Source organism: Camellia sinensis, chromosome 8 (genome assembly GCF_055761805.1).
Source record: "Camellia sinensis isolate YWXY chromosome 8, ASM5576180v1, whole genome shotgun sequence".
Classification (NCBI taxonomy): domain Eukaryota; kingdom Viridiplantae; phylum Streptophyta; class Magnoliopsida; order Ericales; family Theaceae; genus Camellia; species Camellia sinensis.
Genome location: NC_138968.1, coordinates 197,219,462 through 197,291,550, shown reverse-complemented (window position 1 = coordinate 197,291,550; position 72,089 = coordinate 197,219,462). Strand labels below are relative to the sequence as shown.

General features: G+C 40.7%; 1 protein-coding gene across 1 annotated transcript; it reads left to right on the top strand.

The window, feature by feature from the left end:
- Nucleotides 1-56,967: 56,967 nt before the first annotated feature.
- Nucleotides 56,968-58,989, top strand: LOC114311018 (serine/arginine repetitive matrix-like protein). The gene has a single exon (XM_028257107.2). It carries the CDS (start codon nucleotides 57,465-57,467, stop codon nucleotides 58,716-58,718), a length of 1,254 nt encoding a protein of 417 aa, XP_028112908.2. The 5' UTR covers nucleotides 56,968-57,464; the 3' UTR covers nucleotides 58,719-58,989.
- Nucleotides 58,990-72,089: the final 13,100 nt, after the last annotated feature.

Sequence of the window (72,089 nt, the reverse complement as noted above, 5' to 3'; positions counted from 1 at the left end):
GGATATGGCATACAAGCCAAACCAAATCTTGCCTAGGAAAGGCATGTACACGTACGTGCCATGTGTAACACAGAAAAGGTGCCGCAACCCTCAACCAACATATCAGCGTGGAATCGGCGCGATACACATGCAGAACTGTGTTTTAACATGATCAGTAAGGGCACATACCAGACCAAGCTCAACCTGGAAAGGCGCAAGCCATGGATGGAAGGCGATGCAATGAATGCATGCAATCTACAATGCAATATCTACAAATATGCAATGGAATGGATATTTACAACATGCATGACAATGCAGTGCAATGCGACCTACTGGGGAAAATGCAGTGGATGCAAGCTACAATGGAAATGCATGACAATGCACTATGATGCAATGACTATGATTGCAACTTTCCCTATCTTACCAACAGGGTGATATACTAGGTTGGTTCAGTATCCAGAATTGAGGCGTAGACATGCCGCCTCAACCTATGGGGCTTCCATACAGATTTCAAGCCGAGGGTAAACCCCTGGGTATTTAAACCAGACTTTAGTCTCGGAACTCCCGAACCTTTGCGTTCTGGGCATAAGCCGTTCGAACTCTAGTTTCCACCGTCCCAGTTGGTCTTCTAGGAACTCATCGCAAACATAGGCAGGTGGCTTTACCAGACCACCGAAAGTCGTTCGGGCACGACGAACACCAAAGGAATTGCACCTTTAGAGGATTTAAGGTCTCCTAGACCGATATGCAAAATGGTATGCATGACAATGCATGTTTTTGTTTTTGTTTTTGAAATGCAAATGATGTATGAAATGCATGTTGCATGGAATGCGCGACAACACGTGGCTTAAGATATGTACAAAGCAATAGTGTGTACACCAATGCACTAAAGGTCTTGCACCTTCCAAGGATTTAAGGTCTCCTAGACCGTACGTGTTTAAGGTCTCGCCAGACCATGCGTGTTTAAGGTCTCGCCAGACCGTGCGTATTTAAGGTCTCGCCAGACCGTGCGTGTTTAAGGTCTCGCCAGACCATGCGTGTTTAAGGTCTCGCCAGACCGGAAAAATACCTGTGCGGTTCGTCTGGTCGCTCCAGCCTCAAATGAACCGTACATACAATACCGTTCCTGAAAAGAAAACAAACTTAACAGGTACAATATTGTTAGCAATATGCATGACAATGCAAGAATGAGGCACGCATGCCGTATGGAACGTAAGTTGATGCAAATGAACTCATATGCCGAAATAAAAACAACGTGCACATCAATGCACTAGAGGTTTCGCACCTCCCAGGGATTTAAGGTCTCCTAGACCGTACGTGTTTAAGGTCTCGCCAGACCGTGCGTGTTTAAGGTCTCGCCAGACCGTTGTATTGCACGACGGTATGATGCGCAAAATAGCGCAATGCGTTAGGCAACGCGAGTGCACAGGACAGTGCGATGGAATGCATGCAAAATGCAATGAGATGCGCAAAATAGCGCGAAATTTGAAATGCACAAAAATATTGCGATGCGCAGAACAGCGCGAACAACTTTGAAATGCACAAAACAGTGCGATGCGCAGAACAGCGCGAACAATACAATGAAATGCACAAAAATAGTGCGATGCGCAGAACAGCGCGAACAACTTTGAAATGCACAAAAATAGTGCGATGCGCAGAACAGCGCGAACAACTTTGAAATGCACAAAACAGTGCGATGCACAAAACAGCGCGAACAACTTTGAAATGCACAAAACAGTGCGATGCGCAGAACAGCGCGAACAACTTTGAAATGCACAAAACAGTGCGATGCGCAGAACAGCGCGAACAATACAACTTTGAAATGCACAAAAATAGTGCGATGCGCAGAACAGCGCGAACAACTTTGAAATGCACAAAACAGTGCGATGCACAAAACAGCGCGAACAACTTTGAAATGCACAAAACAGTGCGATGCGCAGAACAGCGCGAACAACTTTGAAATGCACAAAACAGTGCGATGCACAAAACAGCGCGAACAACTTTGAAATGCACAAAACAGTGCGATGCGCAGAACAGCGCAAACAACTTTGAAATGCACAAAACAGTGCGATGGATTGAAATGCACAAAACAGTGCGATGCACAAAACAGCGCGAACGATTTTGAAATGCACAAGATAGTGCGATACGCTAAACAGCGTGATTGATTTTGAAATGCACAGGATAGTGCGATACGCTAAACAGCGCGATTGATTTTGAAATGCACAAGATAGTGCGATACGCTAAACAGCGCGATTGATTTTGAAATGCACAAAATAGTGCGAGTGAGATACAACCACAAGATGCACAAGACAGTGCTAGTGAGATACAAAGTGTAAGTGCACAAGATAGTGCGAGTGAATGCATGTTCTATGCAAATGAGGTGCATTTTCTATGCAAGTACGGAAGAGTGCATTTTCTATGCAAAAGATACGAGCATTTTCTATGCAAAAAAACAGGAGCATATTCTATGCAATATTGAAAGCATATTCTATGCAGAATCGAAAGAAAACATATTCTATGCAATGGAAGGGCATCAAACATGTACTCTGGTGCCTCCGATTTACCTTTCGGAGGACTTTGTAACACACTCAGCTCAAAAAGGGCACACCCTGTTTATGTTGGCAAGAGATAACATCTGTTGCTGCTTTAATTGCCATTCTGACTTGAAGCAGGCTTACACTTGGGGTCGAGATACACTCATACTCCAGAGAAATGGCGAGGTCTGGGAAGGTGCACCTGAAATGCAGTCTTGGATCTTGCCAAAGCTGGAACACCCTAAGATGCTCCAAATTTTCTTTTTCTTTTGCTTTGCAGTCTGGAACCTACATAGCTTCAGATAGGCCCTTGTTCTACTGTTCACACTTATCGGGGGTGGACCCTGCAGTTTTATGAAAGAACAAATACTGTTTTGCACAAATGTGGAGAATGGCACAGCACTCTGAGCACAAGATGATTTTTGGAAATTGAGAAATGAGTTCTTAACCGGGTATTGAGCCGACGACTGGCCACAGCCAAAACGACTCGACAAGGGAAAAACAAAGGTAAACAACCTAAACACATCGAGACACGCTCGGAACGACTCAAAGCAAGAATCGAGACAAACAAAACAAAAGACACGACACACAGACGTGCACAGGGAGCCTGTTTCACCGGGTATTATTCCCACCCTTTCTTATTTGTGATTCTCACATCACTCGGCTCTCAAGCTTGGTTTTTCTCTCAAAACCCTTTTCTCGCTTTTTCTCTCAGCGCACATCTCTCTATTCTTTAATCTCTCGTTTTTCATCCCTCCCCTGGGTGGTTGATGGATAAGCTGGAAATTGTGGGCTCTTGCCCCTGGTATTCTACCAGCTTTTGATTCTTGTTCACAACAGTGAATTCCTCCCACAGAGGGGGTTGTGCTACAACTGGGTGTGTAGCAAATCTGCAGCTAACATCGGTTGATGATGCCCTGCTGGGGAGTGTGGACGTGGTTAGATCTGTCCAAACAAAGGAGTGGAATATCTTGATCCGTTCCCGTCCGTGCTTCGCACTTGGCTTGATACCTTGTTGCGTGGAGGATGTGAGAGCCTTCTGCCCTTTTGCGGTCAGCTTCAGAGGTGCCCTTTTCTGGCAGGTGCCCTTTCTGGCAGGTGCATTGACAACAGGGAAAAGACAGGAAGCCTGACTCAACTGTGCCCCTAGTTCATTATTTTGACCATTTTTTGTTTTGGTTTTCTACTAAAACAATTTTGACCAACATGAGAGTCCAGCAAAGGGATTGGCAGGCGTTGACTGGGTTTGCTGATCATTTCCGAGCACGGGATTAGGGCTGAAAGGAACATTCCTGGTACAAAGGCCCTTCTCCCGGCTTGCCCCTTGATTCAGAGTGCTCTCATTCTGAGTGGCGAAAGTGTCATCCACAGTTTTTGTGACAACCGCGAGGACTTGCTCTTTGTTCAGTCCCTCAGCTTTCAAAGCCTCAATATCCCGCCGAAGGTGTTCATGGGGACCAATGCCTGCTCCTACCTTGTTCTCACCAGTCGCTTCCACTTTGTCAAGAGATTGGCCTTCTTCCAATGCAACCCGTCCCAAAGTTGGGGAGCCTTTAGACATGAACTCCCTGGTACGTGATGTGGTTGATGATGGGGCCAAAACCCCAAAGGCCAGATCTGCCACAGTTCTCTGAAGATCTTCGATCATCCTCATTAGTTCAAATGTAGTAGGCTCGCGAGCCTGGTATAGCTGGGAGGCCCAGACCGGGTGCGCAACAGGCAACCTGGGCGAATGTGGTGCACCACCATCGATCTCGCCCTGCAAACTGATTCCTTGACCTAATGTGGCTGTCATAACCACAGTCTCTTCTGAATTCTGCGCCATCATAAGTCCTGCCTCAGCAAAGGGGAGACACTGGCTATTCTGTATCAACTTTGCGACTCTCTGAACCTTGAAAGGAAAAACAGGCAGCATTTCAGCCCAAAACGGATCAAACACGGGTGTAGCCGAACAACTATACCCTACTGCTGATCACTGTTCCCAAAAATTACTGTTCCCAAAATACTGAATCTGATACCCGCAGATAACTGATTCTCAAATTCTGATACCAATGCCCTTAGGCCTGATGCCCCAAACTTGCAAACTGGTATGTACATTCCTGTAGAGATACACTCTAAAAGCACATAGCAAGTAAGAGAGAGCGAAAACACCCCTATGTTGGGGTAGGGTTTCCCTGTCCTATTTTGTCAGGAGCTAGGGTTTCACTACGCACACAGCGGTTTCAAACAACCTAACATCGAGTAAGCAACCTGTCCTAGTTTGGAAGGGTCACGATGGATTCCGAATATGCACTAGGTCGAATGGTCAAAAAGGGTGCCCCGGTAAAATCGGGGTTTGTGTTCCCATGCTGTCAGAGCCCATAACCGATCAGCCTTATGGTCATGCCTTGACAAGACAAGCCTCCGGCAAACCGTTCAGGAATGGCAGATGGCAAACACGGTGTCCTAGGCGCACCAATGCACATGCAATGCAAAGAGACACATAAATGAAATCAAAATAGGATATCACGAGTTCGAGTCAAGCTCTCTAAAATCCCCAGCAGAGTCGCCAGAAACTGTAACAGCGCCCGCGTGGGACCTCGTTACAGTTCGGACTCGATTTGTGTCACGGTTCTTAATCTGAACCAAAGAGTCCAAATCTGGCAAATCGTTTTGAGAAACAGATTTTTGAAAAAGTAGTGCCAAACATGGACTGCTTTGCCAGATACAGAGTCGCCACCTAAATATTTTTTTATGGGAGAATTTAGGAAACCCTGACTCGGTGCCGAAGGCCACATGTCCGTCATCACCGGAGTTGTCTCGGCTCGGGAGCTTGGGTACGATCGGGGAAGGTCAGCTATGAGCACCCCCTTTCGCCCGGTCCGAAGACCGGCCTCTATTAACCGTGATATCCAGTTTTGAAAACGTTTATGTATTCTTATTCCAATTATTAGCCTAAGATTACTATGTTATGCGCGCAGCAAACAAGTATAGACCAAATTGCCCAAATTGGAACAAAACATTCTATGTTCATTTTGAAAATGGTTTGCTACTCGTAAGTAGGCTAAAATGCAGGTTTTGCCACCCTCAAGTGGGCTTTTTTAGAAAAGACGGTTTTGCCACTATCTAGTGGGCTCAAAACAAATATAGTTTTAACGCATTATCCCAATTTAAGAAGTTTGACCTCCACCCACAGGCATTCAAGCAATTTATCTCATGTAAACACTTAGCCGCATGGCAAGCATACTTTTATGGCAACATTCACACGCATGTTGGATGCTAAAGCATAACCACTTACATTGTACTCCGTGCCAAAACAATAAACTAGTTAGCAAATATGCGTGTCCTAGTTCATGTTATTTTGCCTAATGCAACACATACAAGATGCAATTTTAGTTAGGCTCGGTTAACCTAAATATGGCATATGACATGCAACCAACTGTTTCATGTATTCAATTTTGGAATTTGAAAATACGAATGCGGTTAGTATGATGTACCGAGCCCGGTGCATGCCAACAGATGCATGAATGCACGCATGCATATCATAAGGTGTGCTAATCTCAAAAATGCCCTAATCTACCATTATAAGCAGATAAATAAAAGGGAAGAAAGAAATGGGGATTGGAAGACATACACACACTCACCCATACTTATTACAGATTTGCCCTCGCTCGGAGGGACCGAATAAATATTACAAATTAATTAACTACGCAAGCTAATTAAATATTACAAATTAATTAATTAACAAATTAACTAATTTAGGAAAACAGTAAAACGTCTCGAGAAGCGCGCCGCCATGCGCAAGCTGCCTCTGTTTTCCTTCCTTTCCTCCTCTGGAGGTTGTCAAAACCTCAGGACTACATCCTTGGACAGAGGGGATCATCACCGGCTAGATGAAATTTCCACCGGCAGTGTTGTATGGCCATCGGCACAAAGTTGAAGCTGTCGGCAGAGAAAATGGTGCCGGTCGGCACCTTACACTGCCGGTCGGCAGAGTATTCCTGCAGAACCTGCAACTCACAGCAACAGAGGGCAAAACAAGGCATGGCAGCATATTTCAAGGCATGTATGCATCAACCATGTCTCTTATCATTGTGATAACTCAAAGGGACATGTGCCTCGGTTCTCGAACCACCAATCACGTATTTCTATGCATGATGGCCCAAAGAACCAAGTATGCAACTTTGGTTTCAAATGCAATGCAAACCAATCAAACAAAACTCCCAATCCCTATCACCCAAGTCAAGGGACAAGGAATGCATGCAAGATGCAATGCAACCTAGGCATAAAAGCTAAGGATGCAACATGGCATGGCAAAGCACTTATGCAATCATGCAAGCATACATATGGCAATGCAAATGGATGGCAAAGATGGACTTAAACATGAATTAGGCGACTCTAAAATAGGCTTAAAACAGTAGCCATTGTGCTAAAAGGTGAGGGCTAAATGGCATGCACACACACATGCACATAAGGACCAACACTTAAGCATAAATCAAACAACATTCAAGCACACTTGAAAGAAGGAAACATGGACAAATTAGCATGCATTATAAGCTCTAAAATCATGCTAACACATGGTGCCAAACCAAGCAACAAATCAAGCCAAGCATGCACCAAAAGGCCTAAATGTTCAAAGCAAATCAATGAGGCATTGAACTACACTTTAACAAGACCAAACATGGCATGCATTAAACAACTAAAAACAGATTTTTAGCATGTTAAAACAAGGCCAAAGGACTCCTTAGATGGCATCTAAGTGGCCCAAATTCAAAGGCATACACCATGGCCAAAACATGGAGCATTGCAACACATGCTTTCAAAGCATTAAAGAGGCATGCAAGGCAATCGAACAAGCATGGAAATGGGACTGAAATAGCATGTAGGATGATTCCAAATCACCAAAACAATGCAAAGATGGCATGCTACACATGCACATACTCAAGGCCAACAAGCCCAAATACAAAGTAGCTATATAATGCATGCAAAGATCAACCCAAACGATTATGGACAGAGCTAAAACATGGCAAAATAAGCACATAAACTTCACAAATGCAAGCCTAAAACATGCTCCAACAAAGGCTAACAACCTAGAACATGTTAAGGCACAAATAAGGCATTACATGGCAACTATGCTAAACATGCATGAAGTTCCAAAACCAACTTGAAATCATGTTATATTATAGATATATAAGCATGAAAAACAAACCAAACATGCTCAACACACACTCAAGCATAGGCTTCCTTAAGAGGCCAAAATATGCCCTTTTCAAGGACAACAAGGAGAGGGGGTGGCCCTCTCCTTCTTGGGACTTCAAAGCATCATCTTCACCACTGAAATCCCTCAAGATTTCAGTGGTGAAGAGACCTCAACACCAAAATCCCGGAGCTAGCACAAAATGGCTCAAAATGAGGCCTTTTGAGGCCTAAGGGTGGTCAACACCCCTCAAACAACAAAACACTCTTAATAAACAATAAAGAGGGCTTAAAAACAGAACTTTTTTATGTTATACAATAATCACAAAAACAGCTCTAAGACTAGTAGAAAATTGATGCAAGAATGGGGAAAAAAGGGACTAGAATCTCACCCTTGATGCCTTCTTCAACAAAGATGCTCCAATGGCCTCCTTGAGCTTGGATCCAACACCAAAACTTCAAAACACACTCTTTAGAACCTCAGCTCCAAGAGGAAGGTGAAACACTAGGTGTTTGTGTGCAATAGTAAGGCACAAAACACCTAGTGAACAAAATGAGAGGGAAAGAGAGATAGGTTGTGTATCTAATCCTAACCCTAGGAAAAACCAGAGCTCTCCTCTGTCTTCTCTCCTCAAAAATGTATAAAGCCTCTTTTTTGCCTTAGAGAGGGCTTCTCTCTATATGCCTCTTGTAAAGCTTACAAGACAAGCTTTGCAAGAGGGAGATCCCTCCATACACGTGTATGGAGGGGAGAAAAAGCTATACAGCTGTCTAAAAATATCTGCAAAAGCAGATGAACAGCAATCGGCCGGCAAAAAATGCCATCTTGGCCAAAAAAAGTGCCGACCGGCACAAAAAAGTGCTGACCGGCAACAAATAGTGCCGGCCGGCAAACTATATTGCCGGTGGCAGCAAAAACCAGCCGGTGGCATCTAGCCACTGCCGGTGAAGGGTGGGGATGGTCTACAAGCCCCACTCTGCCTCTCAAAGGCAAGAAGCAAGTGTTTGGTGCAAAACCAGACACTAAACGCTCGAGTTCGGGGATCCTGAGGCAAGGCGCGAGAGCCGAGACCTCCGGGAACTCCAAACGAACACAAACATGGATAATCACCGAGTGTTCAAACGGTGACGTCCAAGTCTTGAGGACAGTCAAAAATGGGCTGTCTACACCATCTAAGAACCTTGGAGCTTATTTTCAGAGGCTAAGGAGTTGCTTTTTTGGTCCAAAAGTTGCTGGAGTTATTGGCTACAAGGGTAACACTCTTATTCCCTTTTTGGTCCTTATTTTGCTTCATATCTTAGCTATATTTTCAAGCATATTTGGGCTTTGTCATAAACTGAAAAAAGTCTTATTTTGAGCTCTTCTTGAAGTTTGTTTAAGGTCATTTTTCTGTTAGGGGTCATCTACCCCCTTACATGCTTGTTTTCATCTTGTTTTGAGCCATGCATTAAGGCCTTTGTATTGTGCTTTGTTTGGACTTTTAGCCACTGAAATCCAGTGGATTTTTAGTGGCTAGCATGCTATTTTGAGCCCCAAAATCAGAGAGGGGTGGCCCTCACACCCCTTATCTTGTTTACTAGCATTCTTGGCCTTACAAAGGAGCCCATATTTTCACACTTCTTAAGCATGTTTCAGCCCATTTTTGGTGGGTTTTAGGACCTGAATGACCTCTGTCCAGAGGTGGTTTTTCCATATTAGGTGTCCCTCTTGCATGTGTAAAGTAACCCTCTTCATGGCCTTTCAAAGGAGCCTTTCCTTGCATGTTTCCTAGCCTCATTTCAGGCCCTTTTCAGTGAGTTTTAGGGCCCTCATAACCTCTTTCCAAAGGTGGTTTTTCCATATTAGGTGTCCCTCTTGCATGCGTAGAATAACCCTCTTTATAGCCTATCAAAGGAGCCTATCATTCTTGCATGCATAGACCATGTTTCAGTGGGTTTTTGGGGTTTATTTGGCATATAATACCTCTGAATTTTTCTGGTTTAGAGGCCTCTTGAATGCTTAATATACTTGTAGTGTAAACCCTCTTCACTAGCTTGTATTGCATGTTGCTTTGGCCCTTGATTTTAGCACTTTTTGGCCATGTCTTAAACTGATTTTGTGCATGTTTTGGACTGCCTTAGCTTTGTTTTTGGGTCTGATGGTTGAATGATGCTTGTTTTGCATGCTTGTAGTACAATATCCATTCCTAGCTTTGAGTTTTGGGGCCTATTGCATGCTTGTGTTAAGATGTCTCCATATTTTGGGGCCATTGTATATCATATTTCAGAGCTTATATGCATGCCATATATCTATGTTTTCCACTCTTTAAATGCGTTTGAGAGTTGTGCATAAATGCCTCGTTTTCGAACCATTGCGTGAGCTTCATTTCTATGCATGTTGAGCCATCATTTTAGGCCATTTTCCCACCGTCTCGGACCTACCTAGGGTTTTTCTGGGGTCGGTTTTGTCATTTGTGCATTGTTTTGTGTACCTCTAGTGTATCCGCTTCACTAGTTTCGATATTCGGGCTATCTAGCACGCATTGGGTGACATATTTGCATGATTCGGGACCATGGTGCATCATGTTTCAGAGCTGGAAAATGTGTGTTTATATGCCATATTTCATCCTTTGCCATGCTTTGATAAAGTTGCATTTGGTGCTTTAGGATCGGTCGCTTGCTTTGGGCATATTTGCATGAGTGTTCTTGCCTTTAATTTCACCATGAATGGCCACTGATTTGAGTGTGGCTGAGGTCCACTCATATTGGTTTAAGTCCACCTTGCATTGTGTATGCCATTTGGTTCATGTTGTTGCATGTTTGACCATCGCATTGTGTATGCTTTGATTATGCCTTTGTGTATGTCCATCTTCATATGTGTGCATTATGTATGCCATTTTAGTCCATAGCATTGCGTATGCTAGGTTGCATGTGTGCATATCATCCCTCGCATGCCAGCATGATTAGGTTGCATTGCATTTAGGGTTGCACGTTAGTCGCATTGTGTATGCCATCTCATTGCATTGTGTTTGGAGTAGAGTTAGTCCAAACACGGGAAACGAGGGACGTTTCATACTCCAAGTGATGAAATGTGCCTCGATTCTCGGTCGCCGACACTCTGGATTACCCATGATGGAGTTTAGGCCTTATGGTGTTTATATGTGCATTCATTTCATTTCGAGTCGTGCAATTTGACTCCTCGGCCATCATGCATCGAGATGCGTGATTGGTGGCACAAGGATCGAGAGCCACATTCCCTAGAGCTTGTGCAATGATAGGGCGAGTGGTCGTGCACATATGTGTCACAAATACTTTGCTATGCCCCTTTCTTGCTCTCTGTTGCAGCAAACTAGAAACCAGCAGCCTTCTGGAGCTTTGTACAGTATTTTGGGATCAATTGCAAACAGAGGCAAATCGGGGCATCGTAAGGAATTTCTCGATGAGGCGACTCGAGCATGCATGCATCTTTCATCATTCGGAACAGAGCTGAGGCGATCCATTTAGCTTGCATGCTAATTTATTTGCTTTCCTAGTTAATTTGTTGATTAATTAGGATTTTTTAATATTTAATTAGCTAGAGCAGTTAATTATTTATTCGGACTATATTATTTATTTGGACCCTCCGAGCGAGGGCACAATTGTAATAAGTGTGCGTGTGTGTGATGTATGTCTTCCAACCCCATGTCTTTCTTCCTTTTATTTACCAGCTTATGATGGTTAAATTAGGGCCTGTTTCAATTAGCATACTTATGCTTGCATGTTTGCAACATTCATCTGTATTGCATGCACCGAGCTCGGCGCATCATACTAACTGCATTGTATTCCAATTCCAAGTTGAACACGTGTTAGCTATAGCATCTCATATGCCATTCTTAGGATAGCCGAGCCTATTTCTAGTTGCATTTTGCATGTGTTGCATTAGCCATCTTAACATGAGCTAGGATCATGCATTGATTACTAACTAGTTTCTATTTTGGCTCGGAGTACTCGGTAAGTGTTTATGCTTTAGCATCCTTGCATGCGTGTGAGTGACTGCCCTGATAGCATGTTTACCATAAGGCTAACTGCTTATGTGATATACCTGCCTGAATGCCTATGGGTGAAGGTTGGATTATCTGAATTGGAATAATGCATTGACTGTGAGTTTTAAGCCCACTTGAGAATGGCAAATTATCTTGTTTTCTAAGCCCACCTGAGGGTGGCAAATTCGCATTTTAGCCTACTTGCGAGTAGCAAACCGTTTCAAAAGCAAACATGAGGTGTTTTGTTCCAATTCAGGCGATCCAATCTATACTTGTATGCTGTGTGCATCACGTAGTAAATCTAGGCTAATAATCGGAATAAGAGCACATAATGTTTTCAAAACTCGATATCATGGTTAGTAGAGGCCAATCTTTGATCGGGCGAGCGGGGGTGCTCACGAAGTGACCTTCCCCAATCGTACCCAAGTTCCCAAGCCAAGGCAACTTTGGTGATGACGGACACGTGGTCTAAGGCAAACAAGTCAGGATTTCCTAAATTCCCCAAAATAAAATATTTAGGTGGCGACTCTGTATCTGGCAAAACAGTCCATGTTTGGCACTTTTTTCAAAAAAATCTGTTTTCAAAAACGATTTGTCGGATTTGGACTCTTTGATGATTTATCGATCTTGCATTGCACTCTGCGAGATTAGATACAGGACCGTGACATTTGAGTCCTGAATTGTAGTGAGCCCATATGAACAAAACGGGAATCTCTCTCGGGACATTCGGGGATGTCTACACCAGCCTTCACTCTTTTGCCCTTTTGTTTTTCCATACTTTGAATTTCGATGTGAGGCTAGAACCATTGGAAAGCTTGTTTTTGGGGCTTCTATTTGGACACAAGAACGACCTAAAACGGAGTCCGAACGAGAGAGTTATACCTGTTTGAATTCTTAGTGCCTCTGTTGGTTTTCTATAAGGTCGACACCAGTCTGGGAAGGGTCGACCCTCTGATGTTGCAGAATTTTTGTGTTGGTTGTTGGAAAATAGGGTCGACCCCCTCTTGTCTAAGGGTTGACCCCCCCTTGCTTGTGCCAAATTGTCTTTTCTACCAAAAGGGTCGACCCCCCTGCCCGAAGGGTCGACCCCTACGTGTTTTTTTTTCTTCAGATTTTGGGGTTCAAATGGGCCCTACCTTTGGAGGGTTTTGGGCCTATTATTTTATTAACCTTAGGCTACTTCTCTACTACTATAAATAGGCTCCAAGCATGGTTTCATTTCACTTTTCTCCTCCTTCCTCTCTCTCAAACCGTGAGTCTCTCTCATCTTTCTCTAAACCCAACTTTTTCCTACTTAGATTGCTAGATCTACTCATCTAGAAGCATCTTCTCACCTAGGTCCCTTAAGGAAGGTTGTAGAGCGTGCCAAGAGCTTTCAATCCATCCAAGCGGATCGTGTTTTCGTTGAAGTCGAAACTTCGGGTTTCTCTCTCTCCTTGCTTAAGGTAGGGATTTTCCTTGCTTCTCTTCAATAATATTTTGTGGATAGATGTGTGATAATTTCTATTGCATAAAACCCTCATTTTGAGGAGATTTTTATAAAAGACATGTGAAGGAAGCTAGGTGAGAGGGTAATTTGTAAACAAATTGGGCCGAGCTAGGAAGAGTCTTCTTTGAGAGTTGGACCGCGTAATGGGCCAAGATAAGGGCTGGTGTAGCTCGGTCTTAGGCCAAGAAGACATCTCATATTTTGGGTTTGGGCCGAACTATGGACTAAGGTATCGGTAGAAAGAGGACCGAGCTAAACGATAGCTCTGCAGGGCATCATCTCGAAGTCAAGACTGGTAGTAGTGCTTAAAGTATCACAGAGCCGAAGTAACTTGGCCGACCGCAATGTTAGCCGAGGTAAAGATATCAGCTGAAATAAGTGGGCCTGGTGGTTAGCCGAGGTATTGGTGAGAAAGGATTTCGGGCTTGGTATAGCTCGGCCGGTCTTGGTATAACTCGGCCGGGCGCTATCTACATCATTACTTAAGCGTGTGACCGAGGTAACTTAGCTCGGTGTGGTTGCAGCAGCTTATTAAGAGGTAGCCTCAATGGCGAGGGCCGAGCTATGTATAGCTCGGCAGGGTGGCATCCGTTAGATCGGTTTTCGATCACACGGTCCGAAGGGCAGGGGACCGAGATAAATCAGTTCGGGCAGGAATGTATAACCGAGGTAAAAGGTTCAGCCATCTCACTTGGCTTGCAGTGATGAGACTCCTAGGAGGACTCTGCTAAGGAGAGTTAGAGTCCTACTGGGATTGTGTAAACCATCTCACTTGGTTGGTAGTGAGTAGGAGTATGACTCTTAGGAGGACTCTGCTAAGGAGAGTATAGTTCTACTAGGATTGTACAAAACCATCTCACTTGGTTGGTAGTGAGTAGGGTGTGTGATTCCTAGGAGGACTCTCATAGGGAGAGTTGGAATCCTACTAGGATTGTGCCAAAGTAAAGTCTATAAAAGCTCATAACCAAACCTATGTACAGGTATCCCAATTCTTACTCTAGAATACACAGAGCTTATTGTCTATTGTCTAGTTGCTGACTTAGGCATCGGAGGGATTTCCGGCACACAGCCGCTGGCTAGCTCACATTTGTGTTTTCAGGTGGCAAAGCAACGTTGTTTGGAGGAGTGCAAACTTGATCAACAGGATCATACAAGAAGGTTTATTTCTTTCCCGTACAATTGGCGCCGTCTGTGGGAATTTCACGAAGAGCAAAACCTCTTGATCAAGTTTTCCTCTCTAGTTGAAAGCAATATCGCACTATGAAGACTTGCTACAATCTGCTATTGATGGGCAAACACCGGAAGGGAGTGGGAGGCGCGAAGGTTTACCTTCTATCCCACCCATGGCGGAATTATATCCCCAGCGAAGGAATCCGCAGAGAGAAGCAAGAGAAAGATAGGACTCAAGTCCACACCGCTCTCAAAGCCCTGATAGACAAAGGCGGAAGATGGATCCACAGGTTCTCGAAGATCGCGTAAGGAAGCAAGACAAAGTAATAAGAAGAATGATGACTGACATAGAGTCTATGAAGAGCCAGATAAAAGGCAAAAGGAAGAAAAAAGGAGTCGGAAGACAGAGAAGCAGGATTCGAAGCAGAGAAAGTCGAAGAAGACGAAGACAGAGAAGGAAGATTCGAAAAAAAAAGAAGAGCAGTGAAGAAGAAAGACGAGTTAAAAGACGGACTTCTCAGGATGATGATGATGGTTCTGAGTCAGAGGAAGAACAATTGCATGACCAAAGAGAGGGATGCAGCAGCAACAAGGAAGCTAGCTAAGCCAAAATTAACACATAGGGAGGAAAAGGAAGCTGTTCAGAGGTCTAATGCTTTGGAGGAAGATGGCATTGGAGCTATAAAGAAAGTTTCAAGAGTATTTTAAGAAACTGAAGGAGCTCAGAGATTATATAGAAGACGAGCAGTATCTATTTGATTGTGTAAAATTGACTGAAGCAGAATAGCGTGAACTGAGTTAAGGGATTCAATGACAATGATGTTGCCCCTTACTATGGAAGCCCTGATGGGAAGAGTGCACCAACACATCAGGGTAAAGGAAGACGGGGCACGCACCAAGGCAGAGTCTGGCACAACAGCGATGTCCGACAAAACATCTTCGGCAAAAGATAACACGGTTGACAAGTAGGACCGACCGCACAAAAATCTTTGCCTAACTAGGGGCAAAGTGGGTTGACAGGTTTGACCAACTCTTTCTGAAAAGTCTTTGCTCGACTTGGGGGGCAATCAAGAAGTTTAGCAAGAATAACCAAACCCTTAGCTCTATGTTGGCCGGAATAACCAACATTTAGCTCTCCTAAGCCCAGGATAAGGATCCAGGCTGCAGGGCGTTTGGTCGGAATAACCAAACACTTTACTCTAGGTTAGCTGGAATAAACCAACACCTCTCCTAAGCCCAGGATAAGGATCCAGGCTGCAGGACGTTTGGTCAGAATAACCAAACACTTTACTCTAGGTTGGCTGGAAAAACCAATCTAGAGGTTGGCTGGAAAAATCAACACCCCTCCTAAGCCCAGGATAAGGATCCAGGCTGCAGGACGTTTGGTCGAAATAACCAAACACTTTACTCTAAGTTGGCTGGAATAACCAACTTAGAGGTTGGCTGGAAAAACCAGCACCCCTCCTAAGCCCAGGATAAGGATCCAGGCTGCAGGACGTTTGGTCGGAATAACCAAACACTTTACTCTAGGTTGGCCGGAATAACCAACTTAGAGGTTGGCTGGATTAAACCAACTCTTGGTACTCTTTAACCGAAGTAAGGATATCGGCTAAAGAGTGGTTGGCTGGATTAAAACAACTCTTGGTACTCTTTAGCCAAAGTAAGGACACCAGGCTAAAGAGTGGTTGGCTGGATTAAACCAACTCTTGGTACTCTTTAGCCGAAGTAAGGACATCAGGCTAAAGAGTGGTTGGCTGGATTAAACCAACTCTTGGTACTCTTCAGCCGAAGTAAGGACATCGGCTAAAGAGTGGTTGGCTGGATTAAACCAACTCTTGGTACTCTTCAGCCGAAGTAAGGACATCGGCTAAAGAGTGGTTGGCTGGATTAAACCAACTCTTGGTACTCTTCAGCCGAAGTAAAGACATCGGCTAAAGAGTGATTGGCTGGATTAAACCAACTCTTGGTACTCTTTAACCAAAGTAAGTATATCGGCTAAAAAGTGGTTGGCTGGATTAAACCAACACTTGGTACTCTTTAGCCAAAGTAAGGATATCGGCTAAAGAGTGATTGACTGTAAAACACTTACTTCTCCTAAGCTGAGATAAAGATCTAGGCTGCAGGAAGTTGGCAGGTATGTCCAACAAAATTTCTGAAACTCTTTGGCCGGGATGATGGTTACCTCGGCCAAAACAGGTTGGCAAGATTCGTATAAACCGAGTTAGTCTGTTCGGCAAGACACAAAAAGAACGACTCGACGTATACAAACTCGAAGGATACATACGTTAAAGGCAAAAAATCAGGGCTATTCAAATTTTTGGCATGATGATGGTAACAAGGAGAACAAGGATATTGGGGGCACGCCATGTATCTTGGGAATAACGTCGTACCAAATTAGTGGAAGGATATGCTATGCAACTGACAAGGCTTATTGGGACTGAACAAGTCATGAAACCAAACAACTTCTTAGCTCGGCTGGAGGAAAAATAATCCCAATCATGCTACGCAGATGGAATTAAGGGGCAATTGAGAGGGTAATTTGTAAACAAATTGGGCCAAGCTAGGAAGAGTCTTCTTTGGGAGTTGGACCGCGTAATGGGCCGAGATAAAGGCTGGTGTAGCTCGGTCTTAGGCCAAGAAGACATCTCATATTTTGGGTTTGGGCCAAACTATGAACCGAGGTATCGGTAGAAAGAGGACCGAGCTAAACAATAGCTCTGCAGGGCGTCATCTCGAAGTCAAGACTGGTAGTAGTGCTTAAAGTATCACAGAGCTGAAGTAACTTGGCTGACCGCAATGTTAGCCGAGGTAAAGATATCAGCTGAAATAAGTGGGCCTGGTGGTTAGCCGAGGTATTGGTGAGAAAGGATTTCAGGCTTGGTATAGCTCGGCCGGTCTTGGTATAACTCGGCCGGGCGCCATCTACATCATTACTTAAGCGTGTTACCGAGGTAACTTAGCTCGGTGTGGTTACAGCAGCTTATTAAGAGGTAGCCTCAATGGCGAGGGTCGAGCTATGTATAGCTCGGTAGGGTGGCATCCGTTACATCGGCTTTCGATCACACGGTCCGAAGGGCAGGGGACTGAGATAAATCAGTTCGGGCAGGAATGTATAACCGAGGTAAAAGGTTCAGCCATCTCACTTGGCTTGCAGTGATGAGACTCCTAAGAAGACTCTGCTAAGGAGAGTTAGAGTCCTACTGGGATTGTGTAAACCATCTCACTTGGTTGGTAGTGAGTAGGAGTATGACTCCTAGGAGGACTCTGCTAAAGAGAGTATAGTTCTACTAGGATTGTGCAAAACCATCTCACTTGGTTGGTAGTGAGTAGGGTGTGTGATTCCTAGGAGGACTCTCATAAGGAGAGTTGGAATCCTACTAGGATTGTGCCAAAGTAAAGTCTATAAAAGCTCATAACCAAACCTATGTACAGGTATCCCAATTCTTACTCTAGAATACACAGAGCTTATTGTCTATTGTCTAGTGAAAACACAAGCCAACGTTGCTTTGCCACCTGAAAACACAAATGTGAGCTAGCCGGCGGGTGTGTGCCGGAAGCCCCTCCGATGCCTAAGTCAGCAACTAGACAATAGACAATAAGCTCTGTGTATTCTAGAGTAAGAATTGGGATACCTGTACATAGGTTTGGTTATGAGCTTTTATAGATTTTACTTTGGCACAATCCTAGTAGGATTCCAACTCTCCCTATGAGAGTCCTGTTTTTAATTTATGGAATTGAATTGATGATTTAAGTGAAATATAAAATGTTTGGGTTATGAGAATGTGGTTGTGTCAAATAGTAAAAAGCCCTAATTTATGTTTAACCCTAGTTATGAAATCTATATTGGGAACGAAGAAAGCTTCAATTGACATTTGATTTATGAAATTAAGTTTATGTTTTGTAGAGATGAGAATAGATAATGATGAATAATGGTTAGAAAATAACTATTGTATAGAAAGGTTATTTTGAAGAAATTAAGATGAGTATTTAAATCAATTAATTGGGGATAATTTATGATGATTATTGTGTTACGAAATTGAGTATGAAGATTTGATAATTTTGTAGAAAAGTTAAAAGACCATTGAAATATAAGAATTGAGAATGCTTCTAAAAATGCGCCAAATGCTCTTAGTGGATGAATTTTGTGATAAAAATAATGAATGTTATTGTTGGTTTTGTTGGCATTGTAACAAGAAATGACTTGATGAATACTAGAGAATAGTGGAAAATAATGAGTACGTGTTCTTGAGCTAATAAGTAATGGAAATGATAAATGAATGTGTTGGCTTTGCCCACAATTCATAATGAGCAATGACTTAAAAAATTGATGGATTGTAATGTTGCCTTGGGGTCCGTTTCATGCCGTATTTGAGCCGACAAAGCGTGGTGCTTAATAAAGGATCCACCTTCCTTCGGAGTAGCACCCGGTAAAGCTTGTGGGTTGATGAAATGTGTAAAGGTTACGCGTTCCTTCCAGCTTGTGACCGGTAAAGCGTGAGGTTCCGCGTTCCTTCCAACTTGTGACTGGTAAAGCGTGAGGTTCTGCATTCCTTCCGGCTTGTGGCCGGTAAAGCGTGTGGTATGATGTTAGGGCTTGGTAATGGAGCCGGTGTCCAATTTGGATTGTTTGGAATGATTATAACGAGATTTGTACTTGTGTTTGAGATAATGGAAAGTGAATAATCTTTATTGGGTAAAGTCGAATATATGGAATTGCATAGGTTCTTTTTATGTGGATTATAATGGATTGTGATGTGTTGTGATATGTAGGAAAATGACTCGTGGATATGTTTATACTTTTAGGTAAAGTTAACAAGGGATTCTTGAGAAGACTTCTTTTTTTGAAAAATATATTTGACTAATGCAGAAACAAATGAAAGGGGTTTTTCTTTGAAAAGTTTTCATGAATTTCTTTATGAGAATGGTATTACCTATATGTATTGCAATTTGTGTATGAAAAGAACACAACGAATTTATGTTTATATCACTCTTTAGCATTTCATGATCACATATATCTAGGGATCTTATTGTTTAGAATCAGGGAAGATTCCAACTGGACTTCGTGTTCATCCCAAATATTTTAACCATTTTTCAGGAACGAAGTTTGGAACGCCGGATTGAGGATTGAAGAGTTTATTCTCTCTTATTTGTCATAGCGTAAATAAGAGATGTTTGTTGTAATGAGGGATTCTTGTGTAATTCAATGGGAACCTTGACTTGTATTATTGTTGTATTTATTCAAGAAATGATAATATTATTGTTACTCCATGTAATGATTAATTGTAATTATAATTGTAGTTAATAAAATGGACTTGTACGGAAGGTTTTGGTTATATTTTCGAGTAATAAAACTTGGGGCGTGACAGAGGCGTTAATGATGCCTTCTTTCAGGTTATTGTCTGTCGTTGGGATTTGATCCTCACCGTCTAACTATCTCAGGACTTTACTTTTGGGTGAGTCCTTGCTGGTATGTTCCTTCTTCCCTTTCTGCAAGGCTGTATGGCTTGCTATGCAGTTGAGCGTCCTGCTTTGGGGGCTGCACTATCCCTATGGCACTTTTCTTCCTTTTTTCGGTTGCCTCAGTCAAGTCGATCAGGTAAACATGATGACTGCCTGGTGCGAACTCGGCCACGAAGTCTGCTAACGCTTGGGCCTTTATCGCGGTTCTTGGTTGAAACTTAATGTCGAATTGCCCTAACTCCACAGCCACTTCAAGATTCGCCCAGAAAAGTCTGCCCTTTCAAACAAGGCTTTTAAGGGGAAGGCCGTTAAGACAATCACGGTGTGGGCATGGAAGTAGTGTGACAATTTTCTTGAAGTCATCATTAAAGCTAAGGCCAGCTTTTCCAACGGCAGGTACCTTGTTTTAGCGGCCAACAATGTCTTACTAACATAAAAGATAGGCAAGTGTTGTATTCCCTCAACTCTTACCAACACTGTGCAAACTGCATGCTGGGAAACTGCTAAGTATAAAAAGAGTTTCTCTCCTGGTACTGGGGTTACTAACAATGGAGGAGAGGTCATGTAGTCTTTCAAGCTTTTTCAGGGCGCGGTCGCACTCGTCATCTTACTCAAACTTGGCCTTCAGTGCCTGGAAGAACGGTCGACACCTATCTGATGACCGACTTATGAATCAGTTTAGCGCGGGTGCTAGGCCAGTGAGATATTGCACCTCCTTGATTGTGTTGGGCCTCTCAAGGCCTTGGATGGCCTTGATCTAAGCGGATCTACTTCTATACCCCGGTTGGTCAAGCCTAGGAATTTTCCTGACCCCAAGCCGAATGCGCACTTGGATGCGTTCAGCCGCAACTTGTGGGACTTCAAAATTTGAAACATCTCATCTAAGTCCTTGAGATGGTCCCCCTTATTTTTACTTTTGACCACCATATCATCTATGTAAGCCTCCATTGTTCTGCCTAACAATGGCTCAAGCATTTTGGTGATCATCCGCTGGAATGTTGCCCCCGCATTTTTTAGGCCAAAAGGCATGACCTTGTAACAATACAATCATCTGGGAGTTGTAAACGATGTGACCTCCTGGTCCGTTTTATACATAGCGATATGATGGTAACTACGATATGCATCAAGAAAGCTGAGTCAACTATGCCCTGCAGTTAGGTCCACCAATTGGTCTATTCGTGGTAGAGGAAAGCTGTCTTTTGGGCATGTTTTGTTGACTATTTTGTAGTCCACGCAAACGCGCCATTTGCCGTTCTTTTTTGGTACCACTACCGTGTTGGAAATCCACCTGGGATAGTGTATTCTCTAATTGCCCCTGCTTCCAGTAGGTTTCCCACTTCTTCCGCCACTATTTCTGCGTAGTGGAGTGCCGATCGGCAAGTTCGTTATATAATTGGTCTGGCGGTTGGGTGGACATTGAGTTGATAGCAAATGAAATTAGGGTCAATGCCAGGCATGTCATACGACGTCCAAGCGAACACTTCGATGCTATAGGTCAAAAATTCCATGATCTATATTCTCTCGATGTTGGACAGAGACAAGCCAAGCAAAAAGAACTTCTCTGGGTTTTTCTCATCTATCCTTACCTCTACCAAGTCTTCCACTGTCTTCTGTTCAGCTGCTTTGCCGACGTCTGTAAACAGCTCGTTGCTTTCTGGCTCTTTCACCATTTGTACAAACCCTTTTGCAGCCTGACTACCGTTTACTATAACCAAGCACTGTTTGGAGATGATTTGGTCTCCTAAGAATTTTTCAATCATTCCGGTTTTGTTGGGGAACCGTAACACTTGATGATAGGTCCATGCCACCGTTCGCATGGCATGCAACCATGCTCTTCCCAAGTGGAAGGGACTTTCAATACCCAAAATTTCACCTGTTTTGTCATCGTTCCTACCTTGACTAGCAGAATGATCTTGCCACTCGACCATTCTGGCATTGAGTTGAAGCCGACAAGGGGAGATGTTGTGGATGCCAAGTCTTTGTCTTCCAATTTTAGTTACCTGAAGGTCTTGTAGTACATTATCTCGTATGAGCTCCCTTGTTCAATTAGGATCCGCTTGATATCGAAATTCTTGACGCGCAGAGTAACCACTAGTGCATCATTGTGAGGGCTTTGTAACCTTGCTAAGTCTTTGTCAGAAAAGGTGATGACGTTCGTTGCCTCCGTTTTTCCCTTTTTCACGGTAGGCTGTGCACTTAGTACCTCTCATGTGCTCAGCCTTTTTGATCATCCCTCTGAGTTCACATACTCGTTCAGGTTCGACGATCCCATATATTACATTGATTATGCCTTAGGGCGGACTGTTGACCGGCATCTCATCCGGCCTGTTGCAGTCCTGGGGGGGTTGGCTGTGTTTCCCCTTCAATATATTGGTCCAGGTGGCCTGCGGCCACTAACTCCTTGTGATGCTGCCTTAATGGTGTACAGATTTCAATTTGGTGCCCTTTTCATCATGGAAAGTGCAACGGTACCTATCATCGTAGCCCCTTCTTGCTTTTCCCAACTTGGCTGGTTGCCGAACGAAGGGTTCATCGCGTATCTCGCTAAGAATACGGTAGATAGGTTTATTGAATACCGTAGTGATGGCAATGCGGACTCTCAACTTCCTTGCTTAGAGGTCCTCTCTGTTGGCTCGCCTGCCTCACCCATTTTTGCTCGATTGTTCTTCCCGCCCGATTGTGTTAACTTTTGTCGCAGGTTTTTTGTCTAACATCGCTGTTGTGGCAACTTTTGCTTTGGTGCGCGCGATATCTTCTTATATCCAGATGTGTTGATGCACTCTTTCCATTAGGGCCTCCATTATGAGGGGTGGTGTCATTATCATTAAATTCCTCAATTTATTGCCAACCGGCAAACCTTGTTTGTACTGTGCAATAGCTAGGTTTGTGGGGCAATCTCCAATCTAATTAAAAGTCTCCTAATACCGGTTATTGTAAGACCTCAATGTTTCCTTCTCGCCCATGTCTATGGAGAGAAGCTGGTCAAACTCCAATGGCGTCTTGGTGTTCGTTCTGAATCTAGTCACAAATGCCTCCGCTAGTTGTGCCCATAAAGCTATGCTACTTTCTGGCAACCTTTCAAACCATGTTAAACCCAGGTCACCAAGGCTGGAAGGAAACAAGATACACATTAGAGCCTCATTTCGCCGATATACGGCCATAACCTAGCAAAAGTGGCTCAAGTGCATGTAGGGGTTTGACTTCCCCTCATAAGTAGTGAATTTGGACTGGTGAAAACCTGAGGGTAATGGTGCATTCTCTATTGCTGGAACGAACGGCGAACTCTCCAACCTTGCTAAGGCTTTGTCTACTAGTTCGTAGGCAAGGCGTGGTTCTAGCATTCCAACCTCGACACTCCCATGTGTTCTAGGAGCCAACCTTTGCAGCACTGAGACTCTACGAGGGTTGCGAGCCTGAGTGTCTTCTCTCCTTCGAGCCCTTTCCTGTAACACTGTACGCAAGTTTGCCGACCTAGGCAACTCCGTGTGCCTAGATGTTGTTTGCTGTGAATGCGAGGGACGATAACTGCTTCCCTCTATATAAGACCTTTTAGTCCTCGTTCTCTCAGACTTGGAGTAACGAGTCCTGAAAGTCCTTTACTGTGTGCCACCTATCCTGAGGCTTCTACTGTCAGCTTGTGATGATGTGACTTGCCTGCTATGTTCTTCTGAGTGGCAAAAGTGCGTGTTGCCTTTGCGCCCTTTTTCTGTTGCCACCCCTTTTTCTTTTTATCTAGTGTTTTATCGTCTCTATGTCTACCGCCATTCTCCGCATCAATTCGTATTGCTCCCTTACGCGATCCTCCAGAACTTGAGAATCCATTCTCCATCTCTGCCTGTCAGGGCTTTAAGAGCAGTGAGGGCTTCAGCCCCGTCTTTCTCATGTGTCTCTCCGTGGGTTCCGTCGCTGGGGATCTAATTCTGCCATAGGTGGGATAAAAGGTAAACCTTCGCGCCTCCCACCTCCTTCCGGGGTTTGTCTATCAATAACAGAATGTGGTAAGTCTTCATTGTGCGCCATGGATTTCAACTAAAGAGGAAACTCAATCAAAAGGTTTTGTTCTTTCTGTGACTTCCCACAAACGATGCCAATTGTACGAGCATAGAAATAATCTTCTCGTATAATCCTGTTGATTGAGTTTGCACTCCTCCAAACATCGTCGCTTTGTCACCTGAAAACACAAATGTGAACTAGCCAGTGGATGTGTACCGGAAACCTCTCCGATGCCTAAGTCAGCAAATAGACAATAGACACAAAAGCTCTGTGTATTCCAGAGTAAGAATTGTGAGACCTATACATAGGTCCTGTTATGAGCTTTTATAGATTCTGCTTGGCACAATCCTAGTAGGACCCTATCTCTCATCATCAAAGTCCTACTAGGAATCACACTCTCAAGGATAATATCTTTCCTGGTAACACCCTACTTACTACCAACCAAGTGAGATGGATCAAACCTCCTACCTCGGCTCGGTAGCACACTTAACCGAGCTAGCATGGCCCTGCCCTACACTAGACAGAACCAAGATGGTAGTTGATCGAGACAAACCCCAGTTCGATACACTACAAATTATACCTCGGTTCGAGCTGCTGTTTACATCTAGTCCATCTGTTCCAGTCCTTGGTTTGATATTTGTACACCTCAAGACCGAGCTACTAAAGCTCTTAGCTCAGCCGGAAGCGTGCCCCAACGAACTAAGGAGTCTACTTAGCTCGGCCAAATGCTTAAAACAAATGGACCTAGCTCAGCCCAATTTATGCATATAAATTACCCTCTCAATCATGTGAGGATATGAGCCTACTCATTGTGAGTAGGTTGTGTGAAATGTTTTTTAAAAAATTGTATCTCCAGCATAATTCCAAACATATGATATGAATAAAGAAAAATCTAATTATTGTGTTTTCATTTCAAATCACCCAATCCGAACAGGTCATAAAAGCTAAAAGAATAAAACGGCAAGATTTGAAATTAATTAATTCACCCAAAAAAACATTCTAAATTAATGATAACCTACTTTTTTACTAATTATGCATAAGTATTGATACGCACAACTTTGACCCCCAAAAAAAAAATTGAATACAGGTGATACCACATTATCGATTTCATCATCCAATAAACTATGTTATTTATCCTTCCATATATATATGGCAATGTCATTATATTCATAAAGTTTGACCTCATTATCGCTGTCATCAACGCTATTACTATATCACCAAAAATCATACTCTTAGTGTAGACACCCCATTTTTGACCGTCCTCAAGAATTGGACGTCATCGTTTGAACACTCGATGATCATCCATGCTCGTGTTCGTTTTGAGTTCCCGAAGGTCTCGGCTACGCGCCTTGCCTTAGGATCTCTCAACTTGTCTGTTTTGTGCTTGGTTGTGGACCAAGGACTTGCGGTTTTGCTTCTGAGGGAAGAGGGTGGCTTGTTTGCCATCCCCTCAACCCACCGGCCAAGGCTTGAAGCCATCGGCCTTGTTTTCTTGCCATCAGCCAAAAGTGTTGGCTGGTCGGCACTTTTGTTGGTCGGTCGACACTTATTTTGGTCGATCGGCCATATTTTTTGGCCGAGGCCTTTTCTTTGCCTTGTTTAGGCATTATGCATGCCAACTGTGCCAGTTGGTGAGCACAGACCCTCCCCTCCATACACGTGTATGGAGGGATTTGAACCAAAGCTTAGCTTCTCTAAGAAGCTTTGAATTTGATTTCCTATAAAAGGGGAGCCTCCCTTCCCTTTCCAGAGGTTCAGCAAAATAGATATAGAGTTCATATATCCCTCTCTCTCTATATCTCTCTCTCTATATATATATTTGTGTGTGTGTTGGTGCCTTAAAAGTGTATTTTGTTTATACTTTTGCACTATAGCACCTAGTAGAACACCTTCCTTTGGTTGCTGAGGCACTAGGAAGTTGGTTTCAGAGTTCTTGGGCTGGTTTTGATCCAAGGGAGTGGCTGGAGTTGTGTTCTTCAAGGTGTTCTTCAAGGGTGAGCAACTAACCTTTTGTTTCCCCATTTTGGCTTAAGTTTTTAGACCTATTTGCAAATTGTTTTAAGCTTAACTATAAACTGAGAAAAGTTCTGATTTTGTATGCTTTAGATTATTGTTTAAGGTCACTTTTTGGTTGGGGGTTGTCTACCCCCTCTTAGGCCTTGTTTGGCCTTGTTTTGAGCCATCTCTTTTAGCCTTTGTTCTTGCCTTTGCATGACCTTTCTACCACTGAAAATCCAGGATTTTTAGTAGTGGAAAGGTAGTTTTAGAGACTTGTATAGGAGAGGGACACCCCTCTCTCCTTATGTCTCATATGCTTGTGTTATTGGCTCATAATGGTAGCATGTTCGCTTAGCATGTTTTGCCTTCATTTGAGCAAGTATTTGGTGTCATTTGGTCATGATATACCTGTGTTCTAGGTTAGTTTAATGGCTTCTTGCATGCACCATATACTTGCCTTGTAATCCCTTCTATTGCCTTAACATGCATCTAACATTTGGACTATCATACTTGCATATTTTGGCTCAACTCAAAGGAACTTTAGGTCATATTTCAGCATGCTAAAGCTCTGTCTGGTGTTTTTTTGATCACATATCCATTGCTTTGTATAGTTACCATACATCCTCGCTTACTAGCTTTGAATGTCCAAGTCATTAGCATGCACTACTTGGACCTTTTTTCATGATTTGGCATCATCTAATATGTTATTTCAGTCCATGTTTCATGCTCATATACTTGCATTTGCCATCCTTTCAAAGCTTTGACGGGTCGGTGTCTTATGCCTTAAGGTTGGGTCATTGTGCATGCCTCCATGATTAGGTCTTTGGGATGCCATCTAAGTGGGTTTTTGGGCCTATTTTGACATGCCATATCTCTGTTTTTCATTGGTTAAGTCATGCCATGTTTGGCTATAATGGGTGTAGTGTAACCCCCTTTGTTAGCCTTACTTGCATCTTGCCTTCGGCCCTTCATTTTGGCTTGTTTTAGCTTTGGCCCTTGCATGTTTTAGACTCCCTTTAGCATGATCTAGGACTGTTTTGGTTGTCCTTGGCTCTTTGGAGCTTGTTTCATGTGGCCTTAGTACAAGCTCCTTGGCTAGCCTTAAGCCTTGAGCTTTCTTACATGTTATGCTTGACTTGTATGTATGATTTCGCATCATCCTTGACATCATTTCAGAGCATGTAGTGTTGTCATGATTGCATGTTTTTCACTCTTTGAGTGCTTTCGAGAGTTGTCCTCTTGCATGTAGTGTTTTGGCCACTGATTTGGGCATGGCTGAGGTCTGCCCATTTTAGTTTAAGCCCATCTTGCATGATCCTTGCATATTGTTGCATGCTTGTTCCATTTCGTCGTTATTGCATACTTGGTACATTGCATTTTGCATGCTTCGTTGTATATTTGCATGTTTAGGTTGCATAGTATTGTTGCATACTTGTTGCATGCTTACATGTTTGCATGTTTGCTTACATACTCATATTGCATTGAGTTTGTTTGCATGCCACTAGTCTTGTTGCATTGTATAAATGTTCCCATGTTGCATGCATTGCATTGTGTTTGGTTTGGGGTGTCGAACCAAACACGAGGACCAAGGGACGTTTGTACTTGAAATGACAAAACGTGCCTCAATCCTCGGTCGCCAACACTCTTGATCCAACATGATAGAGTTCTAGGCATTCATGTGTTTTTGTGCATTCATTCCATATTGAATCGCACACTTGGCTCCTTTGGCCATCATGCATCGACATGCGTGATTGATGGCCCGAGGGTCAAGCATTACACTCCCTTGAGCTCATGACATGATAGGGAGGGTGTTTATGCACACATTGCCTTGAAAATGAATTGCCATGCTCTATTTGTCCTCTGCTGCAACAACACAGCATTCTGCAGGAAGATATAGTCAGCCGGCCATCTTCAGTGCCGATCGACTAAACATTGTTGGCCGAGATCCTCACAAATGGTCGATGACCAATTCTACATGGCCGATGTTCCTATATTTTGGCCGCTGACATCTCACAGTGCTCAGGGAGTGGTTCGGAAGCATCCTTGGGACTTGTGCAGTTTTCAGAGGTGCAGAACAGTGCAAACAGAGGCAACATGTGGCATGGCAACGAGTTTCTAAGCGAGGCGATCAAGCATGCATCATTCAATCATTCCAAGGCGGAGCTGCGGCGGCCTCTTTAATTTCAGAGCTTAGTTAATTTGTTTAAATTAGTTAAGAGTTATGTAATAATTAATTAGCTAGGATAGTTAATTAATTAGTTGATTTGTATTATTTATTCAGACCCTCCGTCGAGAGGGCGAATTTTGTAATAAGTGTGCGTGAGTGTGTGAATGTCTTCCAACCCCACGTCTTTCTCCCTTTTACTTACCTGCCTTCGATGGTTTGTTCTAGGTCATGTTTTGATTAGCATCATTATGCTTGCATGTTTGCATTCATTCATCTGTTTTGCATGCACCGGGCTCGGCGCATCATACTAACTGCATTATATTTTAATACATTTACTTGAATACGTGTTCAACAGTATGTTATCAAGTTGCATTTCATATGCCATCTTAGAATAGTCGAGCCTATTTTAGTTGCATTTTTGCATGTGTTGCATTAGGCATCTTAACATAGCTAGGATCATGCATTGATTACTAACTAGTTGTTGTTTTGGCTTAGAGTACACTGTAAGTGTTTATGCTTTAGCATCTTGCATGAGTGTAAGTGTTGCCATGATAGCATGCTTGCCATGAGGCTATCTGCTTAAGTGATATAAACTACTTGAATGCCTGTAGGTGAAGGTTGGATTACTTGAATTTGAACAATTCGTCGAAATGTGAGTTTTTTTAAGCCCACTTGAGAGTAGCAAAATCATGTTTTCTAAGCCCACTCGAGGGTGGCAAATCCATGTCTTAGCCTACTTGCGAGTAGCACCTTCAAACCATTTTCAAATAAACAAACATGAGATGTTTTGTTCCAACTTAGGCGATCTAGTCTATACTTGTGTGTTGTGTGCATCACATAGTAATTCTAGCTAATAACCGGAATAAGAACACATGTGTTTTCAAAAACAAAATAGCATGTTAGTAAAGGCCGATCTTTGATCAGGTGAGCGGGGATGCTCATTGCATGACCTTCCCCTCTCGTACCCAAATTCCTGAGCCGAGGCAACTTTGGTGATGACGAACACATAGCCTTAGGCACGAGTCAGGGTTTCCTAAATTTTCCAAAATAAAATATTTAGGTGGCGACTCTGTATCTGGCAAAGCAGTCCATGTTTGGCACTTCTTTACAAAAATCAATTTTCCAAAACGATTTGCCAGATTTGGACTCTTTGGTGATTTATTAATCTCACATTGCACATTGTGAGATCAGATTAAGAACCGTGACATTTGAGTCCGAACTGTAGCACAGCATGAAGCCCTCAGGGCGCGTCTACACTTAGTACTGCCATTGCTACCAAAATAACAATTGTTGCCACTGCAAAATTTTAAATAATAGTGGTGGTTACCGTAATGGTAATGGTGGTGTTGATGCGGGTTGTTGAGTGTAACGGTCATAGTATAACGGTGACAGCAATTGAAACCGTGAATTTTTTAATTCTTCGCACAATTTGAAGAAAATATACCGATACGTTTATTTTTATTCCATAATCATATTTAGTGAGGTTCAAAATAATTTTAGTATCTTTGTTTAATTTTAAAACATGATCCAATGTATATACTAATTTTAAGTCTTTATGAAGAATCTTTTTTATTGTTAGATTTATTTAGTTTTCCTTACTTATGGATAACTTCCAATTTGCTAAGAAAAAAAATGAAGTATGCTTAATATTAAAAATAATAGTCTTATACAAAATGTCAACATAATAATGTAAAAGTAAATAAGATGAAATTTAAATTTTGTTCAATAAATTTAATATAAGAGAAATAGATATTAATAGATAAGATGAAAACGAAATGAAATCTTGAAGATTGGGCATTCAAACCGTGTATAGATAAGATTTTTACTTAAAATATATATGGACATTCAAAAGAAAAAATAGCATTATATACAAAATTTATAAAAAAAAAAAACAATATGTTCAATGATTTAATTATTAAGAATATATAAACATTTATTTAGGCTTTAGTTTTTGTTTCTAAACATTTTCCTATGTTTCCAAATTGTTTTTCCATTTCCCATATGTTTCCAAAATGTTTTAGTTTTCAAGCTTATTGAAACAACGCACCGAATGAGAAAATTGTATTATATATAAAATTTATAATAAAAAAATTGAAAATAGAAGCGTAATGGTTGTAATGGCCGTAGGTGCTGTAGCGGCAATATAACGACTGTTACGGCCTTTACATAACAGTGGCGGTCGTTACAATTATAAATTTTTATCACACCGCTATAACAATCGTAAAGGGTGGCAGTAACCACTACAATTATTACGTAACAACGTTACGTAATGATTGCGGCCGCTATTTAAAGCCTTGGGCCATTGTCACTACCACCATCATTGTCATCATCATCACATACACCACTATCACTTCAATACTATTATCACACCACTATCACAATTGTTATTGCCACTACCATTACTTATCGACTTATATATTTTTCACGCTCCACTACCATTGCCACACCATTATTCAACTACCACCACAATTACTGCTATCAACATATTATAACCACAACTTTTCTACTTATACTTAGGGTTGTTTTGGAAAGTGGCTATCTAAGTTTGATTTTTTATCTTTTTATGAAAAGACGTATAAAAAAGTAGAGAAAATAATTGACTTTTTAGTAATGACTTTTTAAGTATTTGAAGTGGTTTTCGAAACATTCCTTAGAGCACGTTTGGTATGATGAAATGGGTTAAAATGAAATGTCCATTCTAATTTTGCATTCCCTTTTCCTTGTGTGGTATGTCTTATTCCATTGGAATGGCTATTCCAACAAAATGTGAGAATACCTATTATTGCCTCCAACCTAAGCATTGACCATTCCATTCTATCATGGAATTATCATAAAATTTTATTACTATTATTTTTTTTATTAGCACTTAAAAAAATATATTATTTAACTACTACTACCATTTCATTCTCCTACCACCCATTGCCATCGTCATCGCCACCGCACCATCACCACACTATTGTCACCATAACCACCACTACCACTACCACTACCACCACAACTAGCACACCACGATACTACCACCACCACTACTGTTGGCCGCCGCAACTGTCGCCACCACTATCACTACCGTTGGCCGCCGCCGCCATCGCAACCACAACACCACCTCACCACCACTAGTAAGGCCACGACAATCTATTACCACCATCCTATTATCATTGTTATCACCACCACCGATGCCACCACCACCTATGACACCCTGAACGTTTAATTAAATACTACATAAATATTTATAGTTATATATAATTGTGGGTGTATGCGATAATAAATTATTAAAACAATAAATAAATAAATAAATACTAATAATAATAGTGGGTGTGATAGTAAAATATATAATTAATTTTCTGTTGGTATACGATAAAGTGTAATTTAATTAGGGATTAATTTATTTATATAGTTATGTTAGAAAACTGGGCAAAAGTGTAATTACTACAGGGCAAAAGTGTAATTACTATAAACATTCATTAAGATAAGTATAAATCCATGGTGATTTATGATCAAATCTGGGGAAGATTTGAGCTATGCCACGTGTTGGCCTCAGGGTGCTTTCCCTTCCCTATAAATAGGGAGGAGTTGATCAAGATCAGTGGAAAAAAAAAAAAAAAAAAAGAGGCACGTAAGTTACTGGAAGTAGGAACTTATAGTAGGAAGGTTGTGATAGTGGAGTAAGGCCAAGGGTCAATATTAAGGTGAGTTATATTATACCTTGAGTCACCATAATATATTTTACGTATGTTTTGACTTACCATAATTTATTTTCTACGAGTTATATTTTATGAGTTATATTAATACAAGTTAGACTTTATAAGTTATATTAGTATTTCAATTACGTAGATTAATTTCTGAACTCTATTTATTTAAAATGAAACCCATGAATATGTTTGTTTAAATTTTAAAGAATATTTGATTATAACTTTATAAACAATTATGTTTTGTAAGTACCACCACGGGAGTCCCATGCCTTGGGGGACTTAAATAACCATTGGCCTCTGTTTGGCCACTTTGTGATCCTCTGTTTGTCATGGATCCATTGACCTATGTTCTGACTATCACTCCTGTGACCTTTGTTCTGTTCTATTTTGTACCGTGGTTATGGTTATTTTTTATATAATTTTTGTATTTCAATTTCTGCCACTTAAATAATTTATTTACCAAATTAAGTTATGTAAATGTTTTAGCTTAACTAACTATCCATAGTTATTTTGTATTCCCTATTCTCTTAGCATAATATTTCTCACTCTGCTGTGTGCTTATAGTTGTTACCCTTTCAGGTGATGAGATGTAAGGAAGACCCATAACTACATATAGTGGAAACTGTGCAAGAAATTGATGCGAATCCGTTAATTTATTTTTCTTTTCTTTTCTTCCTGTCATTTTTTTTTTCTGATGGCCGGTCGCTGCATAATAAAATAATAAAAGCCTATGGATGTACTTTTTTTAAAATAGTAGAATGAAGTAACTTTATGTTTAATTATTTTTATTTCCGTTTGCCTCCACTTGCATAGTTTAATTTGCTACGATTAGAATAAGTTAGTAAGTTGTGATTCTAACCCTAAGCCTTAGGGTTGGGTCGTGACAAATGTGGTATCAAATCAATGGTTCATTCAAAAAAAAAATGCTATTTTAATTTGATTAGAAAGTTCGAAAAGTTATAAATAAATCTATAAATAAAACTATATAACCAGATAAACATAATAAAATAAAATAAATATTTACCTACAATGTTAGTCCTTTTGTGTAAAATCTCATGTTTCTTCTGCTGATGTAGGAATATCCGAGATTAACCTTAACGAGGCATTTTGGGAGGAGCTTGGGGCCATTAATTTGGATGAGATTTTAGCAGAGCAGCCCGCCCCCGCCTCACCTAAATGATGGGGAGATTCAGAGGATATAATTAGAGGACTGCACCCAGGCCTTGCCCAATTGATGGGTCAGCCAATCTATATATAGGCTGATCCTACCGATGTCCCATATTTACTATGGAGGCAGAGCCGTGCCTATACGTGCGGACATTTTCTTGGACCCACTCGTGTCCTCGGCGTTGCCCGGGACATGACCGCCCGCACTACATCATAGGTCCTCTACCCCCAGATTTTGTGGCAAGAAGGGGGAACGTGTACCCCGAGGACTATATTTTTACCACTGTCCCTAACCCGTTGGAGATAATTAATATTCAAAATGTTGACTTTAATAATGACTTGTCATATATCGAGACACCCGGCTAGATTGTCAATCGAGAATTTTTGGGATATATACAGTTCGTCCCCATTTTTACAATCCAGGCAGCGTGGATGTGTTTTGGTGTGGTCCAGTTAGGATAGGAATTTGAGCTTTTCATGCAACACTACTTCCAATGGTTGTTTGGCCCGTTTGACCCACCACTCTAGATTTGGTAGAAGAAAACCTTTTTGTACACTAACCATAATGTGTTCTAATCCCTTATTGTTGTTGTTGTTGTTTTTTTTTTTTTTTTTGTGTGTTGTTGTACCACAAGGATAGGACACTAACATATTTTGACTTTTGAAACAAATGATATAATATTAATTGTAAAAATAGTAAAGTTGGTATTTTATATAGATATAGATTACGCTATACATGCTTATAGGTATGCTGAGTTATGGATGTAATGCCTCGTTTATTACTTTGTAGAATGTAATGCCTCGTTTATTACTTTATAGAATGGCCAATAATGATAACGAAAGTGAGTCATCAATTAGTGGCACTGAATCAATTGAAAAAATCATGCAAAGAGTGGGTACTAGCTTTTTGCAAGCCTTGCAGACTAACATCAACAATGGGATACCAGAATGGCGAGAAGAGCCGGTTACCATAAAACAGTTCTAGGATCTGAAACCCACCACATATACCAGTGGCCCAGAACCAATGGTAGCAGACGCTTGGGTTAAAGACATGGAAAAGATTTTTCACGCCTTACCCTGCACCGAAAGACAGAAGGTAACTTTCGCCACTTTCACTTTCAAAGATAATGCACAGGAATGGTGGCTTCTCATTCTAAAGAAAGAAGAAATTGTGACTTGGGCAAGATTCTTGGAAGTATTTTATGCAAAATACTTCCCAGATTCGTTGCGGGAACAGAAGGTATCAGAATTCATACATCTAAAGCAAGGAACCATGACGGTGGCCGAATACGAGAGCAAGTTCACACAACTCGCTCAGTTTGCGACATACATCATTCTCATCGAAACTCGAAAAGCAAGAAAATTCAAAGCAGGATTGGATGCTGAAATTAAAGATAGGCTCGAGGTCTTGAAACTGCCAACCTATGCAGAAGTGGTAGATCGGACGTACATTGCAGAAAAGGGGATTAAGGCCTTGCGTTCCAGGGAACCAAACCAAAAGAAGCGATTTTGGGAAAGAGACAACAAAAGGTCCGGTGCTGCGCCTTCTAAAAAGGTGAATATGGGCACAACCAGTTCAGGCAATCAAGGTCCTACCAACCCTCGAGATGGCACTATTCCAATTTGTCCTACTTGTGGGAAAGCTCATTGGGGACAATGCCATCGAGACACGGGAGCATGCTTTAAATGCGGGCAAGTTGGCCACTTGTTGAGGAATTGTCCAAAGCTAACCAATCCTACAGCCAGCCCCTCTAGTCCAGTCAGAAAACCCGTAGGACCTAGAGGAGAGAGGAAAGACCAAAAACACCAAGGAAGGGCTTTCGTCTTGGTACCTAGAAAACTAAAAATTACCGAAAACGTTGTGTCAGGTATACTTTCTGTCTATGGTCATTTAGCTCACATCCTCATTGACTCTGGGTCAACCTATTCTTTTGTTACACCACATTTTGCTGCCAAGTTTGCATCAACACCCGAACCATTAGGATATATATTGCCTGTGTCTTTTCCTTCTAGCAAGTCTGTCTGTAGTACTAATGTGTACAGATTATGTACTTGTGGGGGCCGAATGATGGAAAGATCAGATGGTGTGTATCTTTGGAAGACTGATATTAATCGGCTATATCCTACAAGAGCAGGGAGCCGAATAGAATATATGTGCCGAATAAAGTATAAGTACTTAGGGCCGAATAAAGGAAAGGACAATTATTAAAAAGTAGGCCCTGGCCCCGAGGATCAAGAAGAATAGGTATAAATACAGGAACAACGGTTATAGAAAGGTATGTAAGAATCACTTCACAAAACTGGTAAACAGGCTATCCTGAGCGTCTGAACTAACTTGTCCGTCGGAGTGCTAATTCCGGCACCCCCGACCGGAGTGTTTATTTCTTTTCAGGTGACTAGCTAAGAATCACTAGCGTCTCCCAGGATCCGAAGAGTATTTCCAAACCACTTCCCCACAATTGGCGCCGTCTGTGGGAATGCTCAAATACATCCATGGCAGGCGTGACTGAAGATCCTCTGGTAGCCATTGACGAGACCGCACAGGGAGATGACCTCACTCCAGCAAATATGCTTGGAAAAGAAACCATCGCTGCAAGACGCACCTTGAACTTCGACTCACCAATGACCTCAGCGCAAGAGACAATGCAAGCGATCATCGAACAAGCAAAGCAGAATGAACAAAGGCTGGAGAACATGATCGCCGAAAACGAACGTCTCCGTCAAGATTTGGCCCTCGAAGTTGCAAAATCGAGAGAAGCCATGCGCCAAGATCCCGAACAACCTCCGAGGGCTGGTGGACAACGACCTCGAGCCCGACCAAAGGGTACCGATAACGACTCCAACTCATTAACCACGGAGCTCAACAAGAAGGGACGATCCGAAACTTCCAGCTCCTCCGAAAAGAGTCTGCATACAAGGAACAAGCGTAGGAGGAGCAGTTCAGACGAAGAGGACCAGCACGATCCTTTTGTTCGACGGATTGCGAGGGCGACCCTGCCTAAGAAATTCAAAGCTCCGTCATTCACTCTTTACGATGGAAAATCAGACCCCACTGATCATATCCATCACTACAAGCAGGCCATGACATTGCATGTAGACAACGAAGCCCTCATGTGCTGAATATTCCCTAGCAGCCTGGGGCCGTTAGCTGTTTGGTGGTATTACACGTTGGAGCCGGCCTCGATCAAAACCTTCCATCAATTACAGAAATCCTTCAGGGCCAGGTTCATCACCAACGAGGTGCAGCCGAAACAGGCCGACTCTATCTGGGCTATGCAGATTCAATCAGGAGAAACGCTCAGAGCGTATTCAGCGCGCTATTGGGAGTGCTTCAACCTTGTCGACGACGCTTGTAATGACTCCATGGCCATCACCGCCTTCAAAATGGGACTACATCCTGACAATCCCCTTCGCAGTTCCCTGACCAGAAGACCCCCCAAAACAGTCTGGGCGTTGATGAAGAAAGTTGAAGAGTATTGCAAGGTAGAAGACGATGCCTTGAGAATAAAAGCCGGCCAAATATCCAACAAAACGGCCCCCCTTGAAATTGCTCAACCAATAAGTTCCGCGCCACCTCCTAGCCCAGAGCCTCGGCAACGCGCTAAACAAGACAAAAGGAAGGATACTCGTCGATCAAGCGATCAATGCTCCCACCGGACGAATGAACAACTGCAAGTTGACAGTAGGCGTCCGAGACGTGCCGACAAGAAGTACACAGAGTTGTCAGAACCGATCGCTGCAACAATGACCAAAGTCCAGCACCTTCCATTCTTCAAATGGCCGTCAAAGATGGTGGGGCCGCCCGACATGCGAAGAAGGGATAGGCTGTGCGAATATCACAAAGATCACGGCCACGAAACGAAGAGTTGTTACGCATTAAAAGATCACCTGGAAGAACTGGTGCAAGACGGCCAACTGCAACAGTACGTGAGAAAGGGAAAGCCAACCACGGCACTGGCCTTGAGGCAGGACTCACCTCCACTTGGCGTGATCCATATGATCTACAGCTTGCCTGAACCCCCAACCGTGCACACAATTCAATCGCATCCAATCCCCCAAAAGCAACGTATTCTAACTAAATGGCCCAAAGAAGCTTCGATAATTACTTACAATGACTCCGATCTTAGCGGCACAACAGTTTCCCACATCGATCCGTTGGTCATTAAATTACGCATAAATCGGTTCACCATCGAACGCATTCTCATAGACCCGGGGAGTACTTCAGAGGTCATGTACTACCAAACTTTCATCAAACTCGGCCTCAACAAGTCAGATCTGTCTCCGTCACCTTACCCATTGTTTGGCTTTAATATGAATCCCGAATATCCGCTAGGGAAGATCATACTACCTGTTCGAGCGGGTTCCAGAACGGTCGAAGTAGAATTCCTGGTCGTAAAGCTCCCTTCGTCATATAATGTCATCATGGGGTGAACCTGGATACATATGATGAAGGCTGTTCCAAGCACTTATCATCAGCTTGTGCGCTTCCCGACAGCCCATGGCATTGAAGAAATCCATGGCTCCCCCCAATCGGCACAAGCAGAGACTTAATGAAAACCCTATCACTGACCCGATCTGTGGGCTTTGATACTTGTATATGTATCACTTCTGCAATGTAAACCATTTTTCTTCGTGGCTCCATTCATCTCTCAAAGTCTCCGAATTCGGAACCCCCTTTGGTGCATGACACCTTAGGGCCGAACAAAGCCTCTGGATTCGGAGCCCCCTTTGGTGCATGACACCTTAGGGCCGATTAAAGTCTCCAGATTCGGAGCGCCCTTCGTGGATATCACGATTGGCCAAACAAAGTCTCCGGATTCGGAGCCCCCTTTAGTGCATGACACCTTAGGGCCGACTTAGTCTCCGGATTCGGAGCCCCCTTTGGTGCATGACACCTTAGGGCCGAACAAAGTCTCCGGATTCGGAGCCCCCTTTGGTGCGTGACACCTTAGAACCGATTAAAGTCTCTGGATTCGGAGCGCCCTTCGTGGATATCACGATTGGCCAAACAAAGTCTCCGGATTCAGAGCCCCCTTTGGTGCATGACACCTTAGGGCCGAACAAAGTCTCCGGATTCGGAGCCCCCTTTGGTGCATGACACCTTAGGGCCGATTAAAGTCTCCGGATTCAGAGCGCCCTTCGTGGATATCACGATTGGCCAAACAAAGTCTCCGGATTCGGAGCCCCCTTTGGTGCATGACACCTTAGGGCCGACTTAGTCTCCGGATTCGGAGCGCCTTTCGTGGATATCACGATTGGCCAAACAAAGTCTCTGGATTCGGAGCCCCCTTTGGTGCACAACACCTTAGGGCCGATTAAAGCCTCCGGGTTCAGAGCGCCCTTCGTGGATATCACGATTGGCCAAAGTCTCCGGATTCGGAGCCCCCTTTGGTGCATAACATCTTAGGGCCGACTTAGTCTCCGGATTCGGAGCGCCCTTCGTAGATATCACGATTGGCCAAACAAAGTCTCCGGATTCGGAGCCCCCTTTGGTGCATGACACCTTAGGGCCGATTAAAGTCTCTGGATTCGGAACACCCTTCGTGGATGTCACGATTGGCCAGACAAAGTCTCCGGATTCAGAGCCCCCTTTGGTGCATGACACCTTAGGGCCGACTTAGTCTCCGGATTCGGAGCGCCCTTCGTGGATATCACGATTGGCCAAACAAAGTCTCCGGATTCGGAGCCCCCTTTGGTGCACAACACCTTAGGGCCGATTAAAGTCTCCGGATTCGGAGCGCCCTTCGTGGATATCACGATTGGCCAAACAAAGTCTCCGGATTCGAAGCCCCCTTTAGTGCATGACACCTTAGGGCCGACTTAGTCTCCAGATTCGGAGCGCCCTTCGTAGATATCATGATTGGCCAAACAAAGTCTCCGGATTCGGAGCCCCCTTTGGTGCACAACACCTTAGGGGCGATCAAAGTCTCCGGATTCGGAGCCCCCTTTGGTGCATAACACCTTAGGGCCAATTAAAGTCTCCGGATTCGGAGCCCCCCCCCCCCTTTTTTTGGTGCATGACACCTTAGGGCCGACTAAGACTCCGGATTCGGAGCGCCCTTTGTGGATATCACGATTGGCCAAACTAAGTCTCCGGATTCGGAGCAACCTTTGGCACGAACAAAACAAAACTCGCCAACATCGCAAATAAGGTGCTTAACTAAGCATATAAAAAAAATTCAAAATAAGACGCAAATGTTCAAAATAAAGCTTTTTGTTCAATCAAGTAGTTGTTACATAAACGCAGCCCGCATTTGAGCATTACAATTTTTATTTAATCACACAGTTGTTACATAAACACAACTTGCATTTGAGCATTACAATACCCATCTCCAAACTTAAAAGCTAAAAAAGGAAGAAGACGCATTAGTAAAGCGGAAGCACTGAATCACCTCCCGTCACCCGGAAGTCCTCCGCGGTTTGCAATGCCTTGAGCCAACTGTGCCCAAGTCCTCCACTGATACCATTGACAATGTCAAGGCAAAGATCCAGGACAAGGAAGGATAAAAACCCGACGGTCATTGCTTTTCCTTTCAGGGTGATCTGCTTCGACGACTCGAAGATTCATGCCAACGTTTGGACACCCTACTTCCCATATAGATGGGTCCTCTACCGCGCTCTATGGCAACACCAAGATCGGCTGAACTCCAGTCTCTCTAACTAACATTCCCCACTTATTCCATCACACATGAGTGATTGTTTATCTACGCGAAGCGCCCACTCCTTTTATTTTCAATACTGGCAGCGATCTCGAGGCCCCAATCCCGAGGCAATTTCACTAACTCTAAACTCCACGAGAAAAACGTCGGTTGACATTCGCCACGGCGTAGTTATCCAAATGAATTTTTGAAGCACGTGCACCGTTCGACAATCTAGGCCCCGAGCCGAGTTGAATTTGCCGCAGCCACCTTACCCACTGGCTTTTGGCTTCCTCAAGTTACAATAGCCTCATTCAGGGATAAACGGCTATCACGTATGGGTCGACCCTACCGATCAACATTTATACATCCATTCAAACATATACAGAAACGAAACACATACATACCAAATACGAACTGCAGCAAAATATTTATCATAGAATGCTTTTTATTTGATAAAACACGCAATATATTACATAGTTTTCAACACGATCTGCGTTTCAACCTTACAACAAGTACACTTATATGGCGTCACCCTCATCCTCACTCTTCTCGACCTCAAAAGAAGAAAATAGAAAATGTTTACTGTGGTAGAATGGCGATGCCGAATCAATGTCCGACGCTCGAAGAGCTTCTGCGGCTTGAGATGCCATGATCCAACTGTGCCTAAATCCACGATTTTCACATCGGCAAACTTCTTCGGCAAGTTTTTCCTTTGTCTTTCGATTCCAACTTTTCGGCCGTCATGAAAGCCTTTCTCATAGGCCCTCCCCTTCGCGTTCTCCAGTGCGAACATACTCGCCGTCTCACGATCGGCAAGCGCGGAACTGATAAGCTGACTGGTAACCCTTTCTTCCACGATTGGGTTTCCGTGCCCGACAGTTTATGCCTGGGCCACCTTGGTCTTCCTTAACTCGCGCTCAGTTGCCACCGCGCGAGCCTCCGAACTTCGAATACGTTCCTCTTTCTTCTCCATCTCTCGGCGGGCAGCGCGCAACCGCATGCCGATTTCATAGGCAGTGTAAAGCCCCTTCACTGCCCCGTGAATGCCTTCGCGAAATACTTCGTAGTCCTGACGACCTATCATCGATTGTTGAACCTCAGGAGGAAAAATTTGTCGAGCAAACTCGACCGCTACATTTGGGTCCTGCATGATCGAATCCGCCTCTGTCATGGGTCTATTCCCCACAAACACCGCAAAGCTTAATGGGCACGGATTCGAGTCAGATCCCTTCTCAACTCGAGGTTGAGAAGACCTGCCCTGCGACTGCTTGTCCCGCCTAGGCGACCTGCTCTAACGTCGGGGAGACTGACGCCTCTCTCGATCCCTGGAACTCCTACCCCCGGTGCGCGAAAGGTCACCACCTCGATGCATGTCTCCACCCAGCACAGCTAGCATGTTCGCTTCCCCTCTACTGTTAAAGAAAAGTCTGTTCGACATTCACACGATTCCTTCAAAAGCTGGAGTCAGTTGTTTACTGTATTCATAAAAGTTGTACCCATAATCATTTATCCTTCACAGAGACAGCACCCTCGAGGCAATTTCATTAATTGTGAAAACCTCAATCACCCATCGCCGACTGGATAGACCCGCCGGCGCCCGAATGATCATGCCCGCCTGGGGCAATGGCGGGATAGATTAATGAATCCATTCGGCTTAGGTGCCCCAGGCGGCTCACGAATCAACTTCAGAAGGACCATGCCCGCCTGGGGCAAGGGCGGGATAGATTAATCAATCTATTCGGCTTATGTGCCCCAGCTGACTCACAAATCGACTTCAGAACGATCATGCCCAGCTTGGGGCAAGGGCGGGATAGATTAATGAATCCATTCGGCTTAGGTGCCCCAGTCGGCTCACGAATCGATTTCAGAATGATCATGCCCAGCCTGGGGCAAGGGCGTGATAGATTAATCAATCTATTCGGCTTATGTGCCCAAGCCGGCTCACGAATCGACTTCAGAAGGATCATGCCCGCCTGGGGCAAGGGCGGGATAGATTAATCAATCTATTCGGCTTATGTGCCCCAGCCGGCTCACAAATCGACTTCAAAATGATCATGCCCCGCCTGGGGCAAGGGCGTGATAGATTAATGAATCCATTCGGCTTAGGTGCCCCAGTCGGCTCACGAATCGACTTCAGAATGATCATGCCCAGCCTGGGGCAAGGGCGGGATAGATTAATCAATCCATTCGGCTTATATGCCCCAGCCGGCTCACGAATCAACTTCAGAAGGATCATGCCTGCCTGGGGCAAGGGCGGGATAGATTAATGAATCCATTCGGCTTATGTGCCCTAGTCGGCTCACGAATCGATTTTAGAATGATCATGCCCAACTTGGGGCAAGGGCGTGATAGATTAATCAATCTATTCGGCTTATGTGCCCCAGCCGGCTCACGAATCAACTTCAGAATGATCATGCCCGCCTGGGGCAAGGGCGGGATAGATTAATCAATCTATTCGGCTTATGTGCCCCAGCCGACTCACGAATCGACTTCAGAACGATCATTCCCAGCCTGGGGCAAGAGCGGGATAGATTAATGAATCCATTCGGCTTAGGTGCCCCAGCTAGCTCACGAATCGATTTCAGCATGATCATGCCCAGCCTGGGGCAAGGGCATGATAGATTAATCAATCTATTCGGCTTATGTGCCCCAGCCGGCTCACGAATCGACTTCAGAAGGATCATGCCCTCCTAGGGCAAATGCGGGATAGATTAAGCAATCTATTCGACTTATGTGCCCCAGTCGGCTCACGAATCGACTTCAGAACGATCATGCCCCGCCTGGGGCAAGGGCGGGATAGATTAATGAATCCATTCGACTTAGGTGCCCCAGTCGGCTCACGAATCAACTTCAGAAGGATCATGCCCGCCTGAGGCAAGGGCGGGATAGATTAATGAATCCATTCGGCTTAGGTGCCCCAGCCGACTCACGAATCGATTTCAAAATGATCATGCCCAGCCTGGGGTAAGGGCGTGATAGATTAATCAATCTATTCGGCTTATGTGTCCCAGCCGGCTCACGAATCGACATCAGAATGATCATGCCCCACCTGAGGCAAGGGCGTGATAGATTAATCAATATATTCGGCTTATGTGCTCCAGCCGGCTCACGAATCGACAACAAAACTAAGTTTGCCTCCTCAGGCACACGAATGATCATGCACCGCCTGGGGCAAGGGCAGATTAATCATGATATTCAATCATAGAAAGGTCAACAGAGTAGTCATTCTAACTAAAGTAGTGAAAGGAAAACATTCTACACCAACATAACATCACAAACTGCGCATTAGTAGTGACACAAGAAGATAATTTTCATTAATAAACTGAGCGCAGACAATAGCCAATTTATACATGAAAACTACTCGGAACCAACAAAATTCCTAAAAACAAAAACATACATTAAAAGGGAAAGTATTTCATAAAATTCGACTGACTCCCAGATCAATCCTCGGGGTCAGACTCAAGTGGCTCAACGTCCACCTGCTCATAAGGAATTGGCAAGGCCAATGTAACCCCAGCGACACCAAGGGCCTTGAGCCACCCGTGTTTGAACCCCCGATTCTCAAACCTGGGGACTTCATCTACATATTCTTTGAAGGCGGGGCCTTTTCCTGCCTCGAATGCAGCAAAAGCCTCAGATTCTGCATTTTCCTTGGCCGCCTTCAACTCTGCTAACTCAATCTCCATGGTAAGCACCTCCTCGGCTAGCCTAAGCGATTCTCTGCTCACGTTCGCCCTATCTTCGGCTTCAGAACGGTGCTGATCGACAGCCCGAGCCCTTTCCGCTTCGGCTTTGGCTTGTGCAGCCTCCATAGCGGCCCTCATCATCTTAAACTCGGCCCTACTCTTTTGATCGACCACTTCCGAGTGAAAACGGTCAATCCTCTCAAGGGCATTGTATAGGCGGCGGCCCAAGTCGGCGATCCTACCAACCGTCTGCAAAACGAGTTGCGATCATTAGATGCCATAGGCAACCAAAATCAAAACAAGTCAAAGTTCACATACCAAAAGGGCCAACTGCGCAGATTGGGCTATGGCCACCAAATCCGGCACGACATGAAAGGACGCCTTATCAGCTGGTAAGGAGACTGACGCTGCCAGGCTCAAGGCTACCGCCGGGTCGGTAATGATAGATGCATTAGAAGGAATCGGCGTGTCTCTAATCTTTGGCTGAACAATAAAAGGAACAACCACGTCCGATTCTTCTAAGCGAGGCCTTTTGTCGGCAAGACTATTTTCTGAACCGGCCTCTCCCTCGGTGCTACACTTCTTGCCCCGCTCTTCCGAAATCAACCGTTCATCAATGACCGGTTGTTCGACCTCTTTTGCCTTTTCGGCCTCAATAATCTTAGTCGGCTCTTCAATAACGGGTTTGAAAGACTCAACCAAGGTAGGCCCAGAAAGGGCGGCCTCGGCCTTTTTTCGGGAGGCCATACGCTCGGCATTTTTCTTTCAAGCCATTTGCGTAAGGCTTTCCCCAGCCATACCTTCAAAAAAATCGCCGAGTAAATCTCCCAAACCTCCAAAAATATCTCCAAAAGAAAACTCGACCCGACCCGAAGTGGACGGCGAGGTAGGCTAACTACGTGTGGCTACCTCAAACGCCGAGTTTAGGGCCTCGCCAACCTCTTCGGCCTCCTCAGCGAACTCTCTGTCTGGTTCGGCGACTACCTCTACCACCGGCTCGACGTCTTGCCCCGAGTTAGAGGCCTCGAGGCCAACTTGTCTGAGACTCTTGAAGCCAGGGAAAATAAGAGTCGCAAGCTGTCAATCGCTGGATAGAATTGGAATATTGTCAGTGGCCGAAAAAGTAGTGTAAGTAGGCTCGTATCGAAGAAGTATGTGGGGCGCTCTCCCTTGCTTCTGTAAGTTCGGACGGCCGAAGTATCCGAGTGCAGTCGCAACCTGCAAAAGGACCGCGTCGTCGGCAGAAACCAGAATCTTCTTCAAATTACTGCCTACAAAGGCAAGGGGTTAGACACAGGGGAAAAGCCGAGTAAAAGAAAAGTTCAGTAAAACACAAGGAGGCACACGGCAACCTGGTTCACCCCTCCGTCTGGGAATAGGGTCTAGGCGATCCTCGCCTTCACCAAATTCCCAGTTCCCTCGGATATTGACCATTACGTCATCCACACGCTTGCCAGAACTAGCGAGCATGGTTACCAAATGATGGTCAGTATCCTTGGCCCTAAGAAAGTACCGCCCAAGCCGACCGGAGGATTTGGCTAAAACATAGCAATGCCGAATGGCCGAAACCCCAAGGTCGATCCTGAGGCGCCGGTTCAACTCTACGATCCCCATTACGATCTGAAAAAAGTTCACGTTGGGCTGAGAAGGAATCAGACCCCAATAGTGGATGACGGCCCTAAGGAACGGATGTAGGGGAAGCGAACCCCACCCTCTGCAATGGATAGGAGAGGAAAGACGATTGAATTTTGATCCTCTCTCTCCATATCCAGACTGTTGTCTGTCACTAGAGATAGATGAACATCGTCGGGGATGGAAAAGTGTTGCCAGAATCTGGAGACACGACCCTCAGAAATGAGGTCTTTCAAGTGTTTGGCCATTTTCACGGGGAATAAAGGGTTCACCAAAATGAAAGCGATAAACAAAAAGTAATATTGCAAAGAAAAGAGAAGAAGACTTACGAGGAACAAGGGAGACGAGGGTAGATAGAGAAGAGAGTTAGAGAATGCGAGTCAGAGAAAGGATATCTGCTGGCGGTCCAAGAGTCTCGAATACTCGACGAACTGTGCATTCGAAAGGACTGAAATTTCAAATCACAATAAATGCAAGACGCAAGGTTGAGGCGGGAAAGCGTAATGATGAACGAAAAGGTGTGCGCATCCTGACATCTATATTGGGGTACGCGAAGCCGCCTGACCTATTTTAACCTTTCCAATTCAAGACCGAACACGCCAATTAACTTCCGTCAATGGGGAGTTCGGGGGGCAATTGTGAGGGCCGAATAATGGAAAGATCAGATGGTGTGTATCTTTGGAAGACTGATATTAATCGGCTATATCCTACGAGAGCGGGGAGCCGAATAGAATATATGTGCCGAATAAAGTATAAGTACTTAGGGCCGAATAAAGGAAAGGTCAATGATTAAAAAGTAGGCCCTGGCCCTAGGATCAAGAAGAACAGGTATAAATACAAGAACAACGGTTATAGAAAGGTATGTAAGAATCACTTCACAAAACTGGTAAATAGGCTATCCTGAGAGTCTGAACTAACTTGTCCGTCGGAGTGCTAATTCCGGTACCCCCGACCGGAGTGTTTATTTCTTTTCAGGTGACTAGCTGAGGATCACTAGCGTCTTCCAGGATCCGAAGAGTATTTCCAAACCACTTCCTGTAACAGGCCCGCGGGGGACCTCGCCACAGCTCGGACTCGACTTTTCGTAGTCACGGTTCTAAATCTGAACCAAAGAGTCCAAATCCGGCAAATCGTTTTAGGAAAACTGATTTTTGAAAGAAGTGCCAAACATGGACTGCTTTGCCAGATACAGAGTCGCCACCTAAATATTTTATTTTGGGAAATTTAGGAAACCCTGACTCGGTGCCAAAAGGCCACGTGTCCGTCATCACCAAAGTTGCCTCGGCTCGGGAACTTGGGTACGATTGGGGAAGGTCACTTCGTGAGCACCCCCGCTCGCCCGGTCATAGACCGGCCTCTACTAACCATGATATCAATTTTTGAAAACATTGTGAGTTCTTATACCGGTTATTAGCCTAGGTTACTATGTGATGCTCACAGCATATAAGTATAGACCGGGTCGCCCGAATTGGAATAAAACATTTCATGTTTGTTTTTGAAAATGGTTTGCTACCCGCAGGTAGGCTTGAAACATTTTGATGATTCATTCCAATTCAGATAACCCAACCTTCACCCACAGGCATTCGGGCAGATATATCAGATAAGCACATAGCCTCATGGTAAGCATGCTATCATGGCATTCATTCACACGCATGCGAGGATGCTAAAGCATAAAGCTTACCGAGTACTCCAAGCCAAAAACAGAAACTATATTAGAAATCATGCATGATCCTAAATATACAAAAATGCTTAATGCAACACATGCAAAATGCAACTATAGTAGGCTCGGCTATCCTAAGATGGCATATGAAATGCTACAACTAACATGTATTCAACTTGGAATTGAAAGTACAATGCAGTTAGTATGATGCGCCGAGCCCGATGCATGTAATACAGATGAATGATGCAAACATGCTATCATACTGTATGCTAATTGAAATATGCCCTAATCTAACCATCAAAAGCGGATAAATGAAAGGGAGAAAGACGTGGGGTTGGAAGGCATACATCACACTCACCCACACTTATTACAGTTGTGCCCTCACTCGGAGGGTCCAAATAAATAATACAGTCCAAATATTACAGTCCCCAAATAAAAGAATATTACAGTCCAAAATATTACAGAATTCTAATTAATTAATGAATTAACTAGAAAGCAAATAAAACTGGCGTGCAAGCCAGGGACTGCCTTGCTTCTGATGGATGATGCATGTCCGGATTGTCTTGCGCGGAAATCCACCGGAATGCCCCAATTAGCCTCTATTTACACCTGTTCTTGAAATGCGTGCCAAGCCCCAAAAGGTTGTTGATTCCTGGTTTTGCTGCAACAGAGAGCAGGAAAGGGGCATAGCAATGTATTTGCACAAATATATGCATGTCTCGATCCTCGTGCCACCAATCACGCATACCGAGGCATGATGGCCGAGAAGTCGAAATGCACAACTCAATATAGGATGAATGCACATGAAACTACAGTTAAAACCTAACTCCATCATGGGTAATCCGGAGTGTCGGTGACTGGGGAATTGAGACACATTCCGTCACTCGGAGTACGAAATGTACCTCGTTTCCCGTGCCCGGGCTAACTCCTATTCCGGACACGATGCAATATGCATGATATGCATGAAATGCAACTAAGATACAATCCTATCATACACAGAATGCTATGAAAATGAGATACCTCGAAATGCGTGCACACGGGCACGCAAACCGAGGCGATGGCATGTGTCTCGAAATACGTGCACGCAGGTACGCAAACCGAGGCAATGATATGTGTCTCGAAGTACGTGCACGCGGGCACGCAAACCGAGGCAATGATATGTGTCTCGAAGTACGTGCACGCGGGCACGCAAACCGAGGCAATGCTAGAATATGATGAAATGATATGGGAATGACAAATGGGCTTATACCAACATGAGTGAGCCTCAGCCACACTCATGGGATGCCGTCGGATAAAAAAAAAAGTGCCTCGAAATGCGTGCATACTGGCACGCAAACCGAGGTGATGCGAAAGCGATGCGAATGTCATAAAAAATGCAACATGGACTTATACTGACATGAGAGAGCCTCAGCCACACTCACATAAGATGCCGATGGCAGAAAATGAAGTGCCTCGAAATGCGTGCACACTGGTACGCAAACCGAGGCGATGATGGAATGCTGTGAAATAACATGGAAATGACAAATGGGTTTATACTAACATGAGAGAGCCTCAGCCACACTCACATCGGATGCCGATGGCAGAAAATGAAGTGCCTCGAAATGCGTGCACACTGGCACGCAAACCGAGGCGATGATAGAATGATATGAAAATGACATGGAAATGACAAATGGGCTTATACCAACATGAGAGAGCCTCAGCCACACTCACATCGGATGCCGTCGGATAAAAAAAAAGTGCCTCGAAATGCGTGCACACTGGCACGCAAACCGAGGCGATGATAGAATGATATGAAAATGACAAAAATGATATGCAAGCATGCTAATGGAAATTCAGCACTAAAATATGGGGGAAAATAGTCCCGAAATGAAGCGAAATGACATGAAATGCAAGGAAATGTCCCGGAATGCGACATTAGGCACCCGAAATGGCCTATAGCTATGCCAAACATGTACAATATGGACATGCAATGCAAAGACAGAAGCTAGACAGTCCCAAAATATGCACTTTCATAGTTATAAACATGGCCAAACAGCAAGTATAAGTAAGGGAAAAATAGCACGTAAGAATAGGGGCCAAAAGAGGGGTAATGAAGCAAGTGGTATAAGCAAAACTCAAACTGAAAAATTTCCTTCTACAATACTGAAGATAGACCAAAAATATGAATATTTACAGTATATGGCAGACCTCGAATCAGTATACAAACATGCTAAAAATGTGATGCAAAACAAGGCTCAAAAGGTGCTATAACATGAAGTATATAAAATAATCACCAAACAGAAAAAAAGTGTGAATGAAACATGAAGTATAGGCCAAAATAAGACCACTTTCAGTTCGAACCAAGGTCCAAAAACAGAAGCAAAGAGGGCTACTAATTTATGCAAAAATGGGGCCAAATAGGGGATATAACTACAAGTGACATATGGAAACACCAAACAAGGTTGAGCCCTTCCTCAATGTTGAAGAGAGGCTCAAAATAAGCCTTATATCAGTTTATAACATGCTCAAAAACAGATTGCTCATGGGCCAAAGATAGCATGCAAAATCATGACATACAAGATGATCAATGAAGCAAGTATATTATGGAGGGCTCAAACAAGGTTGAGCCCTTAATGAGAAGTGAAGATGAGCTCAAAATATGGCCCTTTTAAGTTAGGGCCGGAGCTTGAAACCAAAAAGAAATGGGGCTTAGAAATAGATCAAGGAAAAGGGTCAAAAGGTTAAAAGAGTAACTTACCCTTGAAGACTTAAGCTTTTGTTGCTTCTTGGATGGATTTGCAGCTTCTTTTGCCTCCTAGAAACCTTCCTTGCTGCTGGAGGTGAGGTGGTGGTGGTAGAGCTTGGTGGTGTAGAAGGAATGAAGGTTAGGGACTTAGGGTTTTTTGAAGAATTGAGAGGGAAGAAGATGGAGTTGGCTATGGAGCTTTGAAGGATAATTTTTCTAACCCCTATGAAGAAGACCACCAGCTGGTTATAAAGGTTCAAAATGGGGTGTAAAGGTGGGGGAGAAGGAGGGCAAAACTCCCCCACAGAATATCCCCCGGATACAGAAAATATCTGGGGGATATTGCCCCACAGCTGGAAAGGGTACAGTGCAAGGAAGCAGGCCGGCCTCATACTTTTGCTGGAGGTGGCCGGCCGGCCACACCCCCTAGCCGGCCGGCTAGGGGTCAAAAGGGTCAATGTGATTTTCTGGCCGGCCAGCTACTGGGGAGGTACTCCTATGTATGTACAACACAACCATGTAGTTGAAATTCCAAGAAAGTGGGCCCAAGGGGTTAAACAATGGCTCGGAAAGAGGGGGTCAAAAGGGTCAAGTTGACTTACTGGCCGGCCATGAACTTTTAGGGGCCTCTCAGATGTGTAGATCACAGATATGTGGTTCAAAGTTCAAGAAAAAAGGTCCAAGGGGTTCAACATTAGCCCGGAAGAAAGGGGTCAAAAGGGTCAGGTGACCTTAATGGCCGGCCATGAACTTTTAGGGGCCTCTCAGATGTGTAGATCATAGATATGTGGTTGAAAGTTGGCAACATTAGCTCCAAGGTATTCAACATTAGCCCGGAAGTGCGAAAAACGGGCGCCGGGAGGCTCCAGAAGAGAGATAACTGGTTGCTGCAACAATTGCTGGCCTCCCACCCTTCAGTGACCTTCCCTGTGATAAAACAAAGGTACCTGCCAAAAATAAACGAAAACCGTTGCAAAACGAACGTTCCGGGGCCAAAACACGCAGTTCGGGGTCCTAAAAATGGGCTGTTAAGCACCGAAAATGGTATTCGACCTCGAAATGGGTTTCTTAGCCCCCAGTGTCCCTCAAAAGGGATGAAATAAGATGTATGCCAAAATTCAGAGCAATAGGAGATGGTTAAGCGGTCCCGAACCGAGGCACACGGCCTGACGGCTCCGAAAACCGGGAACCGGACTCCGAAATGGGCAAAATGGCCTACGGCCACCAAATGTAGCCTACGGACATTTGAGAGACGGTCTACGGGACCTCTCCCTTCCCTCGGGAAAAGAAACAGAGAAAACCGAGTCTGGCTCGCAAACCGAGACAAGGCACAGAAAAGGGTTCGGAAGTCCGGAGGCAGGGCTCACGGTCGCGACTCTGAAACTTCTGAACAAGCACATTATGCAATATCACCAAGTGCTCAACTGGTGACGTCTGAATCTTAAGGTCGGTCAAAAATGGGGTGTCTACACTTCCCCACAGTACTATATCCTTAAAAGACAAAACCTTATATGTAGACTTGATTCTCTTCCGCAATGAGAACTTTAATGTGATCTTAGGTATGAATTGGCTGGTTGCCAACCACGCCTCTATTGATTGTAAAGCCAAAAAAGTTTCCCTCAGGTTACCAAACCAACCCGAGCTTGTCTTTGATGGGACTGAAATTTCCAACCCTCCATGTATTATATCCTTCATGACAGCCCAACGACTTCTAAGAAAAGGTTGTTGTAATTATATCTGTTATGTGATCGATACACAAAACGAGGCCCCCATCGTTGATGCAATCTCCGTGGTTCGAGAATTTCCGGATGTCTTTCTTGAAGATCTACTTGGTATCTCGGTTGATCAGGAAATCGAATTCACCATTGAAACCCAACCTGGCACACAACCAATATCAAAAGCTCCTTATCGTATATCGATGGCAGAATTGAAAGAGCTGAAGCCTCAACTTCAAGAAATCCTGAACAAAGGTTTCATTCGACCTAGTACCTCACCCTGGGGAGCTCCAGTACTATTTGTAAAGAAAAAGGATGGCACGATGAGGTTATGCATCGATTATCGGGAGCTGAACAAAGTCACAATCAAGAATCGGTACCCTCTACCACGAATCGATGACCTATTCGATCAACTTTAAGGCGCTCAGGTATTCTCCAAAATCAACTTGCGTTCTGGCTACCATTAACTAAAAGTCAAAACGGAAAGCATCGAAAAGACTGCCTTCAGAACCCGTTACGAGCACTACAAGTTTCTTGTTATGCCTTTTGGCGTCACAAATGCTCTAGCAGCCATCATGGACCTCATGAACCAAGTTTTCAAACCCCATCTTGATGAGTTCGTCATCGTCTTCATTAACGACATCCTCATATACTCCAAGTCACCAAAGGCCTATGAGCAGCACTTACGAACGGTTCTACAAACACTACGTGATCACAAACTTTACGCCAAGTTGAAGACATGCAAATTCTGGATCACTAGTGTACACTTTCTCGAGCATGTCATTAACAAAGATGGCATCTTGGTTGACTCTCAAAAAGTTGCAACAATCGTAAATTGGCCACAACTTACCAATGTGTCAGAAATTTGAAGTTTCTTGAGTCTAGTTGGTTGTTACCGACGCTTCGTGCAAGATTTCTCAAAAATAGCATCACCTTTGACCCATCTAACTCAGAAAAACACACCCTTTGAATGGACTGACAAACAAGAGCGTTGCTTCCAAGAATTAAAAAATCGACTTGTGTCGGCTCCTATACTAGCACTCCCTACAGGAGCAGATGAGTTCGTAATTTATAGTGATGCCTCATACAATGGTTTGGGTTGCGTTCTCATGCAAAACGAAAAAGTCATTGCTTATGCTTCGCGACAATTAAAGACTCGTGAAAAAAACTACTTGACTCGTGATTTGGAATTGGTTGCGGTGATCTTTGCCCTCAAAATCTGGTGTCATTATCTTTATGGTGCAACCTGCGAGATTTACACTGATCACAAGAGTCTTAAATATCTGTTCACACAGAAGGAACTGAATATAAGGCAACAGCGGTGGCTAGAATTTATGAAAGACTATGATGTAGAGATCTATCACCATCCAGGCAAAGCTAACGTGGTGGCAGACGCACTGAGCCGAAAGACGGCCAGAGGTTTGGCATGTACCGTCATTTTCCGCAAGATCAATGGACTACTCGCCAACATAACCGTGGAACGTACCTTGATTGAAGAAATTAAAGCAAGCCAACGTGAAGATAACTTTTTGAAGAAAAAGTACAAGGAGCAAAAGAGTACACCTGATCCTGATTACATTATGAGCAATGGAATACTAAAATTTTGAAATCAAATTTGCATACCCGACATTTCAGAACTCAAGAAGAAGATACTGGTGGAAGCTCACAGCTCGAGATTTGCAGTCCACCCTGGTGACATAAAGATGTACCAGGATCTGAAAGAACACTACTGGTGAACAGGAATGAAAAGAGACATAGCAAGCCATGTCTCCAAATGTCTGCATTGTCAGCATGTTAAAGTAGAATATCAGAGACTTGCAGGACTGCTACAACCACTCTCTATCCCTGAATAGAAATGGGAGCACATCACTATAGACTTCGTGGTCGGACTACCACAGTCATTTTCGAAGAATGATGCAATATGAGTTATAGTAGATCGATTGACGAAGTCAGCGCATTTTCTACTAATCAAAATCATGTGCTCCTTTAATAAGTTTGCCACCTTGTACATCAAGGAAGTTATTCGTTTGCATGGCACCCTAGTTTCAATCATGTCTGACCGAGACCCCCGCTTTGTGTCTCACTTCTAGAACAAATTACAGGAGGCTTTGGGGACTACACTGAAGTTTAGCACTGCTTATCACCCACAAACTGATGGTCAATCCGAAAGAACAATCCAGACGTTAGAAGACATGTTACGTATATGCGTGTTGAACCTCAAAGGTAACTGGGATGAGCACCTACCTTTAGCGGAATTCACCTATAACAACAGCCATCAAGCAAGCATTGGAATGGCGGTGTACGAAACTCTGTATGGAAGGAGATATCGATCACCTCTATGCTGGACGGAAGTCGAGGACAAGAAATTGTTAGGCCCTGAGATCGTGCAAGTCACAAGTGAGAAAATCCAATTCACCAATAGGGAATTCGCACTGCTCAGAGCCACCAAAAAAGTTATGCAGATACACGGAAAAGGGACTTGAAATTTCAAGTAAGGGATCATGTGTTCCTCAAGATCTCACCAAAAAGAGGAGTTATCCAATTGGAAAAGCAAGGAAAGCTAAACCTACGTTACATCGGGCCATTCGAGATACTGGAAAAGATTGGTCCTGTAGCCTATCGCCTTGCACTACCACATGAACTATCAAATGTCCACAATGTGTTTCACGTTTCAATGCTTCGACGATATCTTCGAGATCCATAACATGTTGTTGATTATGAGAACCTGAAAGTTCAAGAGGATTTCTCTTACGAAGAGCAACCAGTGTAGATTCTCGATCGTCATGATCAAGTTCTTCGAAACAAGACCATACCATTAGTAAAAGTCTTATGGCAAAATCATCGTATCAAAGAAGCAACGTGGGAAACGGAAAGTCAAATACAAGCCAAATACCCACACCTCTTCGACAATTAAGGTACGTCAAGTTTGGAGATAAATTTCTATTTAGAATGGGAGAAATATGACACCCTGAACGTTTAATTAAATACCACATAAATATTTATAATTGTATATAAGTGTGGGTGTATGTGATAATATATTATTAAAACAATAAATAAATAAATAAATACTAATAATAATAGTGGGTGTGATAGTAAAATAAATAATTAATTTTATGTTGGTATACGATAATGTGTAATTTAATTAGGGATTAATTTATTTATATAGTTATGTTAGAAAACTAAGCAAAAGTGTAATTACTATAAACATTCATTAAAATAAGTATAAATCCATGGTGATTTATGATCAAATCTAGGAAGAATTTGAGCGATGCCACGTGCTGGCCTCAAGGTGCTTTTGCATCCCTATAAATAGGGAGGAGTTGATCAAGATAAGTGGAAAAAAAAAAACGCGTAAGTTATTGGAAGTAGGAACTTATAGTAGGAAGGTTATGATAGTGGAATAAGACTAAGGGTTAATATTAAGGTGAGTTATATTATACCTTAAGTCACCATAATATATTTTTCGTATGTTTTGACTTACTATAATTATTTTATACGAGTTATATTTTATGAGTTATATTAATACAAGTTATACTTTATAAGTTATATTAGTATTTCAATTACGTAAATTAAATTCTGAACCCTATTTGTGTAAAATGAAATACATGGATATGTTTGTTTAAATTTTAAAAAATATTTGACTATAACCTTATAAACAATTATGTTTTGTAAGTACTACCACGGGAGTCTCATGCCTTGGGAGACTTAAATAACCATTGGTCTCTGTTTGGCCACTTTGTGATCCTCTGTTTGTCATGAATCTATAGACCTCTGTTCTAACTGTTACTCATGTGACCTCTGTTCTGTTCTGTTTTGTACCGTGTGGTTATTTATTTATATAATTTTTGTATTTCAGTTTCTGCCACTTAAATAATTTATTTATCAAATTAAGTTATGTAAATATTTTCGTTTAACTTACTATCCATGGTTATTTTGTATTTCCTATACTCTTGGCATAATATTTCTCACTCTGCTGTGTGCTTATAGCTGTTACCCTTTCAGGTGATGAGAAAAGGAAGACCCATAACCACATGTAGTTGAACCTGTAAAAGAAATTGATGCAGATCCGTTAATTTGTTTTTCTTTTCTTTTCTTCCTGTCTTTTTTTTTCTGATGGTCGGTCGCTGCATAATAAAATAATAAAAGCCTATGGATGTACTTTTTTTAAAATAGTAGAATGAAGTAACTTTCTATTTAAATATTTTTATTTTCATTTGCCTCCACTTGCACAATTTAATTTGCTACGATTAAAATAAGTTAGTAAGTTGCGATTCTAACTCTAAACCCTGGGGTTGAGTTGTGACACCACCGGCACCACTACTACAACTCACACCATTACTTTCACAACTATCAATATTATATATTATCATGATCTTTATAAATTTTTTCTAACTTGTTTAAAAAATAAATAAAATAAAAACTTATTTCATTTCATGAGTTTAATAGGTACAACCAAATATGTGAATGAGAATTATCATCATATTCCTATGTCATTTCATGTTAGCAACCAAACAATGGAATGCAAATGGACATTACATTCCATTCAATCTTGTATTACATTATCATTCACATTCTCATTCTCATTTCATTCCATTCAATCTTGTATTACATTATCATTCTCATTCTCACTTTATTTAGTTCTATCGTACCAAACATGCTCTTCGTATTTCAGCTTTCCATTGTTAATTTTTAATTTTAAAATTTTAGTTTATTAAACAACACTTCACATAATATTTGATTAAACTATAGATGTAATTTTTTAAAAAAAATAATGACGATAATTAATGATATATAAGGGTTTTCCATTAACATTACCAATGGCCTTCCTATCGGATAATGATGGACTGGTGTTTGGATAATATCACTCGTTTTCCCTCCATAGTCGATTCTATACCCATCCCATGTAACCCTATTTTATTTTATTTTATTTTATTTAAAGTGTATTTCGTAGAAATTAATTAGGTTGTGTTTGGTTGTGCTTTTGAAACGTGATTCTACACCTGTGTTTCAGTATGATGTTTGTTTAGGATTTTGTAATCACGTTTCAAAAGCTCTGCTCAGAGCTCTGTACCAAATCTGTCTCAGCCGCTCTTTTGCTCTGTTTTTTTTTTCAAAATTTTTGCTAAGGGGACGTCCGGCCGGTCGTCCGGCCGGTTGACCGGCCGGCTGTCCGGAACAGTAATTTTTTTTTTTTTTTTTTTTTTTGCAATTGATTTATATAATCGGAAAAAATATTTTCTGAAATTTTTTTAATTTTTTATGTGCTTTAAAATAATTTTGAATTGTATGTTTAGTTATGAGTTGTAAATTTTTATATCACATATCAAATGTCACATCAATAATTCCACACTCAAATCAAACCTCTTTTCCAAAACTATTTTCAAAACTCTTTACCAAACAAATTTTCTACACTCAAATCATAACTCCACAACACACAAACTCAAAATACAACTCATACTCTCAAATCACATTTACAAAACTCTACCAAACGCTACCTTAATTTGTTACAAACATTACTTCTACCAGTCCACTGATTTGATCTCTACATACTCAAAATATAATGACAAAAATAATTTTATTTGATTCACACATTTGCAAAAATTGATTAAAGTAAAAATTAAATCTGATAAAATGTACACAACATTCAAAATGAATTTTCAGAAAAAAAAAATTCCGTATTTTTGAATTTATATTGAATTTTTTTAATATTCTAAGCAATTTTTTTTTACTTTTAGATACACCTACCATAAATACACTTTAAAAATATAATATTTATAAAAAAAAAATCTTTACAAAATTCACTAATACCAAAAAAAAATTAAAAAAAATGAGAATTCAATAGATTTTTCGTATTCTTATATATTTATTAATTTTTAAAATATTTTACTTTTTAGATAAATTTAAGTAAAGTATATCTTAAAAAAAATTATTAAAAATTTAAAAAATATTTATTAAAAAAATATAAAAAATAAAAACTTAATTTTTAAAAAATTAAAAGCAAACATAAATATTTTTGTAGTTATACCATTCGTATTCATTATTTAATAATTAATAATTTTTGAGATGCTAATAATCGGAGGCTTCCAAGAACGATCGTAATCACGAACACTATATTATAGGGAGGTCTTGGACTATGCGGAAGGACTGAGCCACGTTGCCCAACTTTGACCAATCATACAGCTGTCAAATTCCTATTCGTCTAAACACATGGACCCGCTGTACGATACTGTTATTTATTTATACACACCCTATTTATTTATACACACCCTATACTATTCTCCGATAGTCACACTCTCTCTCTCTCTACACTCTACACTCTACACCGCGCTACGCTACAAACAACGCTCCTCCAAACCCTAGCTAAGCGGGAACAATACTCTCTCTCTACAAAAATCTCCTCCTCTCTCTCTCTGTCTCTCTCTCTCTAGAGATCGGCATTTTCTGGCGATGTGATTTCTGCAACTGCACAGTTGTCCGTTTCAACACCTGGTCTGAGTGAGAGAGAGAGAGAGCGCATCAGATTCTGATAGCGTAGATCTTATTTAGAGGAAAAATTGTATTTGTTGTTGCATGATCGCCGGAGATGGCTTCAGCTTGCGTGAACAAGATTGGAATGTCGCCGGATAATTTTCTGGACCTTCCGCCTACTTATCCTTCGTACGGTTGGTTGAGTCCTCGAATCTCATTCAGCCGAGAGATTCCTGACGACGAAGCATCGAAGATCACCGGAGGAAAGCTGGAAAAGGAGGACGTTGCTCCGGAATCGTCAGATCCGGAAGTTTCTGGGAAGGATTTTGGTGATTTCGAGTTCAGACTTGAAGATCCGGTTACCATGCTTCCCGCCGATGAGCTCTTTTCGGATGGTAAGCTTGTGCCATTGCAACTCTCCGTGATCCGTCCTGCGGAGGCGTCGACGGTGTCGGCGGAGATGAGATCGCAGGATACGCCGAAAGCTCGCCGGAGAGCGGAGGTTTCAGGTACGGATCCTTACTTGTTCTCGCCCAAGGCACCGAGGTGTTCGAGTAGGTGGAAGGAGCTTCTAGGATTGAAGAAACTTTACCTCAACAACAATGCTAAGCAAGATAACAACCACAAGGTGTCATCGTCCTTCCCTTTGCATAACAGTAGTAACTCTAAATCTCTAAAGAACTTTCTCCATCGAAGCTCAAAATCTTCGAGCTCGGTTCTGGAGTCTTCGCTCAGTCTTCCTTTGCTAAAGGACTCAGATAGCGAGTCCGTTTCAATTTCGTCTCGTTTATCTCTTTCGTCCTCATCGTCTGGTCACGAGCACGATGATCTCCCGAGGCTTTCGCTTGATTCCGAGAAGCCTAATCTCAGTCAAAACCCGATCGTTCTCACAAAGAATCAGAATCCAAACTCCAGCACCCCTAGGGTGCGATTAGTGAAGCGAAGGGCTGCGTCGTCCGAAATCCCCACCGGTACGAGAATCGAACGAAGCCCAAGGCGCAGAGCAACAACGGAATCAACACCTGCTACAGTAGTCCGAGGTGTGTCCGTTGATAGTCCGCGTATGAACTCATCGGGAAAGATCGTGTTCCAGGGCTTAGAGAGAAGCTCAAGCAGTCCAAGTAGCTTCAACGGTGGTCCAAGATTCAAACACAGAGGAATGGAGAGATCATACTCTGCCAACGTTAGGATCACTCCGGTTCTAAACGTTCCTGTTTGTTCACTTAGGGGTTCTTCAAAGTCGAGTGTCTTCGGATTTCAGCTCTTTTCTTCTCCACAAAAGAGGGAAACCGGTGGCGGTGGAAGCGGTACCGCAGGAGGAAACAGAGGCCAACACAATAACAGCAAGAACCGGACGGATCGAGCTTGATTCAAATCAATCAATGAGCAGAGTTGACTTGAGTTGAGTTGGTAATACCTTCAACATTGATTTAGAAGTTTCTGTTATGACTTTTTTTTCCCGACCCGAGGCAATACCGCATGACAATGTTAGTGGTGGAATTCATTTCCTTTTTGCATTTCTTCAGCTTATATATATTGTATATATGCGGGGGACTGTGTTTGATTGTTCACTGTTAGTTATTCTAACTCTACTTCTGAGAGCTAATGTTAGATTATTTTTTTTTAGGGTTTTCTTGAAAGATTTGGAATCTCTCTCTCTCTCTGTTCATTTTCCTCGCAAAATTGTTTTGTGATGTTTTCAGACTTCTGACTGTGACTGTGATGGGTTTGTTGTGTACGCGCTTTGAATGCTGGTTGGGAACGTGGGATTTGGATTGAATGGGCCAGTATAATCATTATGCGTCTTGCCAGGGTCAAATTTTAATTTTTTTTTTTTTTTTTTTGGACTTATTTGTTTTTCCATTCTAGAAGAGTGGTGATTCATCCCACTAATTTTTGGACCACTAATAACTCTAATAAGTTTAAAAAAAAAAACAAACAAACTCAAGTTAAAACATCACATCACTTTGGTGGGGGTCACTGTGTCACATCATTAGTGATGCTCTAGAGTTCCTAATTTAGTGCACTAAAACATTATTCATTCTAGAATAAAAAATGCTTGGGAGCACTAATTAGTGCTCCCACTAATTAGGTGGCAGTGGGTCCCGCCATTAATGATGTGATGTTTTGGTCCCGTCACTAATTAGTGTTATTAGTGGTGATGTTTTTAGTGGGATGAATCGTTGTTGTTCTAGAATTGGGGAAATGAAAATGAGTGAAGCACTAATTAGTGATGATGTGGCAGTGGGTCCCACCAAAAATGATTTGATATTTTGGTCTTGGTGGTGTATTTTTTTTTTTATTGAGTGCCATGTCATTAATAGTTTTTTTAGAGTTTCAAAATTAGTGGTCTCTATCATTGTTGTTTAGGAAATGATGCGAAAACATAAACAGATTATCAAAGGCGCCATAGCGTTAAAAGTCGGTAAAAAGTTAATTTTTTTATTTTTTTTGGTTTTTTGATAAATTTTTTAGTTAAAAAAGTTGATTTAAGACTAACGTGTAACATGTACCTCAATTAATTTTGAGATTCACATAAAACAACTCAGGGGTGGCTGGCATTGTGGTTAAGGTTTGGGGTTTAAGTTCCAAGATCCCAGCTTCAATTCTTTCCTTCCTAGGCCAATCTCCTGGGCGAAGCAAGGACACCTTGGTGATCTTTCTCTTCGCTCGGAACGATTAACAGGACATCTTGGTGATCTTTGTAAGGAGCGTCACCTTAGACCTGCCGGAGGGTAAGAAAAATTTTCCTATAAAAAAAAAAAAAAGAGATTTTTTGTTTTTTTTTTTTTTGTAAAAAAATTAAAAAGTCAAAAAATTTGAAAGTTGCCAAAAAAAAAAAACTATTTGCACGTCAGTCTGATCCCAAACTCGTTTTTCATTAAACTAATTTTAATAGTTCTTTATTTTTCATAATATTTATAAAAAAAATTATCAGTTATTTGTGTGTTTTTTTTTTTTAAATCTTAACGCCAATAAAATTTTCCTTTATTTTTCATCAAGGTTTCTTACTTTTTTTTTTTTTTTTTTTTGAGAACAGGTTTCTTACTTTTTATTAGTATAGTTGGCATTACTAATGCGTGGCATTGATATATCTAGGTAGTACCATCTCCCCTTGAAATTTGAAAATGATATTTAATTAATTAGTTCCAAGATTGACTAAATCAGATTGATTTAATCATTGTTGGTTGTTGGTTATTCTTTAAGAGTAGTGATTGGGAGCCCGAAAAAGGTTGCCCCGAATGCCCCGAATCTACGAAACGACGTCGTTTTGGCGTTGTAATTTTTTTTTTTTTTTTTTTGTCTGTTTTGGATCAGAAATCAGAAGCAGAGGAAGACGAAGACAGAAGAAGAAGAAAGAAAGAAGAAGAGAAGAAGAAAGAAGAAAAGAAGAAGGCAGAGGGGAGGCGACGGCGGCCGGGCGGAGGCAGCCGGACGAGCTGCGACGATCCGCCGGGCTGCGACGATCCGCCGGGCTGCGACGATCGCCCGAGCTGCGACGATCGGCCGATCGGCCGGAATGCACGGGCCTCTCTGTGTGTGTGCCTCCATTCCCTCTTCTCTCTTCTCTCCCTCTCTTTCCCTCTCTCCTCTCCTCTCTCTTTCTCCCTCTCTCTCTTTCTCCCTCTCTGCAGGTCGAAAATGGCAGAAAAAAAAAAAAAAAAAGAAAATTTCGAGCCACATTCGAGCCAGACACATTTCGGGCCCTGAAGCATTTTCCATTCTTTAATTCATTTCCTAGGAAAAGTTAAATTTTATTCCTGTTTTCCTTCAATTATGTTGCAAGTTGTAACCCAAAAAAAAAAAGAAAAGCAATTGGATTTGGTCATTCTTTTTCTTATTGGGGAAGTAGTTTATGTATTTTTTTTTTAATTGGCTTTTTAAAATTCTTGGACCTAAAGTAAAAAAGTTCAGTGTAAATTAGAAAAAAATTGTTGAACACAAAAAAGTCTCAAATTCGGATATACTTTCGCCAATTATGATAAGATGCTAACGCTATGTTTGATTGAGAAATTTAAAAAATAAAAGGAAAAAGGTAGGTGAAATTTAAGTAAAATATATCTGTATTTTATTTAATTTTACATATTTTTTTTTTTTAAAATCTCTCAATCAAATACAACATAAAAAATTGTTATAATATTATTGCGAACTTTGTGTTCAATTGAGTGAGAGCGGATTAAAATTCAAACAAAGAAATCGAGTGGGTGTTATTTTAAGTTCTATCATCTCTCACATTTTTTATATATTTTTAAAAAAAATCTTAAAAAATCAAAAAAAATCAACTATTAGTCATATGTCCAAAATTACCCATTTTCTGCATATCTACAGCCTTATAATTTTCTAGACGTAGACAATCTGCATTCATAATTTTCACACCGAAGCTATAATTGTTTTGTGAAGATAGACAGTTGAAATGCGCGATGTGAGTGGAAAAAAAGTGTGCAACGTTTTGCATAACTTATATAATCCATCTTTTTATTTTTTTATCACATTATCTCTCTATTTTTTTACACATCTTTTCGTAAAAAGACAAAAAGTATACTTTTTTAGGACACCCCAAACCAACCCTTACTATGAGTTCATATTTCGGCTATGTTTGAATTTTGATTTCTGCTAGACTTTGGGGGGTTAGCTCTTTTTTTAATTTATTATAATTATAATTTTAAATAAAATTATTGTAAAGAATATCATTAATTTTGAGACATTTCATCTCACAATTAATCTTACATACCTACTATATTATGAATTAAGGTTTATAAGAGAACCAATCTCTATCACCACCCATCCATCTTTCTCAAATTTCACATTCAAAACATACCATCAAAACCTTGAAAACCCTTTGGCGGTATATTCTGACAGTAACAGTAGCAACCATTTGATTATCTACACTTTTCCAGCTATGACAATGAGTGAAATTTTTTTTGTCAATCACAACTCCATAAGACAATAAGAGTACAATAATAAAAACTTAGAAAAAATTCATAACTTTGATGTTGTTCATAGCTCAGAAGAGATTGGCATTGTACGAGTAAGTTTCTTGAAAAAAAATGGCAAAACTAATAAAATATGTTTGTCATTTTTTCAGGGACTGAACTCCCGAACATATAACCGAAATTCGGGAACACAGGCCCGAACATTGTTTATTTGTTCCGGAACCGGTAACCAAACATTAATTTTGAACGTTTTGTGATTTGAGATAAGTCCAGAATGAAGAAAACTCGAAGAACTGAACCGTTTTAAGAACTGTAAATTTGAGATTTTAATCTCCGAGAAGTGATTGTATGATAGGTTAAGATATGTAAGATTGGTGACAACCATAGACAACTTTTGTATTAGAATATCCCCTGAAAGATTATTGTACCTCAAATCAAGAGTTTGGATTTGAGAATAATAAAAAATATCAGATGGGAAGTTGGTCAAATCAGCAGAGATAGTATTTTTCTTCTTCTTCTTGGGTTTTGAGAAGGATGAGACTCTTCTTCATCTTAGTGGGTTTTGTTAGGGTTTTTAGAATGAAGGGTTTTTTGGAGGGTGTGCATTCAATGAGTGGAATGTTTAAGGATAATTTTGGTATTATTTAGGAGAAAAAAATAAACTTTAATGGTTTTAAAATTTATAAGTGGAAATCCAGAGAAATAAGATGTTCAAAATAATTTATGAGGTGCTAATAGTACTGTTATTCTTTTTCTTCTTTTACAATTTCCAATCTTTGGTCATGCATCTCACCAAATAAATCGATAATACTTTTTATACCTAATTTTCAAAAAAAAGACTCTTGATCCCCAATTTTCAGAAAAATTCAATCCAGAGGGCATTAGTTTTTTTCGGACTTGCATAATGAGTGTTGAGAAATTTGCTGTGCCTGAAACTAAACACTTGGAGAAAATAATAAACAAAATGGTATAAATATATTTTTTTAATGAAATTACAAGAAAATTATATGATTATACTTATTAAGTCAAATAATTTTTTATATAATATATATATTAGATATAAATTCAAAACACTTAATATATTGCACATCCACAAAATAAGCCACCAAATAAAATATATCAAAATACAAAATAGATCTCAAAAGGAATAAAGAGAATCTCCACGCAACGAAGATACGAGTCTCAACATAGGAAGAAAAAATAAAACTCCACAAAGTAGAAAAAACAAACCTCCATAAAAGGAGAAAATCTCCATAAAAAAAAAAAAAAACAAACAAACAAAAACAAAATAAAAAGAAAACGATTAAGTTAAAATTCGGAGATAAACTGTTTTATTTACCATCTATCACATTGTGTGAGGCGCAACTTCTTTTTGTTAACATTATTTTTTATCCTTAACTCACAATTGAGCAGGCTAATGTGGGGCTATGGAAAAATATATGTATCTTTTTTCTTTTTTTTTTTTTTTTTTTTTTTTGAGTAAGTAATACATCTTTCTTGATATTAGAAAAAAAATACAATTAAGTTTTATATAATTAAATTAAATTTTCTTAAAATTCTAATTTATATAAAATTTAACCTCATTTTATAAAAAAATAATATTATTATATATTTAAAATATATATTATTGATTATTGATATTCTCTTTACATCCTACACTATTTTATGTTTAGAAAATAGTGTGACAATCGTTTTTAGAATATAGTTAAAAGTTAATTTTTTGATTTTTTTTATTTTTTAAAAAAATGTGTAAAAAATATGAGAGATGATATGACAAAAAATGAGTTAAAAACTGAAAGATGACTTTTAACTATCTTCCCAAAATAGCCTTAAGTTTTACATAATTAAATTAAATTTTCTTAAGATTCTAATTTATATAAAATTTAACCTCATATAATGAAAAATTGGGTAAATTACACTGACCTCCCCTGAGGTTTGCCTTAATTACATGTACGTCCCCTAGTGTTTCAAAAATAATACATACCTCCCTTATTTTTAAAACTAATATACAAAGACTCCCTTTCTGTTATCCGTCCAAATTCCAATAGATTCTGTTGATGTCATCCATAATTAATTTTCAAATTTCAATACTACCCTTTAGGGGAGGTAAGTGTAATTTACCCATATATATATATATATATATATCAACACATACATATCAAAACCCAGCGTTGATCATACAATCAAACTAGCTAGGGCTAGGCCTGAAAATGACGTCGAAACAATCCACGGCACAGCAAGTGAGGCCGAAGGTCATGAGCCAGATGGAGTCATGGCGTACCCAGTTCATCAGATCGTCCACCTTCAAGTTCACAAACTCTGCCACCTTCAACATCCCCGCTGGAGACGACGCAGAGGCGTAACGCGTGGGATGCGACAACTGAGCCACAAGCGACAGTAGGGTTGTGTGGATCATCGCAGCCCTCTATAATGCAATTTGAGGCGAGTTTCGAAACAGAAGAGCCATGGCCATTAGTTGTGCACAAAGAGAGAGAACATAGCTCTCAAGCATCTGTGCCGAACAACCTCAATCTCAATCTCAATCTCTCTTTCTCACATCTCAGATGATTTTGGTGTGGATTTTCAGTTCTATATATATATATATATATATATTGTAGTTGTTGTTGTTGATAATGATATACTGATTTTCAAGGCCTAATTAGAAGCAAGAAATTTGAGAAGATTCATGGGATTTTTAGATGGTGGGTTTTACATAAAAATCCCAATTGATCAAGATTTGGTACCTCCTGAATTTAGGGCAAAGAAATTCAATGACACATATTCAATTCCTACTGGATTTGGTACCCCAATTAATCTCGATTCTAGGTTTGTGAATGGAAATGGATTTTTTATGGGTGAAATTGCAGAGATTATGGGAATTCTTGCTGTAATCTTGATTCTAGGTTTGTGAATGGAAATGGGTTTTTTACGGGTGAAATTGCAGAGACGGTTTCTGCCATTAAGATGTTGGAAGAAGGGTTTGTGAAGATGGAGAAGATGAAGATAGAGAAGGGTTAGTTGTGTCTTTTCACAATGTGACTCAAGGGCATTATGGGCAATTTAGCTATCAAGTTAATGTCGTTCATGTCCTTTTAACAGGGGGGGAGAATCTGTATATTATTTTCAAAAATAGGAGAGGTAAGTGTTATTTTTTAAATAATAAGAGAGGTCCCTGTAATTAAGGTAAACCTCAAGGGAGGTTAGTGTAATTTATCCTAAAAAATTATATTATTATATATTTATACAATAAATTATTGATTATTATTGATATTCTCTTTACATCGTTCACTATTTTATGTTTATAAAATAGTGCCCTCATTTGGCATGTTGGTTTATGGGAATAAATGGTTAAAAAAAAAATAATAAAATAAAATAAAATAAGAAGACAAAATAAATTAAAAAATTAATAAAATAAAAATATCATATTTAAATTATAATTATTTTATTTTTTCATACATAAAAATTAACAAAAATCAAAAGGTCTAACCTAAACTACCAAAAAGCTAAAAAGCCAATTTACTTGGCAAACAAAACCAGTGTGATAATCCGGAAGGAATTGCTGATATTATTGCGATAGAGTATTCCCATTGGATCCACTAAATACATCTCTTACCTATTTTAGGTAATTTTTCTTCAAAAATTAACCCGATCAACTCCCCTAAAACAACTTCCTGTCGGAAGAAATGCTACAGTTGCTTCTCAAATATAGAGAGCAACTGTTTACCTCTAAAAATATAAAATTATTTTTTATTCAACTATTATTGATTCTTGAGCATCTCTATCTCCAAAAGAAAAATGCTTGGGAGCACTAATTAGTGCTCCCACTAATTAGGTGGCAGTGGGTCCCGCCATGAATGATGTGATGTTTTGGTCTTGGAGTTGTAATTTTTTTATTTTTTTTATTTTTTTAATGCATTAGTGCTATTAGTGGTGATGTTTTTAGTGGGATGAATCATTGTTGATCTCCAAAAATATAAAATATAAAATAATTAAAAATAACATTTTATTAGAATAGAGAAAGAATATGGAGTTTGTTGAGAGAAGTAAATGAAAAAGTTATTCTTAAAATAGATAATTAATTTTTTAATAATATTTGAGGATAAAATTCAGGTAAACTGGTAGGGAGGCTCTTAGGTTATTTTAGATTAAAAAGAATAAAAATTAAAAATTCACTATTAAAAAACTAAATAATTATTTCTCAAAATAATATTGTAATTTTTTTTTTTTTAAGAGTGAGGTGTTTAATAGAGTAATGTTAGGGATCTTAAATGTTATATTAATATTTGAGTAATATTAAAGATTTCAAAATTTTTACTAAATGTCTCACATAGTTATGAAACTTATATCATGTGATTTGGTAAAAAATTTAATAGAAATTTTAGAATCTCTAATATTTTTGTTAATATTTTTTCAAATATCTCACATGAAGTGAGACTGTGGTGGTTTGGGATAATATAAATAAGCGCACTTTTTGACTTTTTGAGGGTGTTTGGAAAGTGAGTTTTTATGTAGGTTTTTTTAGTTGTAAGATATTATTGGACAAAAAATTTTTAGTGTTTGGGAAGATAGTTGGGTTTTTTTGAGGTTGGATGTGATGTTTGTGAGAAAAAAAGTGAAATGATTATGGGGTTCGATGTGATATTTTGTTTGTATTTGTTTTTTTTGGTTTTGCAAAACTTTTGTCTTTTAGTGGAAAAAATGAGAAAAAAATTTGGGAACCAAGTTCCCAAACACCACCATGAAATATGAGTTGGGTTTGAAGTGATGTGATAGAAAGGTGATATGACTTAAATAAGATGATGTGACTTAAATAAAATAGTGACTTTTTGATTTTTTTAAAATACACCAAACAAAGCCGGAGAGTTCCGCAACCATATAAAACATTGAAATATTTAATAAAAATATGATAAAACATTTAGGGGTTATTTGAGATGATCTAAATAAGTGTACTTTTTAATTTTTTATAAAATATGAGTTAAATTTAAAATGATATGATATAAAAATAATGTGATATAAATAAAATGATGTGACTTAAATAAAATAATTACTTTTAATTTTTTTAAATTATGAAAAATAAATCCTTAAAATCCCTACTCCCTCCGTCCCAAAATATTAGTCCCTTATTCCATTTTTCATTGTCCCAAAATATTAGTCCCTCTTTATAAATCAAGTACAAAAATAATGTAAATTTCCTATTTTGCCCTTCTTTTAAATTAATAAACAATTTAAAAAGTACAATTATGACATTGATATTCCAAAAAATGTACTATCAAAAGGGTAATTTTGGAAAACTAAATTTTTTCAAATGCAATAAGTGTACTACCAAAAAAAGTTGGATTCCCCAAAAGGGACCAATATTTTGGGACGGAGGGAGTACTATTTTCCGTTTTAATATTATACAAGAAAAATGCTTGGGAGCACTAATTAGTGCTCCCACTAATTATGTGGCAGTGGGTCCCATCATTAATGATGTGATGTTTTAGTCTTGGAGTTGTATTTTTTTTTTTTACTTTTTTAATACATTAGTGCTATTAGTGATAATATTTTTAATGGGATGAATCATTATTGTATTATACAATTGCTTTGGTTCTAGTCTTATCTGAGGAAATAAATGGGGTTATATAATAATGATTTGAAAGGATGTGACGTTTGACCGGGTCTTTTCTTCCCTGGGACCGGTCACCTTTTGTCCTTTACAGGTTTATCTCTTCAATTGGGCCCCCATTGATTCTCTTTTTTGTTTTTAGTCTGATCCTCATTTTCTAAATGCAAAATTACAAATACAACCTTGAGGTTGGGTTAAAATATAAGAATAATGCTTGGGACCCCCTTTTGGGGGTCACCCCCTCACCCCTCTTTGTCACGTGGCGGGTGGTGATTAGAGGAACAGGAAAAAAAAGAAAAAGAAAATGTAACCAATGAGAGAGAGAGGATCAAAGGGGGTGGGGAAAAAAGGGGGATGAATCATTGTCTAAAATATAAATTATCTTTATAGTTTGTAAAATTATAAATGTTTTCTTGTCAGAAATTTTTTATTTAATAAAATTAATTAAAAAAATAAAATTTTTAACTGTTCATCTATACAATAATAAAATTATATGAATTATTAATTGAAATAAAATTTTAACATTATTAAAAACTATTAATTAACTTGATGATTTATAAATAAAATGACTTATTTGTGATGAAATTAGAAACCTGCATAATGTAATTTCTAAAACCATAAAAGGTAATTTGTAATTTAAGTAAACCTCAAAGAGTATGTTTGTAATTTATCCTTTTCTAAAGGAAAATGTTAGAAATTTTAAAATTTTTACCAAATGTCTTATATGGATATGGACCCCATATTTATGTGAGAGTTACCCCATGTGAAATATTTGATAAAATGAATATAAATATAAGTAGATGAAAGGGTAAAGAATATCCGATTAATTTGGTAATTGAAGAAGTTACTTCACAGTTTATTTATTAAACACTACTCAACAACTTAAATTTATAATCTAACAGTTATACCAAATAAATTAACAGTTTCTAATTAAAGTCATAATTTATAATATGTTAAGTTATAATTTATAATCTATTTTAACAAGTACACCAAACGGACATCTATCACTGACCATCACATTTGGTACCTTCAACCTTTTGCCACCACCTCGGTAACACACCAACTATAATTATTCTTTTGTTACTGCTTTTATTTATTTTCAAATTATCTTTATATATGAAATAAATTTTTAGTTTTTGTTTTATTTATTTATTTATTTATTTTTATTAAAAATCTAACAACATTATGCAACCACACTTGAAAATAAAAAGTGTAGAGCTTTGAAAGATAAAATTTAAAAAGAATAATGGGTAGGTTGAGTGGAGTATATAATGGTGAGCCAACGTGAATTTTGATGCCTTGTATATTTGACAAGGTTTTGTCTGTTATTGCTTTTTCTTAGGGCTCTGAGATTATGGCAACGTTAAGATGCAACCAAACTGTAAAATTGTTGTTTATGGCTGTCATTTTGATGCATTAAAAATTTAAAAATAAAAATAAAAAAGTATCCGTTATGATCACATGGAGAGGATCTTTATTTATACTCCAAAGCTGCCTTAATTTTAGCAGTAGATGTCAATACTTTAATATATATATATATATATACATAATAAAAAATAAAATAAAAAAAGATCAATTAATAATAACAGTATATGTTTTGTTTGTGTCTGGAATCGGGGGAGAGGTTTACAGTGGAAGAACGTGCTCTTTGAACTGTCGGATCTCTGCACAGATTCCCCCCCTCCACCACCCCCACCCACTCTTCTCTATCATTCGCTGCTTCTCTCTCTCTCTCTCTCTCTCTCTCTCTCTCTCTCTCTCTATTATATATATTATTGGTAAGATAAAAATTTAAGAATACAAAAATTTATTACAAAATCAAATACAATATCATTGTATTGGGTGAGTGTCACGTTCATGTTTATATTATGACTAGTTGAAAACAGTTGCGGATTCCACACCTCAAATACATAATTGACCCGAGTCCTTTCCATAATTCTATAAGAGAATTTCACCAATAGCTAAAATACTGGGACAAAACATTTTATTAATTTTGATCAGTAAGAGATTTTCAATGTCTAGTCTAATTGAATCCGTTAGAGATAAATCATTCATTATTTTGATTAATTTTTCTGGAGTAGCAGAATTGGGTAAAAATTAATATATTTTTTCATCTCATGTATATGTAAATTTTATTGAGTTTAAACGACACACGTGCAAAAGGAGATATGTATACCCCACTTCAATATATTTGATCGAGCAATTATTTATTAGTATTAAAATGTCATGTGACATTTTTTAAAAATATATATATCTCTTGTGACATCTATATTGTATATATCTCAAACAATAATGATTCATCTCTCTAAATCAATGAGCTCTAATGACATAAAAAGTCAAAAAAAAAAAACAAAATACAAATATCACTATCACAGTAAGACCCACACCCTATTAGACCTTCTTTATTAGAGCTCCAAAATATTTTTGTATCTCAAATTGACGCCCTCAAGTCTATACTTTTATTTATATCAAATGATTTTTTTTATTTATATATTAAAAAATAAAATTATATAGAAAAAAGAATAACAGTCACATAATCTATTAGAAAAGACACTTACCGAGAGACTTTTTAGTTATCGTATGTATAATATAGTAGTGCTCCTACAATTCAAAACCCGTTTTGAAAATATTATTTTTTTATTTTATGTATTGTGATTTTTTTTTTTTAAATGAAAAGAAAAATTCTAACCTACTAAAAACAGTGACTTCGAAGCCAGGAGAAATTTTTTCAAAGCCTAAGTGCATTTGCTTTTGCAAAAAGAAAATCAAATATTTTTTTCAACAGTAATTGGTCAAATATTTTTTTAATATACTTCTTAGAAAATAACACTAGAAAACGAAAATAAAAACAACCCGTCCCTAAATTGGAATTTTTTGTGTGTCTATGGAAATTAAGTTCTGATTGAGATTACTAACAAAACATTATAGAATAACCACTGCACCGATCAATGACATAGCATAAAATGTTTCAACAATGATAAAGATCACTAATTTTGAAGCTCTAAAAAGATCACTAATGACATAGAACTCAATAAAAAAAAAAAATACAACACTAAGACCAAAACATCAAATCATTCATAGTGAGACCTACTACCACATCATTAGTGGGAGCACTAATTAGTGCTCCCACTCATTTTCCAAAATGTTTCTTAGAACAATATTGAATAGGTTGTTTGGACATAAAGACTGATTTACCCTACGTATTTTGAAATTTTTATTTATCAGAAATACTACACAAATAATATGACATAATACATATTAATTTTTTATTTTTTTAAGTATTGCAGAAAATATTTTATCTTGTGGAATTGATGTGTGGGGTGGTAGGGGGCAGAGGAAGGCCACCAAAATGACATGTGTAGTTTATGTGATGAGTTGGAAATATTCCTACCATTCTTATGTGTTTGTCTCTCCATCTACCTACCATGCAATTCGCAACCTACAACTGTCAAAATTATCCATATTTTATTATTGAATTGATGTTATGTGAATTTTTTATTTGGGTAAATTATTGATAAATCTTATTTAAAAGTATTTTAATCTAAGAAGTCCACGAAAATTTTTTTTAACTCATTTAGTCTCATGTATGTAGAGTTTTATTCTATAAAGTCATTTTTCTTGATTTTCACTATTTTCTTGGACACTTATGCCCTTATATTTAATTTTGATACCTTTACAAATATTTTTTGAACGGTTAGCAATTTTGTGATGTGAACATTCATATTTTAAAATTCACATTGGTAGGAATGTAAAATTGGCCCGTGGGCGGCTCGAAACCCGCCCGCGAGCCGGGGCAGGCCCTGCCCGTTGACAATGTGAATATTCACATTAACATGTTAACATTCACATTAATAGGAGTGTAAAATTGGCCCGCGTCCCGTGGCGGCGCGAAACCCGCCCGCGACTCATGGGCGACCCGGGGCGGGCCTAGTCCGGCCCGTTGACAATGTGAATATTCACATTGACATGTTAACATTCACATTGATAAGAGTATAAAATTGGCCCGCGGCCCATGGCTAGCCAAAAGCCCACACGCCGTCCGGGGCGGGCCCGACCCGGCCCGACCCGTAGATAATGTGAATATTCACATTGACATGTTAATATTCACATTGATAGGAGCGTAAAATTAGCCCGCGCCGAGTGGCTGCCCGAAACCTGCCCATGGCCCATGGGCGGCCCGAGGCAGGCCCGGCCCGGCCTA

Coding starts and splice junctions, on each gene's coding strand:
- LOC114311018 (XM_028257107.2), top strand. CDS start 57,465: ATGGCTTCAGCTTGCGTGAACAAGATTGGAATGTCGCCGGATAATTTT.